Below are 69538 nucleotides of genomic sequence, written 5' to 3'. Positions count from 1 at the left end.
CAATTCATGTTACTAATAGGAGTTCTGCATGACTAATTTCGAGTGGTTTTTTTAAATTAGTAGTCAGCGGAGATTCTAAAAAGAGGTATGTGCTATATTTGGGACGTTGAGGCGTCTATATAAGTTACCTTGCTCGTAGATTGTAAGGTGTGACTCTTGAGTGACTCTTTGAGGAGAGTGTGTGAGCACCAGACAATCTAGAGAGGGTAGTGATCTTTATTGTTAAGAGTGTGAGTGACAAGTGTTTGTACTCATCTATCTTTACCTCTTTTAATGGATTGTTTATCTCCGGGCTTGGCCCCCCAGACGTAGGCGAGTGGACGCCGAACTGGGTTACCAACGTTGTGTGTCTCCTTGTGTTTGTTTGTGTGCTTTTTCTTTATTGGTTTGTGTGAGACTTCTATGAGTGCTTAAGTGCTACTTAATACCCACAAACCACACTGGAGGAACTAACAAGTGGTATCAGTGCCTTGGTCGCCGTTTTCACTTTGGTTTCAAAGTCGGCGAGGTCCTAACAAGTTCCATTGATGGCCGGAAAAGAAGGAGCTTCCGTCACACGACCACCGTTGCTTAATGGATACAACTATCCATATTGGAAGGCTCGCATGAAGGCGTTTATCAAGTCCATTGATGAGAGTGCATGGATTTCTGTAGAAGAAGGATGGTCTCCTCCTACTCTAGTTGATGAAGATGAGAACGTGATCATGAAGAAGAAAAGCTGTTGGAGTGTCGAAGGCATGCGCAAAGCTAATGCTAATGGGAAAGCTCTTAATGCAATCTTTGGAGGAGTTGATGAGAACCAGTTCAAGTATATTACAACATGCGAGTGTGCCAAGAAAGCCTGGGAGATTCTTCAAACCATACATGAAGGTACCAATTTGGTAAGAGAATCCAAACTTCAAATGTTAACAACTATGTTCGAAAATCTCAGGATGGAAGAAGATGAGACGATAGCCATGTTCAATGCCAAATTGATGGACATTGCAAATCAAGCCTACCAGCTCGGCAAGGAGTACTCGGATAAAAAGCTAGTCCGGAAGACTCTTAGATCACTCCCAAGAAGATTTGATGCAAAAATCTCGGCAATAGAAGAAGCAAGAGATATTTCAACTATGAAACTGGATGAGCTGATGGGGTCTTTGCAAGCATATGAGATGAACCTCAATCCTGAAAGAAGAATAGAAGATATAGCCTTGAAGGTTGAAGCAATAAAACAGAAGGAGTTACAACATGCTGCTATAACAGAAGATGAAGACGAAGAGGATAGAGAAATTGTTTTCTTGTCAAGAAAGATGCATGACATGCTCAGAAGATACAAGACACAAGGCAAGAAATTTCAAAGAAAAGATGGTCTAAATAAAGAAAAGGAAGAAGTCGAAGATCATCACAAAAAGGAAGAAATTGAAGATCGTCTCATGAAGATCAAGTGTAGAGAATGTGGAGCCTTTGGGCACTATCAAGCCGAGTGTGCTAATACTCTCAAAAAGAAAGGAAAATCACTGAATGCTAGATGGAGTGATGACTCAGATGGTAACACTGAAGAGGACGATGAAGGAAGTCTGAGCAACCATCATACGTCATTTCCTGCTGTGATGAATGGATCTACGCCTGTTGCAGAATATGTTGCAACATCAGCTACAACATCCACTGAAACTGACAGTGAGTACAATGAGGTAACAGAAAATGATCTTCTCACAAACTATAAACTCATAATGAACAGATTTAATGATATGATGTTGCAAAACCAACGCTTGGAGGAAGAGTTGAGTATATGTAAAGAAAAAGTCGTTCAATGCTCGAGAAGACCTTGGACTCCATGGATAAGGGTAACGCCAAGCTTGACGAGATTCTTTCAGCTTGGAAGAACTAGTAAAGCCCGACATGGTATTGGGTATATTGGAGAAAGCTCAAGTGTCAAGACAGAAGATTCGTGGAGTTGTGTTTGTCAAGTCAACTGCCCAACAAAACGTTAAAGAAAAATAAGTAAAAGCAAGGGAAGAACCTAAAAGTGAAGTGCCTACATGCTTTCATTGTGGAGAAACTGGCCACATAAGACCCAAGTGCAACAAATTGAAAGAAGACTTGAAAAAGTGGAAGAATAATTGGACATGAAGAAGCAATCATTAAAAAGAAAAGTCGAGGGAAGACTGCTGTAATCAAGAAATTGTGGATTCAAAAAAAGGTGAAGTACCAAGAGAAGAAGAAGAGTCCTCCAATTCAGGGTTTGAAGATGGTGATAAATCGACAGGTACAACATTATGGTACAACAATCAATATGTTGACCGAGGTCCTATGAAGTCAACAAGCAAAACACTCCAAGGAGTGAAAATCTCTTGATGTCTCTCAAAGTTAAGAAAAAAAAAGGGAAATAAAAAGGAGGGAAAATAAAAAAAATATTCAAAAAGGAGAGGGATTATTTTTGAAAAGAGATTTTTTTTTAAAGGGTGCCTTGGAAGTTATAACTAATTAATGGGGGCATAAAAACCCTAATATCCCAATTTGTTTCCAAAGATTGTTTTTGAAATCAGGAGAGAGAGAGAAGAAAGAAACGAAGACAGTGAGAAAAAAATGAGGACGAAGAGGATGGCCCGCCGTGCTCCACCAACCCCACAAGAAATTGCTGCCCGAATTGCATAAGTAAGGATGAGAGGGACTGATTCTGGTGGAAGCCCACCAAGGAGAGAAGAATCAGAAGATTTTGGGAAAGCGATTGTCCCTTATGTCTCCCCTCAGGATGATAGCAGAAAAGTAGATACACAAACATCGTCTCAAGATGTGCCTTCAGGCGTCAAAGACAGAGATGATCTTTTGAGATGGGTTCGTGAGTCTTTCCCAGGAGCCTATGTTCAGAGAACAGAGGAAGATGAACAGGAGGACTCCGCTACAGTTCCAGTAGGAGAAGGTTCAGAAAAGTAACAGGCTAGGGATGAAGATGCTGCAGAAAAAGAAGCAGACCGAGCACAAGCAGAAGAAACTGTTGGAGAAAGAAGTACAGATGCTCCCACTAGTGCTGAAGAAGAGGCTGCTACTATTCTAAGTGAAGTTCTGGGTGATCTACACCGACATGCTGAAGCACCTATAGAAACAGAACATGTCACAGCACCGGTTATAACATCTTCTGCAACATCCGACAGTTCACATAGTTCTGATGAGATCCCACTCAAAGATCGTGTTGCCCAGATTGCTAAAGGGAAGAAAGTAGCGTCTGAAAAGAAGGCCCAGTCAAGGAAGAAAACCCAGAAGAAGGAGAAGGTTAGCAAAAGAAAGTCTTTCTCTGATCCCGAAGTAGAAGCTTCCCCTAGGTACAAGAGAAGGTGTACTGAAGCAGCAAAACAGGGGGAGAAACCATCAGCAAGCTCTAAGAAAGAAAAGAAGAAGAAAGCAACCCAACAGGCAAAAGACAGTGATGAAGACAGATTTTATGACAAAGCATCCAAGAAGAAGTTTGAATCTGTTGAAGGGAGAGGAGTTGTGGTTGAAAGGATGATTGATGAAGGAGCTTTTGAGAAGTATGGCTTGACTGAGCTGCTGCAACAAAAAAGTTTATATAAGTCTGCCACTTTTCCAGAAAGCTATAGTTTGTCTTTAGTGCAGGAATTTTACAGTAATTTACTACCATCTGACAAAGGCATTACTAGAGTCTATGTTCGAGGTAAGTGGATCCCTTTTACTCCCACTTGTCTGAATAAATTCTTGGAGTTTAAACCAGAGGTGAAGGGAAACTATGAAGAAGGGCTTGTGTTGAATGAAGAAGTTCTGAAAGAGATCACTAGAGGAAGGACAGAGTCATGGGGAGAAGAGACAAGACTCCCAGCATCCAACCTTACGGCCAAGTACAATATTCTGTTTAGACTTGGCATTCAGAATTGGTTACCAGCCCCGCACAATTCCAACATAGTGAAGGAGCTTGCGCTTTTATTGTTTGCTGTTGGTACTGGCAAGAAGTTCAATCTGGGAAGGCTGATCTTCCAAAATATTGTAAAAGAAGTCGATCGCACAAGCTCCTCAACATCACTTGGGTATCCCGCTGATCTGTCCGCAAGATTTGTTACAACATGGAGTACAACTCGGGAAGGGAGAAGCAATACAAGAAGAAAGAAGTCGAAAATTTCTCAGAAACTGTCAGCCCAGGTAAGAAGATTGATTTACCTGTAGGAAGGGTGTCTCCACCATCAATGCCTGAAGATGAAGAAGAGGCAAATCTATTGGTAGAAGAAGAATATGAGAAGATGTTGAAAGAGCAACTAGAAGATGTGGAGAGAAGGCAATGAGTATTATCTGCAGAATTGTTCATCATCGCCCGAGCTGTAGCGTAAGATTCTATCTCGCCCGGAAATTCTTGAGAAGAAGAAGAAGAGAGAAGATGATGGCCACGACTCGTGGGGAGATGAAGACCGTGAAACCTCGAAGATAGGGGAGTTCGTCAAGATGGTATGACAAAGCTTGCAGTCAGCTCATGAAGACTTCAGCATCAATTATGTCACAAAGGGGAGAAGTGTGCTTGCACCGGATCGACTAGTTATTTGTTTTTTTATTTCTTGGGCATTTGAACATTTAGTCTTATTGTGTTGAACATTGTTATGTTTGTCGAGCTCATTATGGTTAATCGTATTTTTGTCTCACTAGTTGCAGCTTTTGTAATATTTTATCAAGTATTTTGTAAGCAACTAGATGATATCTTGTGTCAGTCCTAGTTTCTATTCTCAGTTGATGTTGTACCTGGAAGTTGTAACAGTACGGGCTTTAGTCTCGTGTCCGTGTCGGTGTTGTAAATGTAATCGTTGTAACAGAGTCAGTCTGCGCAGTAAGCGCTTGTGTCAAATTATGCCAAAAGGGGAGATTGTTAGTGCAACCACACTATTTATTGGCATGATTTGACACCTAGACCAAGTGACGTGGCAACCAAGGTGACAAAGCATAATTGATGATGTGGCAAGCATGGTGACATGGCAAGGAGACTTGGAGTGCAAGGCAAATATCTTGAAGATCTTGGTGGATCTATTTTTAGTAAGTCTCTAACATGGAGTCAAATATCTTGAAGATCATGATGAAGCTATCTTAAAGATCTTGGTGGAGTTATCTTTGGCAATGCATTACAACTTGAAGACAAGATCATATCAAGACCATATTTAGGTGATTTGATTGAAGACTAAATATGGTGGAGCTTAATTAAAGAAAGATCTATTCATGGTGTGAATGAAGATATGATTTGAAGAATCCTTGATGAGAATTATTGAAGTCTATTAACGGCAAGATTTGAGGACCAAACTTGGGTGAATTGAAGATCAAGTTTGGAGAATCTTTGAAGACCAAATTTAGGAAGATTGAAGACTAGGTTTGGCAAGTTTTATGAAGACGCACAAGGACGCGGCGCCCTTGCGAGGGATCGCGTGATGAGGAACCCGAGGAGGTAGGCTAGTTGCCGGCAATGGGATCGGGAGATTTGGTCGCATCGACTCGGACTAAGCATGACCGGGAGGTTGATTGGTCTTGAGGTCGTCCCGCAACGTAACTCGTAACTCGACCAAGTTAGCAGTCAGGGCCATGTTGCAATTCATGTTACAATAGGAGTTGCAACAGCTAATTTCGGCAGGTTTTTAAATTAGTAGCCGCGGAGATTCTAAAAGAGGCATGTGCTATATTTGGGACGTTGAGGCGTCTATATAAGTTACCTTGCTCGTAGATTGTAAGGTGTGACTCTTGAGTGACTCTTTGAGGAGAGTGTGTGAGCACCAGACAATCTAGAGAGGGTAGTGATCTTTATTGTTGAGAGTGTGAGTGACAAGTGTTTGTACTCATCTATCTTTACCTCTTTTAGTGGATTATTTATCTCCGGGCTTGGCCCCCCAGACGTAGGCGAGTGGACGCCGAACTGGGTTACCAACGTTGTGTGTCTCCTTGTGTTTGTTTGTGTGCTTTTTCTTTATTGGTTTGTGTGAGACTTCTATGAGTGCTTAAGTGCTACTTAATACCCACAAACCACACCGGAGGAACTAACAATTATGATTCAATAGAAGAAGAGATGCTTTCTTCACCTTCCTCCTTCCAATGGACGCAGAGAACAAAACCATGCTTCTTTTTCTTTTTCTTTTTTTTTTTCCTCACTATCGACGTCTTCTCAATAGCCACGTATTTATGTTTAGGGTTTCTTTTCCATTTTGCCCCCTGTTTTTATTACTAATAATAAATGGGCTGGATTGAAGTTTGGCCACCAAACCAACAAAAATAACTCCCAACAAAACACACAGTGGTAAGACATATAATAAGTTAATGTGATCCAAAATTAGCTACATAAGCTATAAGAAGTGGGGTAAGATGAAAAACAAGAAAACTAGCGATTAGTAGAGTTGTAGAGAGTGAAGGTAACTCCCATGAGACAATTATTGGGGTGAAAAGTTTAACTGGGAAGGGACCTAGGACTGGTGATCTTAGATGTTTTGTTATGGGGAGTTATTAAGGCCGTAGAAGGCTGTAGATGTTAGAAAACATCGCAAAAACATACAATACAATCAAGTGGAAGCATGAAAAATTGCAACATGACCGGGGGCGGAACCAAGGGGGTCTAGCAGGGGCTGAAGCCCCCCCTCGGCGCTGGGAGACTATCTTTCATGCCACATAAGGTTTATTGTTTTCAATTTTTCTATACTTAAATTAATATTAAATAAAATTTTTGGGCACCTAAAAGCAAAGAATAGCCTTGTGCTGGAGTGGTTAGTGGGCTTTTTTATAAGATTTGGGATTTTGACCCACCAGGTTCAAATCCTCTTTGATGCATGTGTTAGTTTTTACATCCCATTTTTTTATTTTAAAAATCTCATATATATATTATTTTGTACTTTTTTTTATTTTAAAAAATATTATGATTTCAAATTTTGATATAAATTTTTAAATAAAATTTATATAAAATTTTTTAGTAATTTAAAAAAAGTTTAAAATCGTATATAAACTAACATCCCATTTTTTTATTTTAAAAATATTACGATTTCAAATTTTAACAAAAATTTTTAAATAAAATTTATATAAAAATTTTAATAATTTAAAATTTTTTTAAAAAATCATGTATATATATATAGTGAGAGGGATAGATTTTACCATATTTTAAAAAAAATATACAAACTTGATATGTATTCTTATTAATTGAGTTATTAAAAATATCTTATATTTAGATAACACAATTTTAAATTATACTTTATGTTATTTTAATATATGTATTTAATTTTTTTTATGTTAGCATATTATTTTTTATTTAAAATAATTATTTTGTTGGATTATTTTTTTTATTTTTTTTATGGTTTTTCTTTAGGCTTCAGCCCCTATTATCATCGAGTCCTGGTTCTGTCCTTGATAACATCAACTCATTGATTTGACATAAATCCTATTTTATTTATTTTAATTAATAACGGATCGTGTGCCAAATATGTTATACTAATCATTCGTGATCTTTTAGCATCGAGCAAAAGTTGCATCCCAGACTCCCAGTAGATCGTATGCACACCAAATCCAAAAGCAACCTCTTTTCTTTTCCAAAATAAACTGCTAGAAATAAAAAGAAAAGGAATAGATCAAGGATTTTCTCATGAGAGAATAGAGTAGTGCAATTAAAGAGTTATATTTGTATAAAGGTTTTTCTTCCAATATAACTCTTTTTTTAATTATTAAAATAACTTCATATGAAATTTATTCATTCATATTAGTTCGAAACATCACATCAAACTATGTTATTACTTAGGTGATGAGTGGATTTTTATAAATACTAAAATAGCTATTTTTTTCATGTACAATCTTCTTTTTCAAAAAATTACAAAAAATGAACTTTTTTTTTTATCTTTTTAAACATTTTAAAATTTTTATTTTTTAAAAAAATTTATATATTTTTTAACGGCATTTATTTTGAGAATATGCTATTACTATTATTCTTATTATTATTATTAGGGAAAATTATTGTTCACCCATCGTAATTTTCAAAACATCCCAAAAACCCCCTCCTACTTTTACACACCCCGGGCAGCCCTTCCGTTAGTGTTTAACTTCCCTTTTACCCCCTACCGTTCACTTCAAATGGGTCCATGTTGTGAAATCCCTTTTTTGCCCTTGAAAATGGTGGGAAAAAAACGCCCAACCTTTTCAAGGGCTTTCTGCTTGGTTTCTGATAGACAATGCCTAAAAGTTGCATTACATCTTGTTCTTCTCCTCATTTCTCCTCATTTGGTTTGTTCGACTTCAGTTCTGTCAGTTTCATAATACGATGAGAATCTCTTCGTTGCTATCATTTTGACCATTCTGCGGGTGTTTATTATGGAAGGTTTTTGTGGTAATGATAGATGTAAACAGGGACGGAACCAGGACTTAATGGTAGGGGGGCTGAAGCCTAAAGGCAAAACAAAAAAATAAAAAAATGATTTAAAAAATAATTATTTAAAATGAAGAATAATGTGCTAATATAACCAAAATTTGAATACACATATTAAAAAAAATATTAAGTATAATTTAAAATTTCGTTAGTACCGATAGCAAACATATGAGATTTTCAATAATTTAACTAATAAGAATACATCTCAAATTTGTATTTTTTTAAAATATGGTAAAATTGATCCCTCTCAAATTTTTATATAAGATTTATTTTATTAAAATTTTGAAATAATAGTAATTTTTAAGTTAAAAAATTAAAATGTAAAAACAATGCACCAAGTGGGATTTGAACTTGGGTGGGTCAAAAAAGATCACATGTCTTATGGATAAACCCACTAATCACACAAGCACACCCACATTCCACACTTTTATATGTCCAAATATTGTATTTTAGATGAAATTAAGTATAGAAAAATCGAAAACCATCAAATCTTATATTGCTTAAAAAGTATTCTCTCCGTGGCCGAGAGGGGGCTTCAGCCCCTGCTAGCCCCCCCTTGGTTCCGCCCCTGGATGTAAATCTGTTTCAGGAAACGAGTCTAGGTGAAGTTTATCATACCCGAAATATATAAATCGGTTTCTCCAACAGAAAATGAAGTTGATTTCCATTGGATTGGTCAAGTGCACTCCATCTTCAAATGAGCTGTAGTCGATCTTGTTGTCGAGACAGACGATGTGCCATTGTCAAATCCTACTAAAAACGAGTTCATTTCGTTGTAAAGTTCTTCTCGTTTATGGTTATCTAGTTGTATATTTTAAATACTGTTTAACTCTTTGCTATTCTCTGTTTAAATATATTACATATTTGTTTAATAATTGTCGTTTCCGTTTAAATTTATTTTTACTTGTTTAACTATTCATATTAACGTGTAAATTCTCAAAGTCTCTGCGTAAAATATTGATCTTTTTCGTTTGAACTGAAGTGTTGGCAGGTGGCAGGTGGCAGGTGGCAAGGTTATGGTATCCCGTGCATAAGAATTAATGACGGCATTAATTCTTGTACATGGTAACATAAATATCCGAACACTCGTTCGTTGTGATCAGTCAATCTCGGTCCACTGTGCGTTTCCTTTTTTTCTCGGATATGAAGTGTCAACCTGCTTGTGGACTTCACACCATAAATGACAAGGAAGAACCCTTCCCATGGACAACCACTCCTCGTCGTCCTCATCCTCCTCCTCCTCATCTGCTTCTTGTGTATGATATTCGCTGGAGTCAGACAAAAATTTGAAGATCATCTCTATCTTAAAGGATGTCTCATGATCCTCCTCATCTTGAGAATCAATCAGCCGTAATCACGCAACAAGTTAAACTATCTTTTCTTGCCCAAGTCGAAATTCCCGCATAATTGCCTAAATGCAGAGGATTCTCCAGCTGTGGATGACGGGCAAGCAATTAAGCGGGCATTTCGACTTGGGCAAGAAAAGAAAGTTTTCACTTATTGATTGATTGCGGAGGATTCTCTAGAGGAGGAAGATCATGAAACATCCTTTAAGATAGAATTGATATTTATCACTTGAGAATTGTTCTTACCCTTTAAGAATTTTTTGTCAGTGTACAAATATTACTTTCTGTGTTTAACTCTCAGGATCTTCGCTTAAGTCAGACCATGACACATTGATTAATAGACGTTTTTATGAATGTGTTTGCTTAACCTTTTTTAACGTGTTGCGTTCTACGTTATGCGGGTTCAAGTTGATGCGCATGTTATGCAACCGTCGTGAGCATTCGAATGTACAGATACTTGGTGAGTCAAACCGAAATCTTAATAGACGAACGAGGGTCGACTCGCGAGTGTCCGAGGTCCGAGAAGACGTTGTAAATGTTGTAAATGTTTTATTTTAAATGAAACAAGCTTATTTGAGTGTGAACTTTTGATATTTAATCAGATTCTCCATTGTAAACGTTTAAATATTTTAAACAAACAAACTTATTTGAGTGTCAACTTGTGATAACTTATGAAATTTAAACACAGACATAGTAAAAACAATTTGAGAAACAAAAAACGGCATTGTAAACAAAACAAATGTTAAACAATAATCGATTTACTCTTTAAACAGTGACAACGGTGTTTAAGCAAATACATAAAGATGTTTAAACAGTAACCCAGGAGGTACCTATGATGTTTAAATAAAACAAAATGTTAAACAATAATCGATTTACTCTTCAACGCGATGTCAATGAAAACATTCAATTTAAATAATAACATATATTTTAAAACAGGTAAATCACTATATTTAAACGGTTTACATATTATTTAAATGATATAGAATTTATTTAAACAGTTAACCATTAGTTTAAACACTATATGTATCGGTTTAAACATAAAAAGCTTGACGTTTAAACAGAGACTCATGATAATGTGAGAACTTTCCTTCGAGCGATGACAATATGGCTTCCTCGCAACAGTGACATATATTTCCTTTTTTGCCCTTGGGATGGAGGGAAAAATGCCACCCAATCACATCACATCTAGTCTAACCTTTATGCATACAACTGTGCACTTTTTTGTTTGTCTTTCTGATTGCTGTTTGTTCTTGACATCTTCTTCTTCTTCTTCTTCTTCTTCTTCTTCTTCTTCTTCTTCTTTTTGTTCTTCTTTTCATTTGGTTTGTATGATTTGGTTTTCGGCCGATATATTATGGAGAGTTTTTGTGGTATTGCTAGATACAACGTGGAGGGAAGAGTGCTAATGTTCAAGGCTCAGACTTCTTGGGAGTTGGTGTTAGCTGAGATATGTGAGCGATGGGGTCTCGAAGTTTCCCTTGTTAGGGTGAAGTTTATCACACCAGATGGATATAAAACGGTTTGTCCAATAGAAAACGATGTTGACTTCCAGCGGATGTGTCACGTGAACTCCATCTTCAAATGCGCTGTAGTTGATCTTGTTGTCAAGACAGACAATGTGCCATTGTCGAATCCTAATGAAAATGAGTTTTTCTCGTTATAAGTTCTTTCTCTTTTATTTGATCCAGTTGTATAGGTTCATTATTGTTTAAGTATGTCAGTCACTGGTTAAAATCTTGTACTATTAGTTTAAGTTAATTGTTCACTGTTTAATTATTTAATTTAACGTTTACATGTTTACTTTATCACTTAAACAGTCTATTCTCTGCTTAAAATATTGATCTTTTCATTTAACTGAAGTGTTGGCAGGAATTCAGATTATGCGAGCGCTCCCGTTCAACCCCATGGTGACCCTGACGGTGTGAGATGTCTTCCTTCCTCGTCAGATCATTCTGAAGTGCTGTCGTTGGATATCGGACAATGTTTTGACGGTATTGAACATCTCAGGGACGTACTTCGAAATTTTGCAATCAAACAGAATTTTGACTTCAAATTCATAAAGAACGAAAACATCGGGTGACTATGGAATGTGCTGCCGATGGTTGTCATTGGCGCCTTCATGCATCAAAAGAGTATAATAAAAATACTTTCAAAATCAAGACAATGAACCCGTCACACACTTGCGGTGGTGGAATAGGTTCGGCGTCACATCCGAAAGCGTCCTAAAAATGGGTAAGTGCACGAGTGATTCAGAAGCTCAAGGACCGGCCCTTGTACAAGGCCATCGACATTCAGAAGAACATGTTGCGGGAACATGGTGTCCACATACCATACAAGAAGGCTTGGTTGGGAAAAGAGCATGCCCGGGTGGTCCTCGACGGCAGTGACATCTCCAACTACGATTTGTTCCTTATGTATGTGGATAAGGTGGCTGAGACAAACCCCGGCAGCATTGCGATCGTGGAAAGAGGCGGTGATCGTTTTAAACGTGCATTCTTTTCTTTCAGCGCGTGTATTGTGGGATTCAAGAGGGATTGCAGGCCACTGTTATTTCTCGTTGGTACCCACCTCCTTGGAAAGTATCGGGGTACTCTACTGGGTGCCACAGGGAAAGATGGAAACAATGGCTTTTTCCATGTCGCCTTCGGTATTGTCGACAACGAGACCGACGCCAATTGGACTTGGTTCATATCCAAGTTAGGCGATGCTTTATATGAGGAAGGAGATTATCATGAGATAATTACCTTCGTGTCGGACAGGTCCAAGGGCCTTGTGAACGCAATTACGAGAGTCTTCCCTTCTTCGCCACATGCATACTGTCTTCGACATTTGGAGGCCAATTTTATGAAAGCCAATGTCAGACTTGGGAAGGCATTGAGGGAAGAGTGCAGGTCTATATGCTTTCGCATTGCGTGGGCATCCACGGCTAAAGAATTCGATGATACCGTGAATGAACTGCAGGCCACATCACCCGAAGCCCATCACTGGTTGATTAATAAATCGGATATGGCACATTGGTCGAATTATCTGTTCAGAGGTGATCATTGGGGTGAGATGTATTCAAATGTCGCGGAGTCGTTCAATGCTTGGATCAAAGAAGCTCGTCATTTACCGGTGACGAAAATGGTCGACTCCATAAGGTCTGCGAATGTTGATTTACACTTAACATTTAGTGTTACCCTTTAAAAACTTCCATATTTGTTTAATTAACATTGTCTGACTTTAAATATTAATTTAATCCTTTAAATATTTACCCTACTGTTTAAACCAGTTTACCAATTATTTAACCATCACTGTCTTTGTTTAACCTTATTTGCAAGGTTCAAGTTGATGCGCATGTTATGTAACCGGCGTGAGCAAGCAAACAAATGGGAGACCTACTTATGCCCAGACATACATTTGAAGGTAGAGATAATTGTCGAGGATAGCCGAAATCTTCGTGTTGGTCGTTGTGTCGATGATCGTTATGAAGTGATCGACCAGTGCAGCAACTCTGTAGATCTTGCCATCAGAACTTGTTCACGTCGAAGGTGACAAGTTTATGGTATCCCTTGCAAACATGCTTGCGCTGCAATAATACAGACAGACACCAACGTTCATCGATTTATTAGCGGCTACTTCACCGTCGACAATTACAAACTGGCGTATAAGGAAGCTATATTCCCCATACCCAACGATGACAAGCCTTCAGACGGAAATCGTGAGCTTCGTTTGCGACCGCCTGTGATGAGAAGGCAGCCTGGGCGTCCTAGACGAAAGAGGATTGAGTCGCAAGCGTTTGATGTCCGTGAGTTACATTGCAGCCTCTGCCATAGATCCGGTCACAATCGTAGATATTGTAATGAAACTGTCGCCTACTAGGCATTGTAAATAAGCTGACTTCTAAAGAGAAACAATCTGAATTGAGTGGCAACTTTTCATATTTAAACAGATAAACTCTTATTCTTTACAGTGAATGCATTTATTTAAACAGAGACAGTGTTATTCTAAACAGAGAAACTGTAATTTTTAAATATTTCACACTGATATTTAAACGATAGCTGGTAAATTTAAACAATGAAACTGAAAGGTAAACAATGACACTGTAAATTAAATAATGAAATGAAACTGAATGGAATTTAACCTGATTTACAATTAAAAACAAACAAAATTTACATTGAGATATACAAGTCATGTTCTTCTCAAACAAAAACAATGAATTGCATTTGTCCAGGTTTACATTCGAAAACAAAATTTACATTGACATATACAAGTCCTGTTCTTCGAAAACAAAATTTAACCCACTTGTGACGACCCCCCTTTCTCATGGACGCCGGCTGCCCTCCCCTCCTTAAGTATGCGGGAAACATACTTTAATCTCAGGTAAGGAACGTCTGTCTGCCGTAGCCGTAGCTTCTCATCGAAAAGTAATTGCTCGATAAACCGCATGACATAGACGGCGCAATCAATGCTTCCTTGTTTTTGGCGTGGGGTTTCCATGTCGTGAATGAGTAGGTACTTTGCGGTCGCCGACTCGCCGAACTCCATATCGACACAATTGTCGAATAGATTCCGCTGTCAAGATATGCAAGTTGAGATTGGAATACCGATTAAATACCAAACACTATTAATTGGACATAATTAAAGAACTTACCATGTCCAACGCGTCTTTATCGTACCCCACACATGAAGAATAATGCATGTATTCTTGTTTAACATTGTCAAGGACGATGACATGGAAGTGGGTATTCATGATTATCGGGAGGATGACAATTTGAACTTCATGCAAGTTGCGCACAGCATCTCCGATCATAGCCATAGTGGTTTCATGTGTGTCGTCCTGCTTTGACATAAACAGCGCTAGCGGTCTTGTGATGGAGGCGCGCTTCTTGTAAGGATATGGCACTTTGCTCAGCGACTTTTGTATTATGCATACGAAAGCGTCCATCACATCATCTGTGACCATCTCCTTCCCCTCAAGTAGAGTGTATAATTTGTCCCGTGTGGTGCTGACAACGTCATTCTTCCACACGACAGTGCTGAGGTTAAACGATAACAGATATAATTAGACCATATTGTAAATATTTAAATAATATTATCAATTTTCAAATGATATTATAAATAATTAAACGTTAAATATATAAACATTTAAACACTATCATAAAAACTTTAAACTTACCTGTCCATAGGGCAGTTGAGGAAGATCCTCATCAACTCCTGCTTGTATTTATTAAGACGCGATTGGCCAACCCATTTTTTCTTCTTCGGAACAAAGACTTTCCGAGCCGTCTCGTCCCATTGTTGATTGGCCTTGATCATCTCTCTCGTTGCTCGGTCGGGGTCTTCATGGGGTACTGTCATTGAGCCTTGACGGTGTTCACCACCAGCAGCATCTTCCTTCGATGCGGGGACGGCGGCATGAGATCAACCATGCAGACACATCCTAACATGGTTGTTGTTGTTGTGGGATTGTATCTGGCTTCGATGGGGGATGACGGCGACAGCATCAACCGCAGACACATCCTTACATGGTTGTTGTTGTTGTGGGATTGTGTCTGGCTTCGATGCGGGGACGACGATGACAGCATCAACCGCAGACAAATCCTTACATGGTTGTTGTTGTTGTGGGATTGTGTCTGGCTTCGATGCGGGGACGATGACAGCATCAACCGCATACATACCCTTACATGCTTCTTCTTGTTGTGGGATTATGTCCTGCTTCGATACGGTACTGTCGGCCACGGCCACGGCCACGGCAAAGGATTCAACGATCTTCTTAACCGTGGCCACGGCAACAACATCAATGGGAGACACACCCTTAGCTTGTTTTTGTTCTTCAGGGATTGTGTCCATCTTTGATGCCGCACTCTCGGCAGCCGATTCCACCGGGTCGGGGATTTCATTAACAAGAGAGTAAACGATCTTATCAACCGCGGCAATGGCCACATCATCTACGATGTCCTCCACTGTCATGGTCATGTCATCAACGGTGACAGACTCAGTAACAGCATCAGCCGCTGATGGTGTTGTTATTGTTTCATCATCAGCCGGCTGTGGAGACAAAGGCAGTATTGTTCTCCTCTTTTTCGCAAGTCTCTTCGAATGTGGCCGTCTTGGAATGGTCACCCCGATGATGTCGTCGTCGTCAAATTCTGACGCCTCGTTCGTCCCGGGTGCTTCATTTCTTTGAAAGACGGCGCAGTCAATTGTGAACGTCCTTCCAGTGCCTCAACACGAGCGACAAGCCGAGGAAACTCGGTCATCAATATCTGGCACGCCTGCATAAGAGTTGCAGTGACATCTTCGCCTAATGTCGCCGGTGGGGCTGCCACGGTCGGAGGGGCTGCCATGGTCGAGGGAGCTGCCACAATCGGGGCTGCGTTGTCGTGGTAGGGGGTTGTTGCAATCTGGCGGGGTAGGGAAGGGCTTCTCTGGCGTCGAGGAATTCGTGCGCGTGGTGGGCTGGAATCAAGGTTGTCAGACCCGGATCGGCCCGGCCGATTCAACCGGAAAAACCGCGAGCCGGCCATGCGGCCGGTCCGAACATGCCCCTTTGAACCGGGTGTAAAGAGACCCGGTGTTAAATCGATAACCCGGCCGGTTCAACCGTGACCCCACCGGTTTTACCCGGAAAACCATTGACCTGGCGGTGACAAAAAAAAGAATCCCGGCTGTGGCTGTGAGTGTGTGTGTGTGTGTGTGTGTGTGTGTGTGTGTGTGTGTGTGTGTGAGAGAGAGAGAGAGAGAGAGAGAGAGATAACCACGGCGGCCAGAAGAATCAGCCTGGCGGTAGAGAGAGAGAGAAGGATCCGGCGGCTTTGTATGTGAGAGAGAGATAACCACAATGAGCCGGAAGAATCACCCAGTGGCGAGAGAGAGAAGGATCCGTGATCGTATATGTGAGAGAGAGAGGAGAGAGAGACAGTGGCTGTGTGTGTGAGAGAGAGAGAAGGATCCGGCGGCTGTGTGTGAGACAGAGAGAAGAATCCGGCGGCGGTGTGAGAGAGAGAGAGAGAGAGCTGTGTGAGAGAGAGTGAGAATTTTCTCGTTTTTTAATTTTTGTGAGTACCCATAATTTTTGTTTTTAATTCTTTTTAAGGGTTTGGAACTTGTGATCTTGGGACTTGATGAGGGATTATAAGATTATTAGGTTTTTTTAAATATTTATATTTTTAAAAAATCAATATATATATATATATAAGAATTAAATTTTAAATATTAAATTTAATCAAATTTGAGATGTTTTAAAAATAAAACAAAGATATAAAATTAAAATTTTAAATATTATATTTAACTAATTCTTTTTTATTATTAAAACATAGGTTATATTATTTTTTTATTATTATTACTTATTATAATATATTTTTTTAATATTTTATTATTGACCCCGGTTCAACCCCGGTCTAACCCGGTTGAACCCATCGACCCTTGACCCCTTGGCTTGGCCGGGTCAATGCCCGAGCCGGGTCTGACAACCTTGGCTGGAAGTAGGAGAACGGCGTCGAGCACGCAAGATAGAGGCTGCCCTCTCCTCCTGCCTTTGAGCAAGTGGTTCCGGAGCAATAGCATCCATCCATCGGTTGGCCCCAATAAATATTTCTTCTTCAACATTCGCCGGAACCAGCTCAGGAAACTAACATATGTAAACCAAACAATTTCAGCGAAATCATTCATTTTAAACTATAAAAACTATATTTAAACAGAGTTTTTATATATTTAAACATTATACAATATATTTAAACGGAGAACAAAATATTTAAACCTTTATGAATAAATTTTAAACTATAAATAATAAAGTTAAACGCTAAATAATATGTTTAAACATTAAAGACTTCTGTTAAACATTGTCCATGATGTATTACCTCTTTTCCTTCGAGCGATGACAAGCTGGTTTCTACCGTCGCTTGCTTCCGGTAAGTACTTTCACCGTAGCACAGCATCCTTGGGATCTTGCCGAAACGGACTTTCTTTCCCATTCCGGTCAGCTTGTAAAACCAGACATTAAGCGCGACCGAGCAACCCTTAATATACCCTGTGTTGGTCTTCTTCCTGGCGCATCTATCTTGCACTCGAGCGGCTGCTTGTAGAATGTCCTCCATAAGCCACTTGTGTATCGCCTGCGCCCATGCATATCGCCCCATGGCGGGTAGATCATCGACATAATCAACGATTCAGTTCAGAACCGAGCATGATGTATTTGGGAAGAGGACTGTACCCATGAGGTACACCATCAGGAGTTTGACAAAATTATCTTCTTCTCCCCTCTGTCGAACAAGTTGCACAAAAGTGCTCTTGATGGAGTCTCTGTGTCTCTCGTAGGTTTTTGATAAATACCTCCCTTCGAACGCTGAGCGGGTTTTCTTCTTCTGAAACACGACTGCGTCGCCATCGCAACACTGACCAAGAACGAGGGCCACATCTTGAGGCTTAAAACTCAGCAGGCTTTCCCCGATCCTGAATTTATTGGTGCGGCCATCGTACCTTTGCAATAGCGAATCAAGAAGGGCCCTCTCTTGGTATATAGCTTCCAGCTCAATGAATGCTGCAAACGGTGTCCTTCGGATGATCTCCCAGTGTCGAGGGGTCATGTTATCTTTCAATTCAGCTAAGGTCTCCACTACCGGTGTCAAATAGCATCGCCCATTAACTAGGTTGACCGCCATAAGCACAAGCCTGCGACAATAACAACACATTCAACATGCAGTATTCACAAATGTTTAAGCGGAAATATAAGGTTTTAAACGGTAACCTTCAGTTCTTAAACAGAGATATCAATTGTTAAACATAGATAACAATACTTAAACAGAGACAACAAAATTTAAACTGTAACATCTCATTTCTTAAACGTAAACCTCATTTGTAAAACTGCAACCATATCAAATGAAAGGGGAAATGTACATTATAAATATTACACAAATCATAACAATCGAAAAAACTATTTCGATAGTGTATAAAGACCAAAATGCAAAACAAAACCCTAGCCAAGAAATTGCCCTGCAAACTAACAAAACCCCAGCCGAGAAATCCCCCTGCAGACTTCAATATCTTCCAACAAAAACAAGAGCACAAAACAAAACCGAAAAATCTTTCTTTAGTAATGAATAGTTAACATAAAACAATACTCAATACCTTAGATTGCAAAACCGATGAAATGCCAACTACTTGCGTGGACTTCTCCTTCGAGATACCGTGGAAAGGGAAAAAGTCAGAATTACTGAGGGCTGCTAGAGAGAAAACTCGGAGACAACTTCGGAGACGACTTGAAATGGAAAAAGCTAAAGACGCGAGTTGAGAAAAAACAAGTAAACGGCTCCAGTAAATTCGTCTCTTGGGGTTACCCTACAGAAAACCACCCACTTCCTCTCAAACCGCCGAAATGGCTGCAGTCACGACTTCCCATGTAAGGGCATTTTCGTCCATAAAATTTAAAAATCACTCCGTTGACATCCGTTACATGCTTTGGGGGTTTGAAAAATATAGAGTTTAAAAGGAAGGGGTTTTTAGGGATTGCAAAATTAACGGGGTGTTTTTGACAACATTACAAACTTAGAGTGTTTTTTTGGCAATTTCCACTTATTATTATTATTATTATTACATCTTTGTTTATAAGGTATTTTTAAAAAATAATAATAATTTTCAACATTTATATATTTTTCTTTTTTAATTTAAAATATTTTTAAAACGCAAATGAATTTTTTTTAATTTAAAATTTACGTTATTTTCATTTATTAATTGCAGCATCAATGATATAAAGTATAAAAGAGATACATAAATATATATATATATATATATATATATATATATATATATATATATATATATATATATAAACAATATAATTTGCATATTAAAAATCATTAAGATTGGCAATTAATATAAAATACTTTGTGTGAGAGACTAAGAAATAATCTGTATTTTTTTTTTGAAAAGTGGTAAGTCTAATCTTCTATTTTTAATCCTAAAATCCCTCCATCTTTCATGTTAGTTAAATTTGGGTATTTTTAAAAAAAATTTACAGCTTATATTTAAGTCCTTTTGTTATTAAAAATAGTAAACATTGATCTAAATATCCCTCGATTTTTTAAGAGAGAAACACGAAATATTAAACTAAAAATTATATTAAAAATTAAAAATAAATATTTAAAAAAAATAATATATATTTTTATACATAAATGCTAAATAAAAAATATATATATTAAATAAGAAATATATAATGTAAAATAGAATAAACTGATTTACAATAGTTAAAAATGAAATAAACTTTAAAAAAACTGTTTAGAAAAATCAATGTCAAAGTGTCTCATTCGAAAGTTTTGAACTTTGATGGAACCATAATTAATTTTTCTTAAATAATATTATAATAATTATTATTACTATTATTTTAATTAAATATTTTTTTTACATAAGTGAAGTTGCCCATTTCCTCCAAACATGGAACCGCTTCTTTGGACATCATCTTTTTCATCAGTGCTTTGATTTAGGGTTAGGGTTAGGGTTTGGGTTTGGGTACGGGTTCGTCTAACGATGGACGGGAAGGTTGGCATCACGAACTCACAATCTCGCGCTGAACCTCCCGGGATGGAGGAATCCTTGAAGCGCACGTTCTCCGACGAACTGGCGATGAAGGAGGTGGAGAAGATGGAGCTGATATCCAAATGCAAGGATTTGGAGAAGGAGGTGGAGAAGTACAAAAGGATGGCCGCGTTATTCGAGGAACAGATGACGACGATGTGGGAAGAGTATGGGGCTATGCGCGCGAGGGAACAAATGGCGCAGGTTGTGCAGAAGGAGAAGCAAGACGACGTGCGCGAGACTGAGAACAAGAACGCTTTGGATGAGATAAATGAATGGAAGAGGAGATGTGGGGATTTGGAAATCCGGATCTCTGAGTTGATTGAAGAGAATTTAAGACTGAAAGCTCGCAATTTTGGTGATGTTATTGAGATCAGTGATGAGGAGGGTGATGAGGTGGAGACGGATTTCAAAGATGAAGTTTTGAATGCTGATGGTTGTAGACAAGAGGAGAGGTTTCTTTCTGTTCCTACTCCGAAGAAGAAGTGTTGTTCCAGAGTGATCACTAGTGACAGTGAGGATGATGATGATGATGTTGATGATGATACACCGATTGGCAAGCTTAAGAGGAGGAAAAAGGCGGAAGAGGATGATGAAGATGAGATTCCCATTGGCATGCTTAAGAATTCAAATGTTGGTGGTGATGCAGTTGGGGAGGATTTAACTCCCAACAGGAAAAGGTTGTTTCCGCTTGGAGAATTGGAGAGGATGAATTGCAGAAAGGAAGGGAGTTATCCGAGAGATTCGATCGATAGTGACAGGATTACAAGACGGAAAGTTATGTTTTTGAATGCTGGTGATGCTGAAGGAGAGGAAGATGAAACTCATGAGTTGCATGCTTGTGACTCTGATAGTGGGAGTGAAAGCTTGAGAGGATTCATTGTCAATGATTCTGAGGTTGATGAAAGTGAATGTAGTCATGGTGATGATATTTCGTCTCATGATCTGTCCGATGAATGTCCAAGTGATTTAGAGCTTGATGAAGTCTTGGCTCGGATAAGACGGGGAAAGAATATGAAGCAATGGGAATATGAGGCGGATATGTTGGCGTCGTTTTCAAAAGACCCTGAGCTCTGTATGAAAGCCGTTTGTGCGGTTTATCGACAACAAACTGCTGAGGAGAAGTCAGTGAAAGGAACATTGCTTATAAACAACCGAGGATTTAGCAAGTTTGATGCTCTCAAGTATGTTGCCTTTTAGTTGGTTGTGCTTTCTTAAGTCAATTATACCTTGCAAGTTATGATTTTGATGAAGTTCTCTTATGTCTTGCATGATTGCATTAAAAATTATTTGGTTGAATGGCTCATTAATTGACCGAGTAGTATTTAGATTAGCTCCTTGGTATATCCGGATAATTTTCCAATTGCTCATTGGTTGTTCAGACAAACATTAGATTATATAGAGGTGTAAAATTCTTAGCATAGGATGATCAAATATAGATTATTTTTCGAATAAATCATTGTTGTTATCACTGTCTGACTTTATAAAAATTGATCTTCCTCCCATGTAATGGTGAGACTAAAACTCTTTAAGGATTTGCTTCAGGGGATCAAGAATGGCAGAGTTTCTTTTGGATGGTGATCCGAATGGCCCGTTGAAGAAGTCGGTTGAAGAGCTGCAGAAATATGACCGGCATGGGCTTGACTATTGCTCGAAACTGGCAAGGCATTACTCCAAACAACTTTTCATGATTTACCAGAACAAGGAAGACCCCTTCTTCCTCCCATCCTAGTTGTTAAGTGTGGAACCATAAGTTCGCTAACATATGTATGTACCTATTTTCTTTTTGGCAAATAGCCTGCCATACCTCAGGCATTTCAACCGTCTTGTATATAACTTTCTGATTTTGCTCTGTGTGTAACTGAAGTTCATCATTCTGTATGTTTTGCTGTCTATTATGTAAAGCTTACTGTTATTGCAGAATCTCAACATCTGGTTGTTGATATTGATTGGATTCATATATAAACAGTGCATTTAATTCACAACAATGTAAAAGAATCGATTTATCTAAATGACATTTAAAGTTGTTTACACAAAAACCTTAACAATTTGCACTTAAATTAGAAATTTATACAACACTTGTTTTAATGTTTACAGTATCAGAATGGCAAAACAAGAACTTCGGTTAGATATGCAAGCTCCGCACCTATGCAAATTCTGGGTCAGAAACATGCCCGTACGTCCTCCGGCGTCCTGGGCTCATAATCATAGTTCTTGCGTAGCTCTCTGATTTTGTTCTGAAGCCACGACCACAGTGCATTAGCTGCGGTGGCTTTACTCTTCCTTTCGGACTTTGCGCTGCACAATCAAGTTAAATTTCGAGAAAGAAGGATTACCATTCTAACGATTCCAACACCAAGATGCAATCTGAATCATCAATAGCAAAGCAAACATTAAAAGGAGCTGTAAGTTGTTACCTGAAAATGTTCTAGACTTGCTTTCTAACTTTCTCACAAATGATTTCTTGTTGTTTTCAGAACTGATACTGGAAGAATGCTTCAAGACATCCAGAGACGAGAAAGAATCATCATTGATGTTCATGCCAAAAGCAGCTTCCTCGCTGCCTATCGGTGTCCCTTCACTTCCTGAGTCCGAACTCTTGTCTTTGATGTTCATACTAGTCTTCTCCCTTTCTATGACTCTATAAGCGAACATTTGGAAAGGAATTTCAGGAACCTTCATTATTCCTGTTGTTGTCTTGGTCTTGAATATCCTCGACAAACTTATGTCAAGATCAAAGAAGTCCATAGGTGGAGCCAGTCCAGGAATACCTTGATCAGGGTTCAGAACTAGAAACCTCTTGGTATACCGAAGAACTCTACAGATGCAAGAAAAGCTTGGTCGGACATTTGGATTAGTGTGCCAACATCTTTTTGTTAAGTTGGTAAGGTACTTGGGAGATGGAAATGGAAACAATGGCCTCTCCCCTGCTCTTATATTTCTGCTCATCTTTTCACCTTGAAGATGACTATCTTCAAAGGGGATTTTTCCTGTCAGAAGTTCAAAACAAATCATCGCAAAGCTATAAACATCGGCTTTCTCTGTGTACTTGGAATGACTAGAAGTCCCCGATGATGTTTGATCTTGATCAACAAGAACCTCAGGTGCATACCAGATGCAGGGATTCACATCTTTTTTATTTGATGAGGATTTCAAATGCTTCAAAGCCGAAAATCCAAAACCGGTGATTTTTACATGTAAGTAGCCATCCGGGGAGTTTCTTGATTTTACTAGGATGTTGGAAGGATTCAATTCTCCATGATACATGTTGTGTGAGTGCAAATACTCCATGCCCCTTGCAATTTGGAGCATTATATCCACTGCAACCTGCAACGGAAAAGGTATTCTTCTCCTAGCACTACATATCTCCTTGATATGGTTCGACAAATCCTTAGTCATGAGTTCCATCAAAAGAAAGCTCTCTTTCTTCACTTCATCGGAGAATGCATACTTGACATTCATGACATTTGTGTGCATTAACGACGATAACAGAGAAATCTCATGTCTCAAAGGCTCAACCTCACCAAAGATATGCCGAAGAGCAAAACTCTCCCCCATCCACTGTACCTCCTTATAGTCGTTTCCTAATCGTCTCCGCACTTGATACTCTTTCGACCCAACAAGAACCGAGGCCGGAAACATCTTTCCTTTGGAACCAATAAGAAGCTCAGCAATGTTGTTTTCCTGCTTCGTTAAAGGCAACGATACCGAATTCCTCTTCTCAGAGACCATTTCTGAGAAAAGCCATCTGTCCTCTTTCAAGACATTGTCCATTCTATGACATATCTCTTGAGAGACTAAATACTGCAACCCAAATTTGTGCTGGAAGAGTTTGGGATCCATCCATTCCCTCTCATACTTCTTCGAATAGATGATTCGTTTCTTATGTATCACTTCTTGGTCACAACCAGAGATCTCTCCAACAGTTTCAATTGCCTCAAGAACAACAGGAATGCACCATAACAAGTTATGCAGATGGAAATCGACACAATCTGTGTTTTGATGCATTGATAGAGCTTTCGCCCACAAATCCTTCGGCTCGGCACACTGCCTAATGAATTGCTCGCCTTCTCGGAGTATTCTCTGCAATTCCCTTAGTGGATTCTCAAGATTCTTCCACTTCATGCTTTTCTCATCAAACTTGAGATTCTGCCTGATTTCCTCTGCAATCACCTCAAATGCAAGATTGGAAACATCAGCCAACAAGCAGCATTGTCTCTGGTTTATCCCAATCTCATCTCTGAACACCATCAATGCCTTTAAACTCCCCAAAACTTCTCCGACTTGACGAAGTTGCTCCATTGCCAAGCCAGGGAAGGAGCAATTTATGCAACAAGAATCTCTTCAATTCTATGGTTTTTCTAGATTGCTGATTGAACAACCACATGATAATAAAAATCACAACTTTTTCTACAATTTCATTCATTAAACAAGCAGTTCACAGGCATTGAACATTGTATGAAAGAGATATGAAGCACAAACAAGAAGACATGCAAATCAAATAAATGCAAGAATGCTTACCAGATTTGAAAGGAAGAAAGGATAGCTAACCAAGAGAGAATGAGGATGATGAATTCTCCTCCAAAGAAGGGAGGAGAGAAGAAGGGAGGGCTATTTTGGGAATTGGGAGAAACATTGTTTGAGCTCTGAGCACCAGACCTGTGATGAATGAAGGGGCGTACTAGTAGGCTTAGATTTGGAATGGCAGTTGAAGACAGAGATTTATTCGTTATTATTATTTTCTTTTTTTTAGTTATTTTATTTTTTTGTCTCTTTGGGAAATTTTTTTTTCCTACCTAAAAGTTTGAAATTCTGTTGGCCTAACGGTTATTTGCTTCCCGCCATTGATGAGTATTCTGCTTTGTTTTAGCTTCTGATTAAGTGCAATTGTTTTAAATATGGTTTTAATTAAATAAGAAACAGTGAAATATAAACTCAATTAGCTAATTAATGAAAAAAAAAAATAGCCTAAATATCATGCTTTTGTGTAGAACCCGGCTAATATTTGTATCTATGTACAATGTGGAACTACATATGGTAAAACACTAAATAATCGAAGTGGTTCAAATAATAAAAATTTAAATCATTTAAATAAGTGATTTAGATGTTTTTTTAAAACACGTGGGATAAACTTTCAAACAGAATAAAAGGAATTTTTTGAAAAATATTGTTTTTCCATCATTCATTTTTTTATCATGTTGTATTTACTAAAGGAATAAAGTGAAAATACAATTATATATATATATATATAACTGTAACAATTTAGGTTTTAAGCAGCTATGTTAATCAAAGCATATGTAATTGTGTTTGACGTTTTTAAAAGTAATTTAAAAATAATATAATAATAATTATTATTATTAAATAAATTATAAATTATTTGAAAGTGTTTTCACCCCATTTCAATTCTAATAAATATAAATATATTTTATCACTACAAACATATTGCAAATACAAAGAACAGTTGTGGGAATATGTACTAAAAAATCAGATAATAAGGTATCAATAAATAAATATTTAAAATATGCCCAAAAAAAAAAACCACCCACTGGTAGAGGTTTTTTTTTTAGTACTTTTATTATTTCATATTTTCATCAAACTATGTTCATCAAACTATTTTTTTTAGAGCAAGTAGTTTTTTCAAAGGACTTTATTATAAATATCTTACTTTTATAGGGTTACATTTGTAATTATAATTTTTCAAGGGTATATGCGCAAAAAAAAACAAATTTCATTGATAGGACGGCGATTCCACCCGTCCTCTCTTCAACATTTTTCACGCTCTTGCGTGATCTTGAGAGAGTGAGGGAGGGATTCGCCGGAGTGAAGCGGAGCAGTGAGCAAAGCGCAGTCATGCGTTGGTACTTCGTTGCGGCGCTTCTCACTCTTCTCACAAGTTCTCAGGTCCTTTGCTTCAACCCCAATCCTCAATTCTTACCCAATTTCCATTTGATCTACTTTTTCTTCCGATTTTTCATAGTTGATTGCATCTATTTTGCCATTTTGTTTCATTTTTTCAATATCTTTTTTTTTTTTGGTGTTTGTGTGATGAATTATGAATTAGGATTAAAATGGGGTTTTTTGATGGTCAAAAGATGCGATTGTTTGGTGATGATTGGACTGTTATTGCTATTGCTATTGCTATTGCTATTGTTGTTGTTTTTGTTTATATTTTATTGAAAGTGGGCGTAGTCTTCAATCGGGAAATTTTGATTAATTGAATGCTTAGTGGGTAACCCTACAGAAGACTATTTTGGAAAAAGGAAAAAAGGAAAAGGCAAGAGCTTTCCATGTATTTTTCATGTAGTTGAAGTTTATCCAATGTTTTTAAGGATCTCTTCATGTTGGATTAGAATTTTTATAGTGTGTTGATGTCTTACTGAATATATGTTCATTCTTTGTTTCAACAGTTAAACATTTATTTGTGTGCTGTACTGTGACTTCTGCTTATGAGAAGAGATGTTGGAATGTTTAATTGATTTGTGGATGATGTTCTATTTCACGTTTCTTTAGTAAGGCTGGAAGTGAATTAGTTTTGAATTCACCTATATATATATATATATATATATATATTATTCTTGTAGCATTTAGTCTTTGATACAATGGATAATATTTTGAATTTTTACTGCACATTGGGTTTTCTAATCCTTTGTACTATAATAACTACATTTGTTGCAAATATTTACATTCACAAGTTGGTTTTTGAAGTGGGATGTGGGTAATGCTCATGAATATCTGCTACTTGTAACGTTTTATTCACTAGTATTGTAGATAATGTTTGATTTTCAACTGCAGATGAAGCTTATAATCCCTTTTTGTTTCATTAATGACAAATATTTACTGGCCAACATACATTTTTGTTTGCATGGCAGGGAATTCTGACAACTCTCTCCCAAACTAATGGCAGATATAGATATGATTACGCCACCATTCCATTTCTTGCAGAAATCTTCAAGGTCCCATAATCTGCTCTTTAGCATTCTCATGCATCAATTCACCTGTAGCATTGTAATGCAAATCTTTAATGAACAAAGGGGTATCTGGGGTTTCAGGCAAAGTTTCCTTTTTCTTAAGCATCTTGGGTCTTGCTGACTCTCTTTGTTTTTACTTGATCAGCTCCTGGTGTCTAGTTTCCTTCTATGGCAAGAGTGTAAAGGATCATCCCCACCAAGGATGACAACTGAATGGAAGACTGTGCGGCTGTTTCCAATTCCTTCTATCATATACCTTGTCCACAACAATGTTCAGTTTGCAACATTAACTTACGTGGATCCATCAACTTATCAAATAATGGGCAATTTGAAAATTGTCACAACTGGGATTTTATTTAGGTGCTTCTCCATTTCAAGGATTGCATTGTCTTAACGTAATTATGTATGAACTTAGCAATTAACTCTTGGTCTTAGCCATTTCATAGATGGATTAATGGTGATATTTTTTGTATAGATGTCGGGCCTTACGTTAAAAAATTTAATTTTGATACTTTAGGCTGTTCTTGAAGAGGAAGTTGTCAAACCTACAGTGGATGGCTATTGTTCTTTTGGCTGTTGGGACAACCACAAGCCAGGTTTGCTTACTTTAATAATTCTTCTATATTTTTACTTAGAACTAACTTTTCATCAGTAATAAGAAAGAAGTTTTCCAAAGTTATTCTGTATGTACTTCTTTGTTCTGCTCACCAAAGATCAACACTTAAGCTCAAAATAACATCCTAGTTGTCTGTATTTCATAAATTGCTTACCAGGCTTAAGTAAAACAAAATTCCATCAATCCTTGCATGCAAGTTAGGTTTATTGGAGTTAGTTTTGTCTAATCCCTTAAATTTGATGTACAGCCCCTTCTATTGCTGTCCTCTATATGCTCTATAGAAAAACATTAAAAAAAAATGGTTTATATGAGTAACCTTGAGAAGCTGTTTAGCATAATTAATAGTTTTATACTGTAACTAATTTCCAAAGCTAACTATCCTTTTGTCTTTCTTTACTATTGAATGGACATTTCCAACTTGTTGTCTTGTGGTTAACAAGAAAAGCACATTGTTGGGTTCCATGCAGGTCAAAGGATGCGGAGAAGCTACTTGTGATTCCATCTTTTCATCACCTATACAAGGCTATATTCTTGGACTGGTTTCTGCCTGTCTTTCAGCCCTGGCTGGTGTGTATACTGAGTATCTAATGAAGAAGAACAATGACAGCTTGTATTGGCAGAATGTACAATTATATACGTAGGTATCCTTATAAACCCTGTTCTCTAGCTCTTTTGCTTTTCAACATAATACGATATTTTATCTTTCATAGGCATGACTGTAGACAAGCATAACCATTTGAGATTACTTCCCAACTGAAAAGTATGATTGATTTATTTCTATAAAGAACTTAACGTTGTGTTCAGTTCTCTAATAATGTTGATAGCTTTTGACAGGTTCGGTGCCATCTTTAATATGTTACGGCTTCTCTGGGATGATTTTAGAATTGGTTTTGATAAGGGACCTTGGTGGCAACGTCTTTTTAATGGTTACACTCTTACAACATGGTTGGTTGTATTGAATCTAGGATCAAGTGGGCTGCTCGTGTCATGGTTGATGAAATATGCTGATAACATTATCAAGGTAACTAACTCTCATGTTCTCTGCATATGGTAATAATTTAAGTGCATCAAAATGTGATGTATTTCTGTCTAGAATATCATCCATATACTTTCTATCATAAGCATGACACTGAGAAGAAGCACAGAGGTTTGTCAAATTTAATATGTTTGTTCTGTTAATATGCCTACAGCCTACAGGACATCTATGGTATTATACTTTTCTACTTTAAGTTCATCTTAATTTCACTTATATTGTTGCTTTACCATTGAAGGAAACATGTCAATGCTACAATATATGATAAATGTGAAAAAAGGGTACTTATCTGGGCTCAAGTAATACTGGAAAAACCTTCCTAATTGCTTTGCTGACCTCCTGTAGATATTGTGATTTCCGGGTTTTGAGGCCCATATTTGACCACAATTATGCATATGTGACTTTCGTACTGTCCTCCAGTATATAGTGAACTTTCTCTTTTGTTTAATAACTCTGTTCAGGTATATGCAACTTCGATGGCAATGCTGCTAACAATGATTATATCGATATATCTTTTCAGTTTCCAGCCAACCATTCAGGTACATATGTTTAATTCATAAATATCAGCTCTACTCCTTCAGTTTTCGTTATGGCGTGCCAATGTTATCTGTTTCATATGCTGTGCTATTATCCACATGTTTTTCTTCTTTTTTCCATAGCTTTTCTTGGGCATCACAATCTGCATGATGTCGGTGCACATGTACTTTGCTCCTCCACAAATGCTTATCGATATGCCAACAGCACCAAAGACTGACCATGATACTCTCAAGGATGTCGTCGTTGACTGAACAGTCGAATCATGTTCTTCATTGATTACCAAATATCAACACCGACATTGACTGTTAATCGATTTCAGCTTTCACAAGATGAAATACAGGAAGCTTTTCCGACCAATGAAGCTAAATCCTTGCAAAGCCTGACCAGATGGTGAACCTTATTTGGAAGGAAAGATATTATTTAGGATTGAACCACATAATGCAAGCAATGTGGACTTGAAATTGTCACACTAAGTACACATTTTTCTTTTTTTTTCTTTTCCCTTTTATTCTTACTTATCATTGTTCTCATTAATCTATTAGACTTTTATGGACTCAATTGTTTGAAGGAGTCTCTTTGTTAGGATGAACTCTGAGAACATGTGTTGAATTGAGAATTTAGAGAGTAACATGGATAAAATCATTTGGATAATTGCAAGTGAATTATTTCATTTTATTTTTATTTTTCTTTCACTCATTTTCTATTGTTTCCAAGCTTTTTGATTTCCCCCTTCAATTAAACAGCTGTGTTTCTATATTCTTGAAAAAAAAAGGAAGAATTTTCTTTGTCTCTGAAGTCATTTCCCATTGATTTAAAAAAACAATTACAAATTAAAAAATTACACAAAAACCCTACAAAAGTGCGTAATTAATTATATAAAAAAATCTCTTTTCATAGTTGATAGTGACGATCATCAACGGTTTATGTTCTTCTCGTCAGGTTCGCCCAATAAAAAAAGGTTTCTACAAACTTAAAATTAAACAATACAACAACATACAAAATTCTCCAAAGTTATGATACTACCAAAGCTTTTTTCTTTTGATACTATCTATGAATATAAATAGCAATACCATTCATATATATATATATATATATATATATAGACATAAGAAAACTCAGAGGACTTCAATGCAAGAGAATTAAGATTAGATGGAGACAATGGCAAAGAGTAATAGTAGTAATAGTGTAGATGGTTATAATGGGAAGAAGGAAAAGTGTGAGAGGTTTAAGATGCCATTGCACTATCCAAGGTACAGCAAGGAAGAGTATGAGAACATGCCGGAATGGAGGTTGGACTGTTTGTTAGCTCAGTATGGTTTGCCGGCCTCCGGTGGCGTCGCCGAGAAGAGGACATTTGCCATGGGGGCCTTCCTTTGGACTACTACTGCTACAATTGCTACTCATTACTAGTGAATTGAGAGGTTTTGTTGCTGTGAAGAAGAAGAGGTTGAACTTAATTATGACTTGCATGCCTGAATCAGAGAGAAGTTAATTAATTGTTGGTTATTATTTTGAGTTTATGTGACTTTGTTTTGTGGTATTGTTTGAGTGTTTGAAATATTTATGTTTTGGTGTTTTATGTAAGGGCCTAGAGTTTGTCTTATTATAAATGTCAGCCTTTAATTATTTCAAAAAAAAATAAGAAAAGCTTATCATTCTGATTTTGTTCATTTCTTTTTTTTTCCATCCACTTAAATTGTATATATAAGATAATAGCAAAAATTGTAAGCAAAAAAAGCACTTATTATTATTATTATTATTATTATTATTATTATTATTATTATTATTATTATTATTATTAGAAGAAGAAGATGATGATATTATAGTTATATTATTTGTGAGTTGATCTGCTTGTAATTTTATGGTTATGGCTTGTTTTTTATTATTTGATAAATTTGTTATTAATAAGGGGTATTATGCAATTGGTGTAGGTAACAAAACAAATGAAAAATTATTATTAAAATTAAAAGAAGAATGATAATATTAAGATAACTATATGATCTTACAACATCAAAACAAACAAACAAATAAACAAATCTAACAAACTAAAATGAAATTTCAAAACTAAACTTTTGTTTAAAATTTTCAATATTATTAGCTAATATCTCAATCATTTTTTTGTTTTATTTGTTTAAAATAAACCTATAAATAATACCTGAATCTTTACTGATATATATATATATATATATATATATATAAGATCAGAAGGTAGAGAAATTAAACATTACAAGCATATTAGAGATGATGCTTGCTCTAATTTTCATTTGGCTTCATTTAGTTCCAAGCTTTGTGTTTGGTAATGGATATAACCTCACAATTGAAGAAGACTTGGAGATTGAGAGACAACTAAAGCTTCTCAACAAGCCAGCCATCAAAACCATAATAGTAAGTCACAATTAATCATAATTAATTAATTTTTCTTAACACTAATCAAAGTTTAATATAATTATTTTTATTTAAATTTTCTTTTTGTTTTTTCATTTAATTCTGATAGGAAAATGGAGACATATATGATTGTGTTGATATCTACAAACAACCAGCTTTTGATCATCCATCTCTCAAACATCATAAAATTCAGGTCCTCTTCTTCATCTTATAATATTATTATTAATTCCATAGCTATATATATATATATATATATATATATATATATATATATATATGTATAATTATGAATATATTTGTGTATGATTATTTTGCAGTTAAGGCCAAGTTATTATCCAAAAGGATTATTTGATGAAAATTCATTAAATAGTTCAAAATTAATGCATGTTGGATTGCAAAGTGAGAGGTGTCCAAAAGGAACCGTGGTTATAAAGAGAGTTAGAAAGGAAGAACTTATTATGGGAATGAGATCAACTTTGAAGCACAGTAAAATGATGATGATGCATTCTTCTTCTTCTTCATCTCCCAATCTTGTCCATATAAATAGTTTTGAACAACAGGTAATCTTTTTTCTTAATTTTTATATATCATATTACTTATTTCCATTTTGTTCTGTTTGTTTTCTTTCATATTTATCTCACTAAAACACCCTATTGTTTTTAGAAATATTTATTTTTTAAAAAATAAATAAATCATTTTTTTAGTTAAACTAAATTAAAGAGATTTCATATGATGACTCTTCCATGTAAAATCATTTGATGATTGTTTCTTTCAAAAAGCCATGGGATCTCATCCATTTTGTGGATGAGCCTACATTCATATAATCATTTTCAAAGTTCAACACTGAATTTTTTTAATAATGATACACAATTGTATGAAATCATCCTATAAAATTCAGTGGAAAATAATATTCAAATAATCAAACTATATTGTAACTTTTAATCCTTAAATATGTTGATTTGCTTATTATTAAATATATAATATATAAAATATTGTAAATTATAATATTACCAACAAATGTACACAACACCCCCAAAATAATCTTTAAAAAATTTTTGTAAATATATTTTCATGAAATGCACAAATACCTAGATAGCTAGATCCTATATATATATATATATATATATATATATTCTTCTCCGTTTAATTTTTCTTCTCGTATGTATATATAATAACTATCTTAAAAGATTCTCACATACATATAACAATGAATGCAAATAAAGTCCATACAATATATATAATGAATACCAAAAGGTATTCATTTAAAAAAAAACTTCAAAAAAATTTAGAGAGTTACTTATTTTGTGAATAATATATATAGTGATTAGATTAATTTTAATTTATGCATAATGTTTTTAATTATTTTGATGTTATATATTATAGTGGGCAATATGGCATACTCCATATGGAGAAAACTATGAGTATTATGGTGCTTCAGCATTCATCAATGTCTATGGTTTGCCTCAACTCACAAACACTCAATTCTCCTCTGCCTTCTTTTGGATTGGTAATGATGATGATGATAAGGACCATTCTGATCAATTAGTCATTGGATGGACTGTAAGTTTTTTTTTTTCTTCTTATTTTTCTTTTTTACTTCCTTTTTTTTTTAAAAAAAAATTGTTCTTAATTAGACATTATATATATATATATATATATATAGGTAGATGACTCAGTATATGGGGATAAGAACACAAGGCTAGCTACTTCTTGGACAGTAAGCAAGCTTGTCAATTAAATGTTTTTATTTATTTATTTATTTATTAAATCTTTTAAACTTATCAAATTTATTTTATTTTATTTATTTATTTGTAGGATGATGGCTTCAGAAGAACAGGGTGTGTGGATATGAGATGCCCTGGGTTTGTTCAAGTCAGTCAAGATATACCTCTTGGAATTGCCATTAAACCTGTCTCCACTTATAATGGCCCACAATATGGCGTTCACATTTCTGTTTTCAAAGTAATTTTTTTTTCTTTTCTCTCTATTTTCATTCATAATTATTATTTACATATTTTTTTTATTTTTTATTAAAATTAATAAATTAAAATTTACTATAATTTATATATTTTATTTAAAAAACACTAAAACTATCATAGGTTAGTCCAAATGATAGATTTTGGGTCTTTAAGCAAATAGTTTCAAGTTTAAATTCTTTTATATGAAAAAAAAAGTTGTTGAGAAAAGTTTACTCTTTATTGAATTATGGAGCTCTTAGTATGTCGAACATAAACTAGTTTAGAGTCTGTGGCTTTAAAAAATTAGTGGGTCAAAAACTTTAAAAGGGTTTTGAGTAATATCATGTATGGGTTTTTTTTTTTTCTTAATCCACCTGTTTTCTATAATAGTGAGGTATTAAGTGTTCTTTTGCATATACAAATGGTCAGAATTGAAATTATTTGTTTAAGTGAACTAAATCTTTACTATTTGGATCAACCCTAACTTGATTAGGGTATGTTCTAATGGAGATGATTTTATGACAGGATCCCGCAACACTAAATTGGTGGTTTGTTTATGGATCTGAAAAAAAACTAGTAGGTTACTGGCCAAATAAACTTTTCACCAATTTAAGTAAACGTGCCACTAAGCTTCATTTTGGTGGAACCGCCGGATTTGAAGGGTATCCAGATGCAGGATTGCCGCCCATGGGAAGTGGTCATTTCCCAGATGAAGGTGCTAACAAAGCATGTGTTTTTCAACAGATTAAATACATAAACGCAGCTCAACAATCACTAAATTTACCGATAGATGAGTTATATCCACTTTCATCATATCCCAATTATTACAAAGTTGGACCTCTCACTAACTCCAGCGGTACTCAAGACACATTCTATTTTGGTGGACCTGGAGGTCCAGTTAGCTCTTGAAACTAATTGTATTTTCTTTTTCTTTTAATATTAAATGCTATTAAATGAATGCTTTTTTAAGTGTTTTAATGTTTACAGTTTCATGTTATGATGCATTTGATATTTTAGAAAAAATATATAATAAAAATTTATACATGTATTACCATTTATTTATTTATATTATTTAAGATGATCATCAATTTGTTAGTATAAAGTCATATTAGGTTTTATCTTATTGAGTGTTAAACTATTATTTTTATGCATAAAAATAAAAAAATTTGGCGTGATGAACGGTGATCCTAACTACAATAGTCTTAAAGTAATAAAATTCTTACCGTTTGGAAAATAGTTTCCTATTAAGATAGATCTTGAATTTGTAGTAAGTCATCCTCTTTTAAATGGAGAGTTGATATTTTATCTATCTACTAAAATTCATGATTAGTTAATATTTGTCAAAAGATTGAAGATCCTTCTTTTTATTGTGGCAACGTAGACAAGCCACCACTTACTGGATTGTAACATTTTTTTTTTTTTTGAATAAAATGGATTGTAACATCACTTGTAGAAAGATTTAAATAAAAATATAAAAAGTTTGCTAAAATGAAGGCTTCAACTGATTTCCCTTTCTCGCAATTAAATAGAATAAAAGTCAGTGGAACCTAAAAATATGTGCCTTTAATAATTCTAAGCTGCTTTTTGAGGTGCTTCATTGACAAGGTAGCTTGCCATGTGAAAGAAGAATCCTATCTGCTTCTAATCCATTGCAAGCATTTGCTTACATATTTCAATAACATTATTTAGGTTTCAAATGACAAGATGCTTTTGTACTTATTTAGTATTCACAGTAAGGTAAGAGTATTTAATATTCAATTTGTGATATTATGAGCATTTTTCTTTATTAAAATCAACCCTCGAAAAAAAGTTTTTTCATTGGTCATTTTATTCAAATTTTTGTAAGTGTATTTGATTAAATTTTTGTAATATGAGATAACTACCTCTGTCATAGGGTAACCGATTTAATTATATAATCGATTCTAGTGATTACGAAATTAAAAAAAAAAAAGAATATATTTTTTTAATGAAATGTAGGCAAATTACGTCAAGGAAATGCACTGGCAATGGCATGAAGTTAATATTTTAACACATATGTCCACTGTTCTCATGCTCATGGATTGAGGTTTAAACCCACTTTCTCAAAATATAAATTATTGGCAAAACTTAAAATTGTATAACTTGCATTAAAAAACTTATATTCTAAGTTTAAAAGATTTTATTAAATGAAGTTTTCATCAAAATTTGAACACAGCATAAAATGTTTAAAATTTTTGAAAACCCAAAAAAAAAATCTATAAGAAATTGAATGATTTAGTACTATTTTGTAACAACTCAATTTAATCCATTTAATATAAGTCTTAATGACAAACTTTTGAATTGAAATTTGATATTTGTTTTCAAATAATTTTTTTTTAAAAAAAAAACCTGTTTTCCATTATAGACATAAATTTAAGAGTGTTGATGCCATAGTCAAGTTCTATAGTAACTATTATAGAACCATGACAAGGCACACTAACACCCACACAATTAATTTAAATCAAACATTTAAACATAATATTCATATATTCATATATATATATATATATATATATATATATATATATATATATATATATATATATATATATATATTAGGGTAATTTAGTCTTTTTCACCCTAGTTTTTGTTGTTCTCTCTTTTACTTTCTCTTTGTGCTTTAACACATGATGGTTATAAAGTTGCTAGTTCATCTACCATTAAATCGAATTCATTGGATTATTAGTTCATTTATTTTAAAAAATTATTATTATATTTTAAAAATTAAAGTGTTTATAAATATATATCATAAATAAAAATCCACTATATTAAAAATTTTTTTTTAACAAAAAATTGTCCAATACTCCCCATATTCCTTTTTAGTTGTCACATTTAACTAATTCATACCGATTAAAAAAAAAGTAGTTAAAATTAGTTGATTACTTATATTTTATAAAAAAATCCATTACTTTCTAAAATTACCCCTATTTAAAATCTTACTAGTGGAGAATATAATTTAATGCTCAGTTGATTTTGATTTATTAAAAATTGTACACGTACATTAAATTAAAGAGTAAATTTAGAAAACATTATTTAATGCTGCACAAAGTTTCTAATAAGACAAGTACTCCCTTCGCTTCTTTTTATCTGTCATAAACCCATGTTCTTTTCTATCGGTCATTTTTAAACATCAAGAAGCATTTATTTATTTTTTTCCAAAATTACCCTAACACTCTATTCAATTCTTTTCTTGAAATTTAATATGAGAGAGAAATGTGAAAATATAAATTAGGGGTAATTTTGGAAAAAAAAAAACTATTTTTTTATTAAATTATATAAAATAATTAACTTTTTTAATATGTGAGATTCGATTATTCATAACATATAAAAAAAACAAAATGAGTAAAAAAAATATAGAAAAACTTAAAAATATGACAACTACAAAAGAACATAGGGAGTATTTCTTTATAACTTATAACTATAAGTCAATTATTCAACAGAAGTAAAAACATTTTTAAAACTAATAAACTCAATCAACTCATGCCACGTAGCAGTACGGCGGGCCCGCACAACTCTTTTGCCGTTGGGGCCCACAAAACTCGACAGGTGCCACGAAATCACAGGCTGGACTAATCTTCATTGTGGGACCCATAACCTTTTTCTTTTGTCGTTTTCCTCCAACTTTCCTTTGCCTATATAAATAGCACCTCATTTTGCTCAACGTCTTTAAGAGAAAAAGACAAAAAGAAAAAGTGAGAAGAGAAGAGGTTCATTTTGCTCTCTTTTCTCTCCGATTTCTCTCTCTCTCTCTCTCTCTCTCTCTCTCTCTCTCTCTCTCACTCAATAGAGATCTTGTCCCCAGAGAGAGGAAGATAGATAAAGAGACTAATGGCGGTTGTGATACATAGGTTTTGGTTTACATTGATGGTGGTGGTGGTGGTTCTCCTTCTCGGGATCGTCTTGCCGGCAGCTCACGCCGTGGCTCCTGCCCCAGCCCCAACTAGTGATGGTTTGTTTTGTTCTTTTATTTTTTTTATTTTTGTTCCCTTTTGATCATTGATTTTGTTTTGTTTTTCAATAACTGTGTGTTCTTTTTATGTTTGGGTTTTGTTTCTTTTCCGTGTGAATTGAGAGAAATTTGGGCCGGAGATTATTATGATCATTTTATTATTCCAGTTTTTGGATTGATAAATTTTTATGTTTAGGATAGGGTTTTAGATTTCTTTGGTAAATTTTTTAAGTAGATCCCTAGACTTTGACTTGTTAAACTTTAATTTATATCAATTTGATTATTCAATTTTAATTTGATTTCACGGGTAGTAAATCAATAAATTTTAGTCTTTAAATGAATGGTGTTGCTCTTTTTCGATGACATAAACACCTCCAATAAACTTAGTAATATGTCATGGTGAGACTAAGTTGGATTTTTAAATAGTCTTGTAATCAATTAGGGATTGAAATATTTGATTTATTACCCGGTGATATTAAATTAAAATTGAGTGATCAAATTAATACAAATTGAAATTCAGTAATCAAAGTGAAAATAAACCTAAGTTTAGTTACATAGTAAAAATTTATCTGATTTTTTTCTTGTTTTAAGAATGAAGTTTTTTTGGTTGTTGGATGTAATTTGAAAATTTAATATATATATATATATATATATATATATATATAAATTCATTCCGGGAACCAAACACCAACTATATCCTTCCGAAGTGAATAATTGCTAATATATTAATTTTTTTTAATGCCAGACTGTAAAAAGGTAGTTTATTTTCTTATAAATCTTTAATTAAAATTTAATCAGAATGTGCATGAATAAATATGATTTTTACAAAGTCATTTTGGTGCAAACAAAAATAAATAAGCATATTAAATTAAAACTAAAATATTAACTCAAAATTTAGATCTACTTGTTTATTTCCTGCTTCATTTCCAAATTTATCCAAACAATTAATAAATTTGAACCTTTTTTTCTGATCAGCAGCTTATTCATAAGATTGCAACATACCATCCACAGAAACTTTTAGAATAACATGAAGAGTTTTCAATCAAGTCTGAAATGAAGCTACTTTTTGCATGCATTGCAGGTACATCAATTGATCAAGGGATTGCATATGTGCTGATGTTGGTGGCCCTGGTTCTCACTTACCTCATCCATCCCCTGGATGCATCTTCTCCTTACAAGCTCTTCTAACTTGTTTGGACTTCATTCATGGACATACTACTCTTCATTTAGCATTTCTAAAAGTCGACTGGTTTCGTACTCTTGTTGTTCATAACCATGTCGTATTTGTATTCTTAGTCCATTGACAGGTTCACTCTTTTTGTGCCTACAATTATCAATGAATCGATCATCGGTTTCTCTTGTATATGTGCTTGTTGGTGTTGTGCACTATGATTGGCTGAATTCTCTCTGCTTATTTATAACCTTGGCCGAAGATTTGTAAGAGGAAAAAAAAAGATACATTTTTGTGTAAAATGCAGCAGAATAATGCTATCATAAATCTTCTTGCCTCTGATGTAAAACATACTTGACAACTTCATAGAAGGAGACAACTATACCAACCGAAGGGCCTGCACGTGCAACACGCGGACCTAAACCGGTGAAAAGTCCCTTCAATCCTTCACTCCTGCATTATCAGGTTCATGACATAAGTAAATCAGGTCGTATGTTTTCTTCTTGGCATATTAGCATAAGATTAATTTAAAACTCATGTCATCATCTGTTTTATTTAGCACATGTGAGATGTTTACCTCCAAACCTTGACAATTGTTTGCCTTGTGGTTGTGTTCAGAGCTTTTTCGGGATCTTTCTGTTGTCAAACATGTCAAAAATTATAATTAGTGACTGAATAAGATCACTATAAAATGTTCAAACCCAGAGTTAACCTCTATTTGTCTTCGGGTTTTGGCAACATCAAGAGGGCATGTGACAGCAGCAGCAAGGGTACCAGCAACAAAGCCAGCAGAAAAGTTTGAACCAAGAATGGTTACTGCATTGCTTTCTTCATCGACGACAAGTCTCAATAGTCTTCTTCTAATCTGTATTAGATAAGATAAGGAAATAAAATACTGAATAACATGGATTGTTCGTAACCAAACACTGGGCTGATATAATCTTTTGCAGATGAAAATCCATGGAAAAGCCTCACCGGTTCAAGAGTCGACCAGCAAATAGCAGAGAAGGGGACATCACGAGCAAGTTGGGCTCCCACACCAGTCCAAAGAACACGATACTCTTTCCCTGCTTCCAAAAAACAAATCTTTTATGATAATTGAAACAAACTTTAAGATTCATGGAAAAAAGAAGACTTATTTCTCTCATTGATGATATTTCTCTTTCATAACTAGCTGGTAGTTTTTAATCAACAGGGAAAGAACATACAGTTAAGTACTTTATTTTTACTCCTCAACGGTGAGAGGACACCAAGCAAGGTAATTGAAATCCCCGGGAGCTTTCTGCCCGTTCGAACCTCTTTAAATGCCTACTATTAGCACAACAATGATAGATTGATCAGATAAAATGGGAAATTTATTTGCAAAAACAAATAAACCTGAGCAAGAAAAAAAAATTAAAAAGCAATATGGAAAATATCAAATAGGAAATAAGAGTTCAACAAACTTGCCATCCACATATAGCTGGTATGATAAAATAGAAATTAGAAATCACTGTCTCATTTATCATTTAGGCCTAATCAGAAATTTCAATTGCTATCTATAACTAACAAACTTATTAAAACTTATTAACCATCACAGTACCACTTTTTTTCAACAATTCACATCCAAATTTACACACTAAGAACACTTATATATTACCTGGTACACATACAAATAAAAAAAAAAGTCCAAATATAATAGATGGAATCTACAAGTACAGTACCTGCATACGTGTCCTAGCCAACTCAATTGGAGAACAAGCTATGCACGCTAAAGAACGTGCAACTGAGCCTGCCACTAGGGGAGCATAAGGTGTCAGGTTAGGATAATTCCTATCAGTGAATTCCTCAACCCAGTTGCGGAAAACGTCATAACATGGTAAATATATACCCACCTGTTACCGTATTAAGAAGATAGATCAGTATGAAAACCTGACCACCCTTCCAAATCATTTTTGTTGAACAAGCAACTCGTGAGAAATAATACAATCTAATAGTGTTTGTGAAAAATAAAAGTATGTGCGGTGAATGTCTGATCCGAAGATGTGTGATATTATCATCCAATATATAAGCAAAATGTAACTATTCCAGCTAGAAATAATACAACTCTAACAAATGTTTGTGAATAAAGAAAATTTGTCTACTTGAGGATGGTACAGAAAATTGATGCCAATTATGATAATTATCACAGTTATAATTAGAGGAAGGCTCACAAATGACAAAAAAGAATGAAGAGAAAATGACACCACTGTACTAAAATATGCGGAACTCACAGTTGGTACAGCTAATGCTAAGCTTGCATTTGTGCCCCTCCACAATCTAGCAAACCCTTCCTGGAGATTTTTGCAAAGAACAATTTAAAATCAGAAAGATCACTGAAATATGGTCGCTGAAAATGTAACCGTATGGCCTTCCAGCGAAAACACGAATTATATATTAAAGAAAGCATAAAAATGAAATTTCTCATCAAGAGACAATAAGCACCTGCCTCTCTAACGACTTTGAAGAATACATCCAGAGTTCCATTGTACTGAAAACAATTGAGCACAGAAAACGTTTTAGTAAAAAACATTAGAAAATCATGGTTGGAGAAATTCTAAGAATACATACGAACCAGGAAGCAAATCATTATGAAACCAAACAATAAAACATATTTAGGCCATTGTCAGGATGACTAGGACCAAAATAAGTCAAGAAAAGGTAAGAAAAACTGCTATACACTTACAAAAAGAGAGCAGAAGAGAAAAAAGACGACTTTAATGAATAACAAGATGTCACTTCGTAGACTATAATACTTTGTTCAATCATTTTAAAGGTTCTCTTTGTCATTGGACTAATTTTAATTTCTTTCACTTTATCTTCCTTTCTATTTAACATCAAAATTTAAGGACCTTTCTGTGATATGACACTTAGGAAAAAGACTCTTCTTGCAAAATTATGATTATATAGAATTTCTCCAATCCTTTCTATATCCAATAAAGAACACACCACTCAATCAATCTAGGTCTAAATAAAAAAATTGCTTATTAAGGAGCAAGGACCAGAATTATCAAATACTACTTAACATTGAAAAAATTAAAAGAAAAATGGAACAAGATTGATTGATTCACTGTACCTTCTTGAGATCAGGAGATGATAAATGCTTCCCAATCTGATGATATTGCTGCGAATGATGATACGGAACTCCGGCGGCCTGCGCTTGCAATCTGGTCTGCAATTCACAAAAATGCATGCATTTAGAAATACAAAACATTCAGAAATACAAACAAAATCACAACAAGGAACAATAAGAAGAGGAAATCCATGGTGAGATTCACCTTGGCGACATCGAGAGGGTTAGTGAGGATGGCGGAGAGGACTGCGGCACTTGCGGCGGCAAAGGCACGCTCGGGGAAGGCGATGTTGGTGTCGGAGGAGGCCATGATCAACTGGTTGAAGCCTTGGGGTAGAGACGGCGACGAAGGAGGCGAAGGAATTGGCTTCGCTTGAGAAGCCGGGTCTCTTCCTCTCAAAACCAAAACTTGCGCTTTTAGAACGCAACCCGAATCGTATTCCACGCTGCTCGAGGAATGCAGTTACTTTTCCTTATCACCCCCTCTCAAAATTAAAATTTAGATTTTTTTTCTCCAATTTTTTTAAATATTAATAATTATACCTTCATAGATATCCTTTAGAAGTAAAATATTTTGATAACTAAATTTTATAAATTTGTTTATTTGACCATTTAAAACTTTAAATAGCAAAGCATATAATTCCATAAACTGTTCTTTTATTTTTTAAAATTTACCTTTTTAATCTCTTTACTTTGAATTATAATCTTTCAATTCCTCTATGTCAGTACCCCTAAACTCTAATTCTAAACCATTAAAAAAAACTGACATAGCTCATTTAAACATAGTAGAGAGACTAAAAAATTAAAAATGGTAAATTTGAATAAATAGATGAACCATTTAGGGAATTACACCATATATTTACATGACAGTGAATAAATTAAAATAAATAAATGCATATATGCATAATATGCATTTTTATGGGGTTATTTATGAAAACTTCCCACCCCATATTTACTTCCATAAACTCCTTGTAAAATTTGTTATTGCAAGTATGAACAGCAAATCAATGCTAACCTCTAAAACATCAAATTTCAATTATGTTCCTCAATTCAGAGGAAAAGAATCTACATCAACAAATTTGCTGCTGTAAATTACACAGCTGAGTGGAGCAACAAGTTTGCTGCTATAAATTACACATCTGAGTGCTGCAACAAGTTTGTTGTTGTAAATTACACAGCTGAATGGAGCAAAAATTGGCGAAGAAATTAACTGTAATGTTCTCATAAAGTAACAGTTGAAAGGAAATTTATAGAGTTTACAATTGAACATGTTAAGAGTTTTGCTTGACGTTTGGACCTCCGGCAGCCTGCTGTTGCTCAGCCAGTGAGAATTTCTTCACCTTCTGCGCAAATGAAAGAAGCTAAATAACCAGTATACAGTAAAAATAATAATAATAAGGGCGATGTTAATTTGGCTGTAGAGGGAACAAAGCTTAATTCAGTATCAACTCAGTACTCAGATTAAAGTTGGGCTTTAAAAAAAAATTAAGAACTCTTTAAGACTCAAAACCAAACTATTTGGGTTAAGCCAGCAGTGCACCGATAAACTATCAAGAGGGTTGAGATAAGCATTTGGATCAGGACATCTTACTGGCACAAGGAACAAGGGCAGTGGGGTATGACTTATCTGAATTGCAAGTTGGTGTAGTGATGTAGTGATCCAGAAAGTAAAGGCAAGAGTCCAAGAGAATATACTCAATATGGATGCTTTGATGTAGTAAGAAGCAACCCATTCTATATTGATTAAGTTTGGAGATAGAGAGAAAAGTTTTATGATGATTATGTGATATGCATGAAGATAGATGCAAATTTCATCACGTGAGCGAAATTTGGAATCTGATGAAGAGATTAAAAAGACAAAAATAAATGGTCAATATTGCAAACACATTAAGTCTAACAATCTGCATCAGAAAAATATTAGATATTTCATGCAATGGAATTTGCATCAGACAACCACATCAGGAGTCTACTACAACTCCACAATCAAATTGTAGGCTATGATAGTGATTGTGTTACAAAAAAATATCAGGTGTTGATAGAGGAGGAAGATTGTGGTAATCAAAGACCAATTCACCCCAGCAAAAGAAAAGTCAAATAATAAAAGCTAAAAGCAGTAATGGAAATGGAAGGTAAATACCCATGATTAAAGGGATTCGATTGTGCAGGAATATTGCTCCCTAATTGTATTCACACTATCTGCTGAAAACTATAATTAAGTCATTTAAATTAGGGAAAGGCATCCAGAATTACTAGTGAAATCATAAACCTCATTATAGTTTTAAGCTAGAGATTGAGAATCTTATGCTTATGTTTTTCTTTCTTTGCACCCCCTGCAGTAATCATTAGAGTAAACTGTTCTCAATAATAAAGAGTCACATTCTTCCTCCAATAATTTGGTCCAGACCGTCATCTTTCTAATTCATGCCAAGAACCTATATGGAGGTCAGAGTTGCATCGTTGGAGAGAATGGTCTCTGCCATTAAATTAAAGCCAAATTAGAGACTAAACATACTTAACTCCAATCTGATATAACCAAGAAAATTAATTACTGATTTGCTAAAGTGCAGTTATTCTGGCTGACTTGACAGTTTCTCTCTGAGGTAAGGCCGCGGTTCGGACTCGATGGAACCCAGTACACCATTGACACAACATCCAGTAGCCTCGGCGGCCAAAGCAAGACCATAATGCCTCCAAATTCACCAGAGGAGGTGCCTTCGTTTCCATGCAAAAGCGAAAGTCCGGGCTTTGACAAGACAGACCCGATTGTGTGGATCACAAGAACAAAGCAATATTTTTAAGTCCATGGTACCAGAGATGAGGAAAAGGTGTCTTTCTTGGTGAATACTAACCACTAAGATGGTTCAAAAGTTCAACGGATGACAGATGAGAAGTACTTTATCGAGCCCCACTGAAATGTTGCATGCAGGACTTAATAGGCCCATCTCTTGTCCATTTTCGAGCCTAGCATATCTAGGAGGGAAGAAAGAAGGAAGCTGGCAGTTGTGTGTGGATTATAGAAAGCTCAACCGAGTAACAATAGCTGACAAATATCTAATACCAGTTATACAAGAAATGTCGGATGAATTGCAAGGTGCAACACTGCTCCAAAGTAGAACTTTATTGTAGCTGCCAACATATCCGATTCTGGGAATGTGACATCCCAAAGGCAGCCTTTGGGGTACATAGCGGCCAGTACAAGTTTCTGGTCATGGCATTCAGTCTAACAGATGCATCTCCCCCATTCTAGGCAACTATAAATGACATCGTCAGACCTTATCTCCGATGCTTTGTTTTGGTCCTTTTGATGATATATTAATATATAATCCTACATGGAAAGCACTCTTGCAACATTTATCATGTTTCCTGCAACTCCACACCAACCGTAAGAAATGTCAGCTAGAATAATTAATGTAGAATATCCTGGTCAGATCATCTTAGTTTCTGGGGTGGCAATAAATCTTGCTAAAATCTTGGCCTCTAGTTGATATGTGTTTTGATTGGTTGATAATGAGAAAAAGCCAACTATGGGTTACATTTATGAAGCCATAGATAGGGCCAAGGAAGCTATAACAAAGTTGTTCGGAGAGAATGAAGAACAATATAAGGCTGTGTTTGATATCATAGACAGACGATAGGAATGTCAACTTTATCAACTTTCACATGCAGCTGGACACTATCTTAATCCAGAATTTTCTTATGCCAACCCAATAGAAATTATTAAGAATAGTGAGATAATGGATGGGGTGCTTGAAACTCTAGAGAGGTTGGATCCAAAAGCTTCACGTTAACATAAAATTAATAGTCAAATGAGTATATATCAAAATGTGGGTGGTATAGTTGGAAGACACTTGGTAATTAGTAATCGAAATTTGAGAACACCAAGTACTTAAGTTTTCTTATAAATTGATAAGAATCAAAAGATACAACTTATACTAGTATGTAACTAACTTTATTATTAATTAAGAGCAGAATGGTGGAAATCTTATAGAGCCCCAACTCCTGAGTTACTAGATTTTGCAGTCAAAGTACTCAACCTAATTAGTGGCGCATGTGGTTGCGAGCATAGTTGGAGAATTTGTGAACATGTAAGAATTTTTTATATATATTCTAATGTTTTGCTTTTAACACTTGTGGATTAAACTTTAATAATATAAATATATAATGTTATATTTTTTTTTTAAGTTCACAGTAAAAAAAAGAAAGACTTGATCAACAAAGTTGATTTGGTCTTCGTGAAATATAATTGAGAATTAAAGCGTCAATATGATGATCATGATTGCATTGATCCCATTTTTTAACAAGATATTATTGAGGCAAATGAGTAATTGATGGGTAAATTAGAAGAAGAGCAAGGAGACAAAGAACTAATATTTGGTGGTGATGACCTAACTTACGGTGCATCTAAAAGAGCTACTGGAATTAATGAAAGTGCATATAATACTCAAGAAGGAGGAAAAGGAATAAATGTTACTGCTTCGAGTTCTAGGCCATCAAAAGGAAAAGATAAGGCATCATCCGCTAGTTTGAGAACCCCTTAATTCTTAGAGATGGTGTGCGGAAGAAAAATCTTGGAGATAATTATTTAGATGAAGAGAATGATAAAATTGAAGAGGAAATTGATGATGTTGGTGGCGATGATAATGATGATGGACTTGAAAATTTTGATAATAGTCACTAGATTTTATTATACGAGTTAGGACTTAGGACTCAATGCATGCATTATACCATGTTATTGCATTTTCTATTGAACATTTGAAAATTATTTCGTATGTTATTATGTATGTTTTTTTATGTCTTCTATGATATTAATTTGTAGGACATTCTAAAAATTTGAAACATATAACATTAAAACTATTTTTCAATTTTCTTTATTGGTGCACCTAGTGTTGCTCAAGCGCACACCTGTGCCTTACGCCTTATGCCTAGATGCGCCTTACTCCTCCAATAATTATGGTACTTACTTTACCAAAAGACCATCACTCCAACTCTCCAACTCAACAACATTGAGTGGGCAAGCCATTAAGCTAAGAATTTGAGTTGCTTTACAAGTTTGGGTGTTCCAACCACATTGCTAGTACCTTCTCTTAAAGGATGACAACAATGAGCTCATCATCCTTATTGTTCATGTTTGATTAGATCTCACTGAGATAGACAAGGAAGTTGATATAGATAAAGACTTACAAACCATCATTAATGATCTCCAACGTTATTCGGCGTCTAGGCCATATTATGGTTTGGTCTAGGGCCACTTGTTTCTTCGTGATCAATTGGTGCTACCAGCCAATTCTACATGGGTTCCCAAATTCATTATTATCACTCAACTCCTACCAAGGAACATTATGAAGCCTACAGGACTTATCACCGCTTGAAATATAACTTATACTGGTATGGCATAACGAAGAGCATCCAAAAGTTTATAGCCTCTTATTTGGTACACCAGTGCCCCAAATATGAGGCAATGCAACTAGCTGACATACTATAGCCTTTTCCAATCCCAAATGCTATATGAGATGACCTCTCCATGGACTTTACCACCAAACTCCCCAAGACCTTTGGCTTTGAGTGCATTACCCATTTTCCACCCTTTAAACATCCTCATACAACTCACTATGGGTTTGATTTTTACACAGGAGATAATTCACTAATAGGGTCTCTTAAAATACTGTCTTTATGAGTACTTCTTAGCAGGAAATTTTCAAGTTGCAAAAGACTACTCAAAATGAGAGCTCTGCTTATCATCCTGAGACAGATGGCTACAGTGAAGTTCTGAAATGTTGTCTAGAGATCTGCCTTTGTTGTTTTGCTTTAGAACAATCTCAATTGTGGGCCCCGTGGTTAGCATAGCACGGTATCCTTACAATATTTCCTTCTAGTTAGCAACTAGAACATCACCATTTCAAATTGTCTATGGTCGATTGTTGCCTACTGTACAGCATTTCCTTTTCTAAGAGAATAAAACAAAGGCCGTTGTAGCAATGCTGACAAATCAAGATGAGATCCTTAGTTGAAGTTCAATCTTTAGCAGGCTCAAAATCGCATCGAGCATTCTACTAATTCTCATTGGTTGGAGGTTCAAGTTAAGGTCAGGTACAAATTATTTTAGGAATTAAGGTTTTTTTCCTAAGATGAGTGGCTGGGCCACTAAGAAAAGCAAGGGCGTGCACAAGCCTCGGTGGGGTAGGGCCTGCGCACACGTGGGCGCTAAAACCACCAGCACACAACTACTCACACTACGAGAAATGTGCCCTCACCAGTGATTCGAACTCTCACCAACTGAAAAAGTTCTAACGAGACCAGCTACCAATAAACCACTTAGTCGTTGGTGAAATTAAGGCATTATGATTAACATTCTGTGGCAAACAAAGCATGCCCCAACCTTGCTTCTTGTTTTTATGATCCTTTCGAGATTAAGAAGATAGGACTAAAAAACTCCTCTTGCCTGCTTTCAAAAACATTTATCTAGTTTTATGTCTCCTAACTAAAGCAGGTTGTAGGTAACTATCCAGTAGATTCCACACTTTCAAAAGTGTTGACATTTCTAAATAACATCATATTTGAACCTGCATCCAAGATAACTACCCAGTTATTTCAGTGGGGCAATAATAGGGTACCCCAAATCCTTCTACTATAGAAGGGACTACCCATGGATAAGGACAGCCAGGTTGATTCAAATAAGGTTCACTTTTAATACTTAGAATTTCGCCTTGAGGACAAGGTGGTTTTTCAAAGAAACAACGATGATATAGAAACAAATCCATAGGTGATAGAGGAGGAAGATTGTGGTAATCAAAGACCATCTCTAATCTACTCCCGCAGAAGGAAGGTCAAATAGAAAAGGCTAACAACAACAATAAAGAGATGGAAAGTTAACACCCTTGATTAAGAGGATTCGATTATGAAGAGTATTAATCCCTAGTTGTATTCACACTATATACTGAAAACTATAACTACAACATTTAAATTAGGGAAAGGCATCACCAGGATTATCAGTGAAATTATAAATCTTGTTACAGCTTTGTCCTGGAGATTCGGGAGCTTATACTTCTATTTTTCCTTTCTTTGTATCCCCTGCACTGAGCATTTAGGGCGAGGTATTATCAATAATAAATATAGCCACATTCTTGATCCACTAGTTTGGGTGAGGTTAGTGGGTGAAAGACATGAGACCAACTTAGAAACTCAGTGTGTTTAAGTGAATAGTTTAGACCATCGACATAATTAATGAGCCCTCGAGTCATGATGTTGAAATTTGGGAATTTAAAACTTTCTGGTAGTCGAATGCTCTTTTTGACCTGCTCCTTTCTTATCTAGTCAGTCAAGCTCATAACACAACATGTAAATCAAAGGTTGTTATCTTTAGTTAATCCTGCCAATAATATGTTCTAGAAAACCTTAAACATACCAATCAGAGTGTGCAAAGGCATAATTCTGCACTTTTAAGTAAAACTATGGGAAAAGGCTGTTTTAGTGATTAAGAGTAATGCCAGATAATATTGTCTTCAAGAAAATTCAAAGTGCAAGGATACACAGGTTTGGACTTCTCATGACTTATTACAAAAATAACAGACCATGCTTTTGCATAAGAAGGAAACTTTCACCTTTTAGTATGCAAAATTCAATCTTTTAGTTAGGGGTTAAGTGGATGTTTTAAAAACCTTCATACTAGGTTATATTGAGAGAAAAAATATGAGTATCCATTCCTGTCTTCCTATTTTCCAATATTAAAAAGATTAACTTGCTGAGTTATTATCTATGCAGACTTTAAGCAAAAGTCACCATACTCATTAACTCAAAGGATACAAGAAGCATATTTCTGTCACCCCTTTTTAATTAAATTTTATTCACATGTGGGAAATCAACAACATGCTTCTCAGGAAATTGTGAACATTACATCAGAACACGAAACATAACCTACAACACATGATACGCAATATGAATTTGGCAACCCAAGTAAATAACCTATTGAATCAAAAGTTTTCATATGTTTTCTTTGCTTTATGAGAATGCAATAACTGAACGCTCTTCTTCAACAAACAAAATGTTTTATTGATACGGAATATGAATTTGGCAACCCAAGTAAATAACCTATTGAATCAAAAGTTTTCATATGTTTTCTTTGCTTTATGAGAATGCAATAACTGAACGCTCTTCTTCAACAAACAAAATGTTTTATTGATACGCAATATGAATTTGGCAACCCAAGTAAATAACCTATTGAATCAAAAGTTTTCATATGTTTTCTTTGCTTTATGAGAATGCAATAACTGAACGCTCTTCTTCAACAAACAAAATGTTTTATTAATACACAATAAACTAGATCTAATAAGAAAGAGGAACAATCCTTGTCTCAGACATATCTACAGTGTTCTGTACCATTCTGGAGCTCAGACAGGGCAACTTCTCCCCTTAAAAAAACAGATACCATAAACCGAAATCTAAGCAAGCTTCTACTAAGACATCAAAGGCCTACTATTTAACAGAATATTCATCATATTCTGATCTTTGTGCCTATCTCTGATGTATCAGTCAATCACTATATCTTAATTTGAAGAAACTAGACAATCCAACAACCCCCAGTCCTTAAAAAAACCAGTAACCAATGGTACAACCTTGAAAACATTATTCCTGAGCATTATTCAGATCGACAAAATCATCATCCCAAATAAATATCTCATAATACTACACTAGCATCAAAATATCAACTTATACCCTTTTTTTTTCAATCCAACGCAAAAGCTTAACCTAATTAGTAGTGGCACCCAAATAAGGCTGTCATGACCCTACTTTGCAAGACCAAGCCTTCTATGATTACCCAAAGTGGGATCATAATTCTCAACACTTATAGTGACACCATTCTCCACACCAATCAAGCTGTCATGCACCCCAAATTCCAATCCCCAGTGCATTCCTTTAATCAAACCCCTTTACCAACTCTCAACAAAACAACAATCAATTCACAATCAATCAAATACCAACATGAAATTGCATCAAAAACAACAAGAAATCAAAAGAAATGATCACCAATTCATCTTAAACAAAAATAAAAGATCAAAACGAAAAATGAGAACCTTTTCCAGCACGCAGCTGCGCAGCGCGTCCAAGAAGCGAAGGCATTGCTCACGATCGAACTGGGAACTCGCCACGCAGTTGAGAAGATCGAGGGTTTCCTTACCGCAAACCGGATTTGGCGTCACTTCTTCCATCGTTCACCCAAGCCTCGCATCAAATGCGGCCGCCGCCGCCGCCGCCGCCGCCGCGCCGGTCTCAGTTTTTTTTTGGTTCCTTCAAAGATCCAAATTCATATTTACCCCCTCACTTCCCAAAACTTTATTATGAACCAAATGGACTGTTATTTGGTAGATTATTATTATTATTTAATTTTCTTCATATAAGCAAAGTAAAAAAATGGTGTTTTACTCTATTGTAATTGGGTTTCTCACTTATGGGGCGTTTGGTTGGATGTAGTTAAAAATGCAGTGGAACGAGTCAAATCCAGTGTTTTGTCAGAATTTTTTGTTTAGTTGGAGAGATTTGTAAATTTGGATGTAGAAAACATGTGGTTGGTTTGATATATTTTTACCTGGATTACATGTTATGGTCACCCATGGTGAAGTTACCCCACCCTGATATTATAAATAATTAATATATATTATAAAAAATACATTTATTTTATGTAAATATGAATTCAAATTTCAAATATTACGAATAATTAATATAATTATTATATACATAACTTATTATAATAAAATATAATATATTATTTATTTATTCAAATATTTAATTTAATATAATATAATCAATTATATATTATACTACTACTATTAATTGCACTTCACTGTCATCATTTGGCCTAAGGCCCACGGACCGCCCCAAGGTCTGCCTAAGCCCGATCTAAACCCAATCCAAAATTATGTTTAACGGGTCAGTCAAAGCCTGAACCAAGCAAATTTTGGATTGGATATGGATATCATTTTTAAATGATGAGCCGGCCCGCGGGTCGGCCCTTAAGAACTTTTTTTGGGCTGATGTAACGGGTCGACCCATTGAATTTATTATTAAATATTAATAATATAATTTTAAAAAATATACAAAATAGAATGAGTAGATGTCAACCTAGTTGGGATTTACCCATATTTTAGTTTTGCAATATTTTTCTCAAGTGAAAATTTAATAATACTAATCAATTAATAAAATTATTCAATTTTATTTTTTTTATTTTTTTATTTTTAAATCATCACAAAGATTAATTAAGTAAAGCTAAAAGCGAAAAATAACAGCGGGCCTATTCGAGCCGAATCCAACTGGCGGATGATCCAATAATTGATCCAAAAAGCCAAGCTCATGAACTAGACCATGGGTTTCATATTTAAAATTTGGGCCGGCCCGGTCCGGGCCAAACTATTGATGAGGCTCGTCGGATTTGGGCTTGGGCTGGGCCGGCCTGCCCGACCCAATAATGAGAGTGATTTATATGTATCTTATATTTGGAAAAAAAAAAATAATATAAGAACTATCATTCCTTGATTTTGGCTTATCTAACTAAATCCACAACTTTTTAAATTTCTTTCATCATAAATAGAAAACAATAAATACTATTTTTTTTTTTAAGGAATCCAACGCATAATATTCATTTATATTAAGAGCAATTTGTTTTTGCTAGAACCACAGGTACTTTTTTTCCTTAGATGCTGCCACTCCAATTTTTGATTTATTTTTTAAAATATTCAACGGATTTAATTAATGATTTTTAAAAATATAAAAAATTTATCTATCATTTTAAATAATTCCAAATATAATTTATAATTTATAATTTATAATTTATAATTATAAAAAACTATTTTTAAAATATATAAAATATATTTTTAAAGTTATAATAATATTTTAAAAATAATATTGTAATCAACGAATTAGGTGACAAAAGAAAGCTACTTCACACAAATATTAATAAAAACAAATCTCGATGTGATCTATTTTACCATATCAACCAGTATATATATATATATATATATATATATATATATATATATATAGGGGTTACATCTCCTGGGGACATCCCCAGAATTCATATCTGGGGATGTCCCTAGGGACCGTTGGATCAAATGATCCAACGGTTCCTATACACTCCCAAAAAAACCATTACACTACACTTAAATGAAAACAAGACTGAAATGAGATTAGATCCATCTCCTCCACCAGCGCCCAGCCATCAACGACGCCTCTCATCATCGACACCACCATCTCCCGTCATCTCCACCAACGCCTCCACCATCAACGCCTCCTATCGTCTCCACCACCGTCTCCCGTCTTCTCCACCAATGCTGCCTCCCCGTCGTCTCCATCAACACCAACGCCTTCTCCGGTGTCAAGGTTTAGATCCATCTCTCTATAGATCAACCGATTTCTTTTTGTTGTTCTTCTTTCTTGAAGCAATGATTTGGGAGAAATGATGTTAATTTTGAGATGGAATAGTATTTCATTTCATTCGGTGTTTTAAGTTTCATCGATTGTCCTAGATTTCCGAGTTTGATTTAGTCCATTAATTTCTAGGGTTCCAAAATTTCATCGAAAGATTTAAAACTTAATTTTTTTTTTTTTTCTTTTCCTTTGTTTAGATATGTATCTATGATTTCTTACCTGATCTTAGAGTTTTGGTTGGTTGAAATTGTGAAAAGTGGTTGATTGGTGTATAAACAAATTGGTCATATATGCAGAAAATCCATACATAACTTGTACTCAAAAGTTTGCACATGAACTTTTCTTATCAAGTAGTTTATGTTACATGACAAGGATAGTCTTTTGATGTAGTGGCTGTGTCAAATTTTAACACTACTTAATGCAAATAAACATAATTCAATTCGTTGACACGGACATAGTCTGTATAAACAAGACTAGCTGAAAACTAACTAATTAAAGCCATGTTACCTCTATGATTGGGATTCCTCTTTCTGTCTCTTGAGAGAACTAATGAATTTAACTTTTTTCATACATGAAAAGTATTTATTTATTTATTTTTCCTTTTCTACATTATTTGTTTGTGGGAAAACAAAAATTGAGATATTATTCATATCTGATCATAGCCTATTTTATTGCAATGACTAGTGAAAGAAGCAAAACTGTGAGACCTTTTATTCCACTCAGTATTAGTTATCAGATAATATGTTGATTGGTGTGCATGAGAATTTAATTTTTTGTTTGCATGAGAATTTAACTTTAACTTTTTGTTTGCATAAAATTTTTACTCATGTCTCAAATGATGGTTCTGTGCAAGATTACTGACTAACATTCTAAAGCCATATTTATGCAAATATAATCTTTAATTAATTACTGGATCTTTAAACTATATTTCTCCTTTTTGTAATATTGATTGGGTGATATATAATGAATTTTCAAGAAGCCCAGGTTGATCTCTATCTGATTTCCCATTTATTTCAATTATAAGCTTTAATATATTCTAATTAGTTGTAGTTTTCCTAATAGGATATCATGGCCGATACCACTGATGGGACAGATTTGAATGAGCTCGGGTTAAATGGAGAACGTGGTGGTCTAACACAAAAGAATGATAGCCAACAACTTGAAAATGAAGATGATTTGGCAACACAAGATATTCAAGAATTGGCAATGAGTCCAAAGTCTCGAGATGGACAAGAATTAGCAAAAATCCCATTTGTTGGTATGGAGTTTGAGGATGAGGAGGAAGCATTTCGATATTACTTGGATTATGCAAAGTCCAGAGGTTTTGGGGTAAGAAAGGGTCATGTGTATCGTTTGTCTCGTTCTCAATTAATTACATGTCGATACTTTGTTTGTGATAAGGAAGGAGCCAAGTTGGTAGACAAAAGGCAACTGGGAAAAATTGTTCAAAGACGTAGAGATACAAGGACAAATTACCAAGCTCGGATGGTAGTGTCAAAAATGAAGAATGGGTTATGGACAGTGAAGACCTTTGAAGATGTTCATAACCATCATTTACTAAGAACTCCCTCTAAGGTGATGAAGATGCGATCTCACCGCCATATCAGTGTGACATGTAGAAGTTTAATGGAGACATTGCATAAGAGTAGAGTGGGACCGAGCCAAATGTCTCGAATATTGAATGAAACACTTTCAAATACAAGGTCTGCATCTATTACCCCGAACGATTGTTCAAATCATTTGAGGGGAGTTCGAAGTAACAATATTGGGCAAGAATGCATGGCTATTGTTAAGTTTTTCAAGGAGAAAAAACTCAATGATGATTTTTTCTTTTTTGATATGGAGCTTGATGAGTTTGGTCAAACTAGATGTGTCTTTTGGGCAGATGGAAGATCTAGAGTTGCATATTCAGAATTTGGAGATGTTGTCGTTTTTGATACTACATATCAAACAAATAGATTTTGTTTCCCCTTTGCTCCTTTTGTTGGAGTCAACCATCATAAGTAGTCCATTTTATTTGGTTGTGCTCTCATGGCAGATGAAAAAGAAGAAAGTTTTTTATGGGTATTTCAAACATGGTTGAAATGCATGCTAGGGAAACATCCACAAACAATTATTACAGATCAAGATTTGGCTATGGGGAATGCCATTGCACATGTTTTTCCAAATTCTGGTCATCGGCTTTGCTCTTGGCACATTGGGAGAAATTCAATGAAGTATTTAGTAGATTTGAAGAGCAAAGATGGCTTTATGAGGGATTACACTAACTGGTTGCATCTTAGTGAATCGATTGAAGCATTCGAGGATAGATGGGGTGAACTTAAGGCAACATACAACATTGATGATAAACATTGGTTGAGTAGGATGTATGAAATTCGGAGCAAATGGGTTTCTCTGTATTGGCAAGATACATTTACAGCAGGAATGACCACTACACAACGTAGTGAAAGTATCAACTCATTTTTTGATGGCTTTGTTAATGCACAAACCCCACTGGATGAGTTTGTTATGCAGTATGACAAGGCTTTGTTAGCTCGAAGAAATGTTGAAGAAAGCGAAGACTTCAAGACTTTGAATTCTATAGCTAACTTTTATACGGGTCATCCAATTGAGAGACATGTAGGAGAAGTGTATACAAGAGCTGTGTTTGATACTTTTCAGGCAGAATTGCCAGAAAGTGATAGCATGCTTGCTGAACGCATTCGATATGGGTCCGATAATGCTAAATATGCAATTTGCAATCATGTTGTTGTATTTGGAAAAAACTGTACTGAAGATGGGGAACCTTATGCAACGTGCTCGTGTAAGAAGTTTGAGAGAGAGGGCATGTTGTGTTGCCACATATTGAAAATATTTAAAAAAAAAGGAGGTGCCGAAGATTCCCAAAAAATATATTCTACGTCGTTGGAGTATGGATGCAAGGTATCAGTCAAGTGCTATGATGGTTGAGACCCACAACAATGCCTTTACACCATTGATGAAGTGGAGTGCACAAAATATGTGTTTCCGTATTGCACAGAGTATATCATCTCTAGACATGTATGAGAAAATTATGCCTAAGCTAAATGACATATTTGAAATGGTTACTGAAAAGTCAAATGCACCAGAGCATTCATTAAGCACCAAGCAAAATGAGGAAAATCAAGAGGTTATTGGTTCATGTTCTTTGCCTACCTTCTCGTGTGATAATGATGTTTATGGAGAACTTGTCATGCCTAAAAACTGAATTATTTAATTGTCTTGTAGTTTATGGATGATGAATTAGAGAACAAACTCATGTTTATGGATGATGAAAGCACCACTCATGTTCTTCAACAAACTCAAACAAACACCATATTACAATTACTAGATCAACACCATATTACAATGACTTGATCAACACCAACTTTCTAAAGAATCAACAGTAAAATGAATAATGAGAAAAATTTGTGCAAATTCCAACACCTTTCTTTTCTTTCATTCTAGGGACATATATAAACCGGTCATACATGTGACGGTGTATGTACAGAAGAAAGTTCAAGGTTTTGCAAATTCTGTATGCTGAAGAAGAAAGAAATTAAACACTCCGGCTTCTCCTCGACTTGTATATGAAAAGGGAAATATTTCCGGCCTTACGTATTTTACTTCAAGAACATTGCAAGTGGCTCAAGTCATGAACCACATCCGACGAGCTGCCTAAGTGTACAAAGTCGGCCCTGTGGAGAAGATTTGATTGGGTGCCTGTGCCTTCGGAATCCCCTTTTGTTGTACTAGAGGTTGAGGTTAATAAGCAGTGGCGCACATGGACCCGATGTGTTTTGGCATCAGTTGAGCAACAACCGGTAATTTTCACTAGTAATATGGCTTCCTTGTCCCTCGTATCTTCGCACCACCAATTTTGAGCAATTCCATCTAAAAATTCCTCCTTTGTGCAGAAATCCTCATGACAAATGGAAACTTCCACCATTTGACTAGGCTTTATTATACCGGTAGTTGGAAGGATCTGTAAAAAAAAAAAAATCAACATCTTTTGGTGATTCCTCGTAACAATGTTTGAAGGTAAAATAAAATTAGATAAAGAGTCCGGGCATGCTTTATGATGTAAAATCCAACACAAACAAAACATGCTTGCAAATGTTTTTGTTATATGTGTATATAATAAGCAAAGAAGGATATGATACTAACTATAGTCAAATAGAGATCTGTCGTGACTGCGACAACATTTCAATTATATAACAAGATTTATGAATCAAAACATATTATCTGATAACTAATACTGAGTGGAATAAAAGGTCTCACAGTTTTGCTTCTTTCGCTAGTCATTGCAATAAAATAGGTTGTGATCAAATATGAATAATATCTCAATTTTTGTTTTCCCACAAACAAATAATGTAGAAAAGGAAAAATAAATAAATAAATACTTTTCATGTATGAAAAAAGTTAAATTCATTAGTTCTCTCAAGAGACAGAAAGAGGAATCCCAATCATAGAGGTAACATGGCTTTAATTAGTTAGTTTTCAGCTAGTCTTGTTTATACAGACTATGTCCGTGTCAACGAATTGAATTATGTTTATTTACATTAAGTAGTGTTAAAATTTGACACAACCACTACATCAAAAGACTATCCTTGTCATGTAACATAAACTACTTGATAAGAAAAGTTCATGTGCAAACTTTTGAGTACAAGTTATGTATGGATTTTCTGCATGTATGACCAATTTGTTTATACACCAATCAGCCACTTTTCACAATTTCAACCAACCAAAATTCTAAGATCAGGTAAGAAATCATAGATACATATCTAAACAAAGGAAAAGAAAAAAATTTTAAGTTTTAAATCTTTCGATGAAATTTTGGAACCCTAGAAATTAATGGACTAAATCAAACTCGGAAATCTAGGACAATCGATGAAACTTAAAACACCGAATGAAATGAAATACTATTCCATCTCAAAATTAACATCATTTCTCCCAAATCATTGCTTCGAGAAAGAAGAGCAACAAAAAGAAATCGGTTGATCTATAGAGAGATGGATCTAAACCTTGACACCGGAGAAGGCGTTGGTGTTGATGGAGACGACGGGGAGGCAGCGTTGGTGGAGAAGACGGAAGACGGTGGTGGAGACGATAGGAGGCGTTGGTGGAGATGACGGGAGACGGTGATGTCGATGATGAGAGGCGTCGTTGATGGGTGGGCGCTGGTGGAGGAGATGGATCTAATCTCATTTCAGTCTTGTTTTCATTTAAGTGTAGTGTAATGGTTTTTTTGGGAGTGTATAGGAACCGTTGGATCATTTGATCCAACGGTCCCTAGGGACATCCCTAGATATGAATTCTGGGGACGTCCCCAGGAGATGTAACCCCATATATATATATATATATATATATATATATATATATATATATATATATATATATATATATATATATATACATATATCAATTTTTTTTTCTTATACCCATCAAAGCATTTTCCCATTTAGAATGGACTCATTCAAATAACTCATACAAATTAAAATGACTTTTATGAGCAAACCTGCTTCATTATTACAACTTGCCCTTGCCCTTGAATATATATATATATATATATATATATATATATATATATATAATTATTAAAATATTAATTATATTTTATTTATTTTTTTCAAATCTCTACCAACAATATTTAAAATAAATTAAATTAAAACTATAAGATTATTATATTAAATAAATTGATATTTGATGACAATAATAAATAATATGGCTACCCAAATTTTCAAATATTTTTGTTTTAAAATTTTATATTTAGATATATTTTTTTATTGAATTTATCAATACATTATAATCAATTTTTTAGGATATTAATGTAAAAAATAGTAATAATAAATATAAATATAAATAAAACCATAAAAAAAGCAACTGCTATATCAAAATCTCTAAAAAAAATCATTGTAGTTTGTGAGTTTTCTCTCTTTGCTCAATCTCTTCCAGCTTCCTAGTTTATATTTTATCTTTCACTGTAGGGCCTTATTATGTATTTTTTTCAATTTGTTTTATATCTAATTTAATTTGTTTAATTTTTGTGTGATTATTTGTTGTCTAAAAATATTTTATATTTATTAAATAATTATTGGATATTTGTTAATTATTTCTTATGAAAATTGTTAAAAACGGTTAGATATTTGTTGTGATTAATTGCTATAAAAATTATTATTTGTAGATTATTTGTTAAATAATTGTTGCATAAATAAATTTAGATTGTGAATTTGTGCTAATTTTTTTTTAATTGTATTATTTGTCAATTTAGTGTCTAATTGTTAGTTGAGTTATTTGCTAAGTATGTAGATATGATAGGTTTTTTATACATAAACCAAAATTTTTAGATGGATATACATTTTATTTTTAAATTATTGATTATTACTATCCCAAGTTTGAATTAATAAAGTTATTTAATATTTTTAAATTTTTTAAATTTTAATTCAGCACCCCCTAAATTTTGTTTCTAGTTCTGCCACTGGGTGGGCCATTGGTGGTATTTCTTTGATTTCCTTTTATGAAGTCAACGAATGTGGCTTCCTTCTCAAATTTAAGCTGGGGGCTAATCTAGTATTAAGGGGTCCCATGGATCAAATGGTTCCAAACCTTTGGTGGTGATTTATTATTATTATTATTATTATTATTATTATTATTATTATTATTATTATTATTTTATTTTATTTTTTTTATAAATATGAACAAACTATGTTAAGAGTGTAGACTTACCATCTTAACACACTTTTGCGTTTTCCTCAAGAAGTTTGAACTTGTCTTTTCAGCTAGGATATTAATATCCTACTCTATGCAGTTTGTGAGGTTTGACTTTCATTTCATCCTTAAATAATATTACTACATATTTACATGGTTATTATTTTTTTAAAAAAAGAAGTTCAGTGTTTTTTTAGTCAATTTTTTATCTTATGATAATTTGAAAGTAAAAAATCAAAATCTATTTGTCTGTCATTATTTTGGCAGAACTAGAAACAAAATTTAGGGGGTGCTGAATTCAAACTTGAGACAATAATAATCAATAATTCAAAAATATAAAATATACATCAATTTAAGAATTTTGCTTTATGTGTAAAAAAAAACCTATCATATTTACATAATTAGCAAAGAGTAATGATATTTTTACCGAATAGCTTTCCCAAATGACGTGGATGTCAAGTTGGCATTCCTATCAGCATCCACATCATTTTTTTAATTAATTTCTTTTTATTATCTAAATTCTTAAATTTAGATCTTTAATCATAAATGATAAACAAAAAACTTCCTCCTTAAATCCTAAATTGTAAATCACAAATCTCACAGGGTTTGTGATTTACAATTTAGGGTTTAGGGCTTAGGAGGGCTTAGGGTTTAGGTTTTTAGGGTTTATTGTTTATTGTTTATTATTTAGGGTTTAAATTTTTAGATTTTTGCGTATTGGATTTTGTTGTTTTTGGTTTGAAGATTTTAGAATTTTAGATATGGTTTTATAATTTTTTATTTTAAAATTTTGGAAATTTTTATATTTTAAATATGAATTTATATAAAAAAAATGACTTGGATAATGACGTGAATGGTAAGTTGGCATCCACGTCATTCGGAAAACCTATTTGGTAAATCTATTCAGTAAAAAATAGCATCACTCTTTAGCAAATAACTCAACTAACAATTTAACACTAAATTGGTAAATAATACAATTAAAAAAATGACTTAGCACAAATTCACAATCTAAATTCATTTATGCAACAATTATTTAACAAATAATCTACAAATAATTAATTTTTCATAGTAATTAATCACAACAAATATTTAACCGTTTTGACAATAATTTTTATAACAAATAATCAAATAAATATTTAACAAATATCCAATAATTATTTAATATATATTAAATATTTTTGGCAACAAAAATCACACAAAAATTAAACAAATTAATTTATATATAAAACAAATTGAAAAAAAAAATACATAATAAAGATAAAATATAAACTCAAAGTCGAAGAGAATGAGTAAAAAGAGAAATCACAAACTGCAATTATTGTTTCTAGAGATTTTGATATAGCAATTACAATTTTTTTATTTTTATTTATTATTACTATTTTATACATTAATATCCTAAAAAATTGATAATAATATGTTAATAAGTTCAATAAAAAGTATATTTATATATATAATTTTAAAACAAAAATATTTGAAGATGCATGTTTAAAAGTGGCTAAAAAATAGTAATAATAACAAATAATACATTTTGATATAGCTAAACATTTTTGAAAAATATCACTAGACAATAATGATACATTTTGAAAATCGACTACAAAAAATATTTCTTAACACTGAGAAGGAAAGGTTAAATATAGAAAATGAAAAGATAATATCGTATATATTGCGAATAATAATTTGATAACATCGATTTTGTTTTGGGATATATTTATATATTATTAATATTTATGAAATGCATCAATCATGTTAGTCAAAAAGATACCCATCAACAAATAAAAACAAGAAGAAATGTCCATGGTAAGTAATAAATATCTAATTTTTTGGGTAAGTTTTACATAACAAAATCTATTTCCATTTCATTATAATGAACCACTTTTTTATTTTTTATTTTATTTTAAAGAAAGCTCCATTCATCTTGTTTTACATTAAAATCATAATTGATTAATAGATAATAGCATAAATATCTCTAACGTAATTAGTTACATTTGTAAAAAAAAATATATATTAAATAGATATAATTTCAATTGATTTTCATTTTTTTTTTCAAAGAATACACAATTAATAAAAAACAAATAACATGTTCTCTCTGTTAGTTGATTTTTTCTTTTAAGGTAGAGTGACAAACACAAACTCTAAGAATATATATAGGGAGGGAGAAATTGCCACTTATTCTCATCTTTGTTGAAATTAAAAATTAAATTTATATCTTTTTAGTTGTTTGTAGTTAGATCTCAACTAACTATTAAATTTGGTTAAATCCATCATATTCATAAATCTTTATTAGTCATTCATATTTATTATTTATCTATTTAATTAGCTTAATCACTAATCTATTTAATATTATTTATTTTATATTTTATAATTTTAAATAAAAAAATCTCCCATGTTCTTCCCATTTGACTTTCGAGTTTCAAGCAACAGCTAAAGTCGCTTGGTTCAAGTGATTAGCGGCAAAAAAAAAAAATAAGTCTTTCGTGTGGCGTGTAGAATGGTAAAATTTGAATCTTTGTTGGAAGAATTAATTCATAGATGATATCGCAGCCCATCCTCATGCATCATATCCTTGACTGGCACTTGTCACTTTTTTAAAAAAAAATAAAATAAAATAAAATTTCGAGCAAGAGGCATACCCTTTTTTTAATTGTATTCTGACATAGTCGAACACTTAAACTGAAAACAACTGTACTTGTTTATTCTTAGAAATATTTATAAAAAAAAAATCCAAAATAAGTAGATTACGAAGCTACTCTTAGAATATTCTCTGCCACCATGTAATTTTTATAAATTTTTACTAAAAATAAAACAAAAAAAATCAAACTAGCAAACCTATATAACAAATTTTAAGATAGTCCTTTATTTTTATTAATGACAAACTTGCCTTGTTCACAAAAATTTCTCTCTTCCCAACTCCTTTCACATCTATTTCATATTCTATTAATTGCTCGTCTGCTTATTTGACAAACTCTATCTCTTCTCTTCTTCACTTGTGTAGCCATGGCAGATCATCTCAATCGGTTTCTTGTTCTTACTGTGTTGCTTGGTTTGTTCTTGAGGTTTTGCCATGGTGGTGTCACCAGTACCTTTGTCCGCAAGGTGGAGAAAACCATTGATATGCCTCTTGATGCTGATGTCTTCAAAGTTCCTTCTGGTTACAATGCTCCCCAGCAGGTCATGTCATTCTGTTTATTTTTTTCTTTAAATTCCTTTGGCAAAATCTCTTTTCTACCTTCTGTAATATTTATTTTTTATTTTTTTTTGGTGCTCTATTTTTCCTAATTCTCCTTTTCTTCTGGATTACCAAGCAAATCATGTTTTTTGGCTAAAGTTGGTTTTATTTATTTATTTTGTTGCTTGCATTGATTCTTTTAGAAAGTACCTTTTGTTTAGTGTGGAAATTTTTCATTTTAGTTTTGCTCTTGATTACTTAGTAAATGGTGGGACTCTATTATGATCTGTTCATTATCCATTGGTTCATGCTGGTTTGGTTTACAATTTGCTTTTCTTTTTTAGTTAGTTATTGGTTTTCTTTGGCACATTGCTTTTGCTAATACTTTGTGCACTTTTCTCCTTTTCTTTGAAATTATGTTGTTTCCTGCTTGCAAAGTTTGGAATTTTCATCTCATTTATCACACCACCACAATTTCCTGTGGATTACCAATTAAGTTTTTCTTCTTCTTATTTCTTTTGGTACTTTGATTGAAATTCTTTTGGGAAGCAGCTTTTTCCTGATTTTTTTTTTTCTCTGTTGTTTGTGAAGGTTCATATTACTCAAGGTAACATGGATGGGTCAGCAGTGATTGTCTCATGGGTCACTCAAGATGAGCCAGGCTCTAACACAGTGCTTTATGGAACATCCGAGGACAATTTTGAGTTCCATGCCAAAGGCAAGCTCACACAGTATACATATTACAACTACACATCTGGGTTCATTCATCATTGCACACTTAGGAATTTGAAGGTGTGTGGCTATAAAAGAAAGAAAACAATTAAAAAATATAAAAAAGTAATGTTTCCTTCATATTCTGATTTATTGTTTGTCCTAAAATTCTTCTTTACCTTTGTGAGATCTACCATTCCTTTATTGACATGCTAACTGCATGCACACATAATAAGACAATTTACTAATGTTTCACTACCGATGTCAAAGAAATTTGTATATGAACAACTGAATCTTTTTAGTATTTTCTAAGGAGTTTGAAGATTTAAAGTAGGACCTTTGAACTTTTTTGCAGTTTTCAACAAAATATTACTATAAAGTGGGGATTGGAAATACAACACGGCATTTCTGGTTCACAACACCTCCAGAAGTTGGTCCTGATGTTCCTTACACATTTGGTCTTATAGGTAACTAACTATTCCTCCTTTCGCTAATAATAAATCTGAAGTTCTATATAAATTTTTCTGGTGAATTTGGAACTGAAGCTATATATATTTTGTTTCTTGATGGTTTTTTCCGGTTGTCATCACTCTCAGTTTGCTTAGAATTTTTCGCATAATCTATGTCATCAATGAATAGAGAAGCATGAAGCTACGATTGTCTTTGGCGCTTGGGAGAATTAAGTGATGATGATACTCTCTGTTTACTTACTTTGGATTTTTCTGTAGATTTGTTTTCATAGATATCTTAACTTGAATATTCTTCTGTCTCCACACTTTGTCAATATCCCATAACACTTCTTTATGTTTCTCTCTGAAATAGGAAACTTGTTTTAACTACTAACAAAATTTCACGCTTTTTTTTTTGAGAAAAATGTGTTGAGGAAATTCATGATCATCATCAAAATAGCTTTTAATTTGCTCATGTTTATTTTCATCTGTTTTATTAGTATTTTCCTAACAGAATTCAATTTTCGCCTTTTGTAGGCAAATATTTTCATGCTTTATTTTTGTTCTTGCTCCTTTCTCAATCTTCTCAAATATCTGTTAAGAAGATACTGAATTTTGTATAATTCTATTACCTTTGTTAGCCTGCTGCAACAAATAGCTATGATCATTATATTATGCATTGCAATTTCATCACCTCATTCATCTTAACTTACTATATATATGCCTCACCTTTTTTTTATCTTATTTTGTATATATATTACTCCTTGTGCTAATGAATACTACATAGAAATTATTATTTTCAAGCCAATTTATTGTCTTACAGGCTTATGAAAATTTGCAATAAAAGCAATTTTTATGTATATTTTTTTCTTGTTTGAGCCTCGATAGTCATCAAATGTTGATGTAAAAATGTTTTATGACTGTTAACATGGATAGAAGTATAGAACATGTTTATCATTCAATCATACTCAATCAAAAGCAAAGAGAATTCTTGTTTGATGTTTAAGTTTTGTCGGGTAGCCTTTTCACAAAAAGTAATGACATCTTAAGATATGTTATCCTTCCTCCGAATCATAATGCCAACAATGTTCTATATAGTGATGAGCGATTTTCCCCACTAATTAAATTCCAGGAATGTTATTAGTTGTAAACTTATAGCTCTGTTGAGAGATGTTTTACATATATCGGCATTGATAGCTAGTTGGTAGTTGTCCCCTTCAGTAATTGCGCTAATGTCTAGTATTTCCTAAATCTCACAAGTACCTTCATTTATAATCATGTATATAATGGTTGAAATATTGTCAGGTTCTAAATTCATCTTAAAATCAGTGAAACAGTGAAGATACTTTGTTCTTGAAAAGATTGAAGTGTTGTGAACATACGCTTAATGTAGTTTTCATAATCTTATATGCTTATGCAGGGGATCTTGGACAGAGTTTTGACTCAAATAGCACTCTTTCTCATTACGAGTCGAATCCTATTCGAGGAGAGACTGTACTATTTGTAGGTGATCTTTCTTATGCTGATAACTACCCAAATCATGATAATGTCAGATGGGATACATGGGGAAGGTTTGTGGAGAGAAGTGTTGCATATCAGCCGTGGATATGGACAACCGGAAACCATGAGATTGATTTTGCTCCAGAAATTGTGAGTAGCAAACTTATCACATCAAACTTCTTTTTCTACTTTTCATATCTTTTTTTTTATTTGCACATGATATGGCATTTGTATATAATGCAAGAAGCATGATGATATTTTACTTTGTAGTTCTTGTCGTCAGCATTAAGTCAGGAGAACTACATTCACATGCAGACAATATTCATGCTAATATGATAAAATTCATAACATGTTTGTAGGGTGAAACCCAGCCATTCAAGCCATTTCGTCACAGGTATACAGTTCCCTATAAGGCTTCAGGTAGCACAGCTCCATTTTGGTATTCGATCAAGCGTGCCTCTGCACACATCATCGTCCTCTCATCCTATTCCGCTTATGGTATGGATAAATAAATCCATTTGCAATATCTTTATTTGAAAATAATTTTCCGGAACTCTGAATTGTGACATTAAACTTCGATGCTGAAATTTAGTATTTTCTTAAATTATGTGCATAAGGTTTTCTGAAAGAGTAGAGGACATGCTATTTTAATTTGTTTTATGCTCTCTCTCTCTCTCTCTCATATATATATATATATGTATTGATATGTTGGCCATTAATGCTTTACATGGAAATTGTTGTTTATTGACATTCATGATTTGTCAACAAAAGCAAACCCAAAATCTTTGAGAAAGTATTTCAGCAAAATTAGCCAGAACTCATGTTTTAAACATTGCATTTCTTTCATAGGTGAAGGCATATTTGTCACTTTCTTACTGTTATGTACACTAGTTTGTTTCTAATGAGATTATATCAATTCGTCTTATTTTTCTGATTATCATTCCAAATTAGATTTACTTTGTAATTATGATTTAGGGATCCACAAAGTAAATGCCATTGTTTGATAAAAATACTAATTGAATTAATAAAAAGAGAAACTATTTAGTTTTCCATATGATGTGAAGCCAGCGTCAAAATTTCATCTAATAAAGAGAGAAACTATTTATTTCTTTACTGTAGTGCTTTTCCTGATATGCAATAGTATTTTCATGGTAATAGCAAATACACCCCTGATATATGCAAGATGAACTTATCGGTTAATTGTAAACATTATCCACATTGCACTGGTTATTTGTGTTAGATTAAATCAAACATATTATTTGGGCCTGATTCAAGTAAAAAACTTAAACTGATTGGATTAGAGACCGAGTCTTATTTATTCAAATTCATGTTTACGAAATTAACTGATGTGGGATTATTAATTACTCTAATATGCTCTTTTAGTATGTGATAGTCTATTTTAATCAATCATGTTGTAGACAAACCAAGTAAACTAAGCTATGATACCATGTTAGATGAAAACCAAACATATTATCTTGGTCTGATTTAACTCGGAAACTTAAGCTGATTGGATGAGAGTATCTTGTCTTATTTATTCAAATTCATATTTACTAACGATATAGGAGTGTTAGTTACTCTAATAGTTTGGTTAATATTCTTTGTATTTGTTTATCTTTATACCATCCAAAGCTTGTATCTATTTGTATTAAGTTTAGCTTACTGGTGAATTGCCACTTTGCTTTCTAGCTAAGTACACTCCTCAGTACAAATGGCTTGAAGCAGAGTTCCCGAAGGTGAACAGAAGTGAGACACCATGGTTAATTGTTCTCATGCACTCTCCATGGTATAATAGTTACAACTATCACTATATGGAAGGGGAAACCATGCGAGTAATGTATGAGCCATGGTTTGTGCAAAACAAAGTCGATATCGTGTTTGCAGGCCATGTCCATGCCTATGAACGCAGTGTAAGTTTTTATGAAACCCTCAAATCTTTTCTATGGTTCTATTCATGGGCTTAATTTATTGAAAATCTATATATTTCACCAAGCATATACACATTGTGAGCCATCCTTTCTTTTGTGAATATTCGCATGGGAGTTTACAAATTCTTAATTTAACTGTTCAATCAATTCTCACAGCATCGAATATCAAATGTTGCTTACAACATAGTTAACGGGGAATGCACCCCTGTAGATGACCGGTCTGCTCCAGTATACGTCAACATCGGTGACGGTGGAAATCTTGAAGGACTTGCAGCAAAGTACGACAAGTATCAACTCTGTTTTTTGTTTAAATTACTTGAAACACAATAATGCAATCAAAGTCAGATTTCATTGACATTTTCATCTTGCAGCATGACATATCCACAGCCCAAGTATTCAGCTTATCGGGAGGCCAGCTTTGGTCATGCAGTCTTTTCGATAAAGAACCGAACTCATGCCTACTACGAATGGCACCGGAATCAAGATGGTGATGCAGTTGTTGCTGATGCTATGTGGTTCTACAACAGATATTGGAGCTCTGCCGATGATTCTATCACAATATTCTCTTGATGCTGATCTTTGATTATTCATTTAAAGAATAATTTCTCCATGAGTTCTAGAAGCAATGTATCATTAATTCCCTTTTGTTTCTTACATTGTTTCAATGGAATGGCATTGTTTAATAAGTGATTGTGAAATGATATTTTTATTTCGTTCATTTGATTTCATGTTTAAGTCCCTGTGACATTTAACAAAAATACTTGAGGAAAAATCATCTCATGGATGATGAAGATGAATCTTTGATTTTGGGTCTCATGAAATATGCAATATTACAATTTTTTTTTAAATCAATTAGCCATGATTGTTTCTGGTGATGGTTCTGAAGTTGTAAATATTAGCTACCGTTACTTTTTGAAACAGAACGCTAAGAGCTTAAAAAACAAAACAAAGAAAAGATTAAAAAACAAAGTTATTTCTGGGGCATAATTCCTCCAGCCATGAAGGGCGATCGATCGAGGCCTTGAAAAAACGAGTGAGTTGTGGATTGTGTCTTCCAAAAGATGCCAAAGCATCAGCGATCTCATTGTCATCACGGGATATGTTCTCTAGATTTGTATTTGGGAATTCAGAAAGATGACGCTTCAAATTGTGATACTCATCTTCAACGTGCCAAGCGACACATGCGTTATAATTCTTGAGCAGTTGAATGATACCAGGACAGTCACAACAAATGCTAGAAGATGTGAGAAAATTCCCAATGATGATTTGCACATGTCTGAAATGCAAGATTAATATCAGCAATTTCTGCCTCAAAGGGTGATTTCACAGTGGTTCCCTTGGCGCCAGCAAGTAAGATGCGTTTCATATTAATAACGATGATGAAACCTAGACCAGCAAAAAGCAGAATTAGCATCCCATGAGGCGTCAGTTTAAATTGAAATGAAATTGTTATAGCATTGAGGAATAAGAGAAACCCTGGGAGAAGCCTTGTTGAAATCTTGAAAAATAGACCAGACTCTAGAGACAATCAAGTTGTAATTGACTTGAGAATTTTTAAAGATCAAATTGCATCTACTTTTCCATATGATCCAAGAAATCGTGGCAATGAAAGCTTGTGGCCGCAACTTATCAATTTTTGAAGAGGCTGGTTCCACAAGCCAAGAACCAGTGCTAAGGATGGAAAAAACAGAATG

The 69538-nt window shown here is 34.3% G+C and overlaps 11 protein-coding genes across 14 annotated transcripts; 9 read left to right on the top strand and 2 right to left on the bottom strand.

Annotated features, from left to right (window-relative positions):
- The first annotated feature begins 2643 nt into the window (after positions 1-2643).
- Positions 2644-4155, top strand: LOC120281046. Its single transcript, XM_039287989.1, has 2 exons — positions 2644-2817; positions 2920-4155. Exons 1-2 carry the CDS (start codon positions 2644-2646, stop codon positions 4153-4155), a joined length of 1410 nt encoding a protein of 469 aa, XP_039143923.1.
- Positions 4156-20132: 15977 nt separating this feature from the next.
- LOC120281416 lies at positions 20133-22190 on the top strand. Of its 2 annotated transcripts, none has more exons than XM_039288260.1 (2): positions 20133-21431; positions 21793-22190. In XM_039288260.1, the coding sequence occupies exons 1-2, from the start codon at positions 20200-20202 to the stop codon at positions 21977-21979; spliced, it is 1419 nt and encodes a 472-aa protein (XP_039144194.1). In that variant the 5' UTR covers positions 20133-20199; the 3' UTR covers positions 21980-22190. The 2 variants fall into 2 exon arrangements, with proteins under 2 accessions (XP_039144194.1, XP_039144193.1); XM_039288259.1 differs by having other exon boundaries at positions 21781-22190.
- A 129-nt stretch (positions 22191-22319) lies between these two features.
- On the bottom strand, positions 22320-25099 carry LOC120280283 (probable tyrosine-protein kinase DDB_G0283397). Its single transcript, XM_039287059.1, has 3 exons — positions 24769-25099; positions 22665-24616; positions 22320-22545 (listed from the first exon to the last, which is right to left on the bottom strand). The coding sequence occupies exons 2-3, from the start codon at positions 24547-24549 to the stop codon at positions 22394-22396; spliced, it is 2037 nt and encodes a 678-aa protein (XP_039142993.1). The 5' UTR covers positions 24550-24616; positions 24769-25099; the 3' UTR covers positions 22320-22393.
- A 903-nt stretch (positions 25100-26002) lies between these two features.
- On the top strand, positions 26003-30052 carry LOC120281366 (CMP-sialic acid transporter 1). The gene is made up of 8 exons (XM_039288211.1): positions 26003-26148; positions 27117-27200; positions 27361-27575; positions 27733-27811; positions 28299-28468; positions 28666-28852; positions 29326-29403; positions 29524-30052. The coding sequence occupies exons 1-8, from the start codon at positions 26098-26100 to the stop codon at positions 29650-29652; spliced, it is 993 nt and encodes a 330-aa protein (XP_039144145.1). The 5' UTR covers positions 26003-26097; the 3' UTR covers positions 29653-30052.
- Positions 30053-30526: 474 nt separating this feature from the next.
- Positions 30527-31013, top strand: LOC120281389. The gene has a single exon (XM_039288232.1). The coding sequence runs from the start codon at positions 30551-30553 to the stop codon at positions 30809-30811; it is 261 nt and encodes an 86-aa protein (XP_039144166.1). The 5' UTR covers positions 30527-30550; the 3' UTR covers positions 30812-31013.
- A 629-nt stretch (positions 31014-31642) lies between these two features.
- On the top strand, positions 31643-34653 carry LOC120281045. Its single transcript, XM_039287988.1, has 7 exons — positions 31643-31786; positions 31896-31979; positions 32104-32346; positions 33170-33346; positions 33450-33503; positions 33602-33748; positions 34270-34653. The coding sequence occupies exons 1-7, from the start codon at positions 31643-31645 to the stop codon at positions 34651-34653; spliced, it is 1233 nt and encodes a 410-aa protein (XP_039143922.1).
- Positions 34654-37446: 2793 nt separating this feature from the next.
- LOC120280610 (arabinogalactan protein 41) lies at positions 37447-39074 on the top strand. Its single transcript, XM_039287488.1, has 2 exons — positions 37447-37711; positions 38793-39074. Exons 1-2 carry the CDS (start codon positions 37591-37593, stop codon positions 38897-38899), a joined length of 228 nt encoding a protein of 75 aa, XP_039143422.1. The 5' UTR covers positions 37447-37590; the 3' UTR covers positions 38900-39074.
- Positions 39075-39176: 102 nt separating this feature from the next.
- On the bottom strand, positions 39177-42402 carry LOC120280608 (mitochondrial carrier protein MTM1-like). Of its 3 annotated transcripts, none has more exons than XM_039287485.1 (10): positions 42179-42402; positions 41977-42072; positions 41350-41391; positions 41135-41194; positions 40586-40756; positions 40091-40190; positions 39858-39949; positions 39595-39747; positions 39460-39518; positions 39177-39335 (listed from the first exon to the last, which is right to left on the bottom strand). In XM_039287485.1, exons 1-10 carry the CDS (start codon positions 42281-42283, stop codon positions 39203-39205), a joined length of 1011 nt encoding a protein of 336 aa, XP_039143419.1. In that variant the 5' UTR covers positions 42284-42402; the 3' UTR covers positions 39177-39202. The 3 variants fall into 3 exon arrangements, with proteins under 3 accessions (XP_039143419.1, XP_039143420.1, XP_039143421.1); XM_039287486.1 differs by having other exon boundaries at positions 41346-41391; positions 42179-42267; XM_039287487.1 differs by lacking the exon at positions 40586-40756.
- Positions 42403-54456: 12054 nt separating this feature from the next.
- LOC120281044 (protein FAR1-RELATED SEQUENCE 5-like) lies at positions 54457-55395 on the top strand. The gene has a single exon (XM_039287987.1). The coding sequence runs from the start codon at positions 54457-54459 to the stop codon at positions 55393-55395; it is 939 nt and encodes a 312-aa protein (XP_039143921.1).
- Positions 55396-55524: 129 nt separating this feature from the next.
- LOC120281042 (protein FAR1-RELATED SEQUENCE 5-like) lies at positions 55525-56614 on the top strand. Its single transcript, XM_039287986.1, has 2 exons — positions 55525-56191; positions 56424-56614. Exons 1-2 carry the CDS (start codon positions 55525-55527, stop codon positions 56612-56614), a joined length of 858 nt encoding a protein of 285 aa, XP_039143920.1.
- Positions 56615-62985: 6371 nt separating this feature from the next.
- On the top strand, positions 62986-68612 carry LOC120280130 (purple acid phosphatase 2-like). The gene is made up of 8 exons (XM_039286872.1): positions 62986-63261; positions 63851-64051; positions 64326-64437; positions 65840-66069; positions 66279-66417; positions 67606-67826; positions 68001-68122; positions 68216-68612. The coding sequence occupies exons 1-8, from the start codon at positions 63088-63090 to the stop codon at positions 68412-68414; spliced, it is 1398 nt and encodes a 465-aa protein (XP_039142806.1). The 5' UTR covers positions 62986-63087; the 3' UTR covers positions 68415-68612.
- Positions 68613-69538: the final 926 nt, after the last annotated feature.

This window comes from Dioscorea cayenensis, chromosome 17 (genome assembly GCF_009730915.1).
Source record: "Dioscorea cayenensis subsp. rotundata cultivar TDr96_F1 chromosome 17, TDr96_F1_v2_PseudoChromosome.rev07_lg8_w22 25.fasta, whole genome shotgun sequence".
In the NCBI taxonomy this organism is placed as follows: Eukaryota; Viridiplantae; Streptophyta; class Magnoliopsida; order Dioscoreales; family Dioscoreaceae; genus Dioscorea; species Dioscorea cayenensis.
This window is presented reverse-complemented; position numbering and strand designations above follow the sequence as displayed.

Excerpts from the sequence above, each read along its gene's own strand:
- LOC120281046 (XM_039287989.1), top strand. The coding sequence starts at position 2,644 with ATGAGAGGGACTGATTCTGGTGGAAGCCCACCAAGGAGAGAAGAATCA. Across the intron at positions 2,818-2,919 it reads GAGATGATCTTTTGAGATGG|GCTAGGGATGAAGATGCTGC; the intron begins GTTCGTGAGTCT and ends GAAAAGTAACAG.
- LOC120281416 (XM_039288259.1), top strand. The coding sequence starts at position 20,200 with ATGGACGGGAAGGTTGGCATCACGAACTCACAATCTCGCGCTGAACCT. Across the intron at positions 21,432-21,780 it reads AGCAAGTTTGATGCTCTCAA|GATTTGCTTCAGGGGATCAA; the intron begins GTATGTTGCCTT and ends AAACTCTTTAAG.
- LOC120280283 (XM_039287059.1), bottom strand. The coding sequence starts at position 24,549 with ATGGAGCAACTTCGTCAAGTCGGAGAAGTTTTGGGGAGTTTAAAGGCA. Across the intron at positions 22,546-22,664 it reads CAAGTCTAGAACATTTTCAG|CGCAAAGTCCGAAAGGAAGA; the intron begins GTAACAACTTAC and ends TTGATTGTGCAG.
- LOC120281366 (XM_039288211.1), top strand. The coding sequence starts at position 26,098 with ATGCGTTGGTACTTCGTTGCGGCGCTTCTCACTCTTCTCACAAGTTCT. Across the intron at positions 27,812-28,298 it reads TTGGGACAACCACAAGCCAG|GTCAAAGGATGCGGAGAAGC; the intron begins GTTTGCTTACTT and ends GGTTCCATGCAG. Across the intron at positions 28,469-28,665 it reads CAGAATGTACAATTATATAC|GTTCGGTGCCATCTTTAATA; the intron begins GTAGGTATCCTT and ends AGCTTTTGACAG.
- LOC120281389 (XM_039288232.1), top strand. The coding sequence starts at position 30,551 with ATGGAGACAATGGCAAAGAGTAATAGTAGTAATAGTGTAGATGGTTAT.
- LOC120281045 (XM_039287988.1), top strand. The coding sequence starts at position 31,643 with ATGATGCTTGCTCTAATTTTCATTTGGCTTCATTTAGTTCCAAGCTTT. Across the intron at positions 31,787-31,895 it reads CAGCCATCAAAACCATAATA|GAAAATGGAGACATATATGA; the intron begins GTAAGTCACAAT and ends TAATTCTGATAG. Across the intron at positions 33,749-34,269 it reads TTCACATTTCTGTTTTCAAA|GATCCCGCAACACTAAATTG; the intron begins GTAATTTTTTTT and ends ATTTTATGACAG.
- LOC120280610 (XM_039287488.1), top strand. The coding sequence starts at position 37,591 with ATGGCGGTTGTGATACATAGGTTTTGGTTTACATTGATGGTGGTGGTG. Across the intron at positions 37,712-38,792 it reads CCCAGCCCCAACTAGTGATG|GTACATCAATTGATCAAGGG; the intron begins GTTTGTTTTGTT and ends CATGCATTGCAG.
- LOC120280608 (XM_039287485.1), bottom strand. The coding sequence starts at position 42,283 with ATGGCCTCCTCCGACACCAACATCGCCTTCCCCGAGCGTGCCTTTGCC. Across the intron at positions 39,950-40,090 it reads TAAAAATAAAGTACTTAACT|GGAAAGAGTATCGTGTTCTT; the intron begins GTATGTTCTTTC and ends TTTTGGAAGCAG. Across the intron at positions 39,336-39,459 it reads ACAATTGTCAAGGTTTGGAG|GAGTGAAGGATTGAAGGGAC; the intron begins GTAAACATCTCA and ends CTGATAATGCAG.
- LOC120281044 (XM_039287987.1), top strand. The coding sequence starts at position 54,457 with ATGGCCGATACCACTGATGGGACAGATTTGAATGAGCTCGGGTTAAAT.
- LOC120281042 (XM_039287986.1), top strand. The coding sequence starts at position 55,525 with ATGGGGAATGCCATTGCACATGTTTTTCCAAATTCTGGTCATCGGCTT. Across the intron at positions 56,192-56,423 it reads ACCTTATGCAACGTGCTCGT|ACATGTATGAGAAAATTATG; the intron begins GTAAGAAGTTTG and ends TATCATCTCTAG.
- LOC120280130 (XM_039286872.1), top strand. The coding sequence starts at position 63,088 with ATGGCAGATCATCTCAATCGGTTTCTTGTTCTTACTGTGTTGCTTGGT. Across the intron at positions 63,262-63,850 it reads GTTACAATGCTCCCCAGCAG|GTTCATATTACTCAAGGTAA; the intron begins GTCATGTCATTC and ends TTGTTTGTGAAG. Across the intron at positions 66,070-66,278 it reads TTGATTTTGCTCCAGAAATT|GGTGAAACCCAGCCATTCAA; the intron begins GTGAGTAGCAAA and ends ACATGTTTGTAG.